Source organism: Meles meles, chromosome 14 (assembly GCF_922984935.1).
Source record: "Meles meles chromosome 14, mMelMel3.1 paternal haplotype, whole genome shotgun sequence".
NCBI classification, from domain to species: Eukaryota; Metazoa; Chordata; class Mammalia; order Carnivora; family Mustelidae; genus Meles; species Meles meles.
This window is the reverse complement of record NC_060079.1, coordinates 41,149,424-41,221,512: the sequence shown is the minus strand read 5'-3', so window position 1 is coordinate 41,221,512 and position 72,089 is coordinate 41,149,424. Positions and strand designations below refer to the sequence as shown.

At 36.1% G+C, this 72,089-nt stretch overlaps 1 protein-coding gene across 1 annotated transcript; it reads right to left on the bottom strand.

Moving 5' to 3' along the window:
- Positions 1-26,310: 26,310 nt before the first annotated feature.
- Positions 26,311-65,346, bottom strand: LOC123956059 (propionyl-CoA carboxylase beta chain, mitochondrial-like). Its single transcript, XM_046028317.1, is given in 5 exon segments — positions 26,311-27,385; positions 27,387-27,825; positions 61,998-62,050; positions 62,699-62,835; positions 65,217-65,346. Coding segments are annotated over 5 exon segments (1,764 nt in total). The 3' UTR covers positions 26,311-26,380.
- Between the last annotated feature and the right edge of the window lie 6,743 nt (positions 65,347-72,089).

Sequence of the window (72,089 nt, the reverse complement as noted above, 5' to 3'; positions counted from 1 at the left end):
GGGCAAAGTTTATTATTTTATGAAGACCGGTCTACACACTCAGTTAAATTGCTACCCAGGTGTGCTACTTAGCTCAACCTGCAAACCATGAGAATTGTTTTCACCTCTCTAGCTAATGAGTAAATAATGAGTAAGAAAATATTGTGGCCCTTCTATATTCTAAAATTACAAGTGAAAGAATGCCAACCAAGAGACAGAAGTCCTGATAAACTTTAATCTATCAGGTATATTAAAAAATAAGAATCAATCCGAGTATTAAAGTGTTACCTAATAGGGAAACATCTCAAATATAAGTTAATTCACTAACGAATGGCCCACTTGTGTGAAACAAGGATCTGCTAAACTTCTAATGCCTCTCCTGGGGAAAAAATATGTAAATTCCTTCAAATTTTAGCAATCTGCAGCAGAGGGCCTCTTGCTTGTTCCAAAGTCCCCTTGTTCTCTTTACTGGATATGTGTTATTTCAATCCTCTGGCATATAGTTAGCATGTGAACTCACATGCTTAACATGAATGGTCCAATAGAAATAAATGACTTTTGGGTGCCATGGTGGCTCAGATCATGATCCCAGGATCCAGGATGCTGGGATCAAGCCCTGCAACCAACAGGGCTCCCTGCTCAACATAAAGTCTGCTTCTCCCTCTCTCTTTGCCTCCTCCCATGCCCATGCTCACTCTCTCGCTCTCTCTCTCAATCACTCTCAAATAGATAAAATCTTTTTAAAAAAATGACTTTTATTCTTTATAATGCAAAGCATTGAGCCACAGCTAAATTGGAGGTTCCCTAACCTAAATTTAGGGAACCTAAATTGGAGGGTTCTAGAAGAAACTAGAACCACCAGAGCTGACCAAAATCAAGTTCAACACACCATCAAACTTTGCTTATTTTGAACAGAACATAACTTAGTTTTATTTCTTGGCTAATATTATATTCTGCTTGCTCAACATCATGCATGATTCATTAGTCATGCATATGTTCTTGCTATTTAGTCTAAATTGATCCTGATGTGCCTTTATACATGTCACTTTTTTGTATATATTTATGAAATTACTATAATATCATCCCTCATTTATAATATGAGAGTCTCAGATGAGTTTGCTGGGTTCTAGAATAACAGAGGATCATAAAAAGAGGTAACAATATATATTATCTAGCAATTCAGCCACTTTCCCCGATATTCGGAGCTGGCTGGTGAAGAGATGCAGCTGCTTTTGAAGTTTTTTTTTTTTTTTTTTTTTTTTTTTAAAGATTTTATTTGTTTATTTGACAGAGAGAGATCATAAGTAGGCAGAGAGGCAGGCAGAGAGAGAGAGAGAGGGAAGCAGGCTCCCTGCCGAGCAGAGAGCCCGATGCGGGACTCGATCCCAGGAACCTGAGATCATGACCTGAGCCGAAGGCAGCAGCTTAACCCACTGAGCCACCCAGGCGCCCCTGCTTTTGAAGTTTTAAGTTCCAGGGTGAGTCTGCCTCACAGATCCTCACCTGTCTGCCAACTATAGCAGATGTCAGACAAGTCCCATGAGAAGAAGATTTGGCCAGTTTCTTCAATGTCTGGTTTGCCAACCAGCTGTACACTGTGGGTATGGGCACCCTGTCAGTCTTCTGGTGGAGAAGCTCACAGAGGCGCTCAGACATATGCAGTACTTCACTCCTAGGGAGGAAGTTGGCTGCCAGGTCCTTTGTAGTCTACTCCCTGGGGAACTCTGCTGGAACATGCCTTGAATTTCCTTTGCTCCTCTATTTAAGGCCTAAAACTTAGAATCAGCTTTCAAAAGCAGTCAGTTCCTTTTATTTTCTTTTCTTTTAAAATTTATTTTATTTAGAATTTTATTTATTTGAGACAGTGAGAGAGAGCACAAGCATTGGGGAGGGGCAGAGGGAGAGGGAGAAGCAGACTCTCCACTGAGCAGGGAGCCTGACATGGGGCTCTACCCCAGGACCCTGGCATCATGACCCCAGCTGAAGGCAGATGCTTAACCAACTGAGCCACCCAGGTGTCCCAGTCAGTTCTGATGTATACTTCACTCTAGTGTCATTTGAATTTCCAAATACACCAGGGACACTTACAGAAAGAAGAAGGTAAGAAGATGAGGGTTTCTGCACTTCTTAAGTGGGGAGAGTTCCTTGGCTAAGTTATTCTACAAGTTATGGAAGAAAATTATTTCAGGAAAAAATTTTGAAAAGTGTTATCTTAGAATGCAGAGGAATAAGGAAAAGATGGAGGAAAAATCACTAGCAGAAAGATTCTATACTGAAGATAAACTGGTTTTCTCCTCTTTGCCAAAACTAAAACTTTACTTCTGAAGACTGAAAGTATGGTTCCCTTGACTTTGGAAAGGATCCTTTTCATAGTGGTTACTTGGGAGGGGAAAAAAAAAAAAAAAAAAAGGAGGGGGGAAGGGGAACTTGGCTGGCTTAGTAGGTAGGCTGTAAGTTTGAGTCCCATGTGGGTTGTATAGATTACCTTTTCAAAAAGTTAAAAAAAAAAAAAGTGGGACTCCCCTTTTCTTAGAGATATAGGAAGTCAGGATTGACACAGGAAGAGTACCCATGGCAAGGTGGTCTTGAATTCTTCCTGGAGGTTACATTAGACAATATTTTTTTAAAAGATTTTATTTATTTATTTGACAGACAGAGATCACAAGTAGGCAGAGAGATAGGCAGAGAGAGAGAGGAGGAAGCAGGCACCCTGCTGAGCAGAGAGCCCCATGTGGGGCTCCATCCCAGGACCCTGGGATCATGACCTGAGCCTAAGGCAGAGGCTTTAACCCACTGAGCCACCCAGGCCCTCTACATTAGATAATATTAACAATTATTACTAATGACAAGTTATTTTAATGTCATTTATTTTCTAGGAAAGGTATGACCTCCAGGAATAGTGGTCAATATATTAAGACTCAGTTGATTAGGAAATAAGATTTCTTTTTCACCTGCCTAGGTAGCACATTCTATTTCCAGGCAGTGTTTCAAATGATAAGCATAGTATCTGGTAGAGTGAATGTCTGTGCCTTGCACACCCCAAACTGATGAGCTGAAATCCTATCATCTAATGTAATGGTGTTGGGAGATGAGGCCCTTGGGAGATGATCAGGCCATTAGGGTAAAGCATTCTTTTTTTTTTTTTTTTTTTTTTTTTAAGATTTTATTTATTTGACAGAGAGAAATCACAAGAGAGGCAGGCAGAGAGAGAGGAAGGGAAGCAGGCTCTCCGCTGAGCAGAGAGCCCGATGCGGGACTCGATCCCAGGATCCTGAGATCATGACCTGAGCCGAAGGCAGCGGCTTAACCCACTGAGCCACCCAGGCGCCCCTAGGGTAAAGCATTCTGAGTCGGATTAATACCCTTCTAAAGAAGACCCCAGGGAGTAAGAAGATGGCCATCCATGAACCATAAAGTAGGCCTTCACCAGACACCTGTTCTGCTAGCACTTTGATCTTCGCCTTCACAGCCTCTAGAAATGTGAGGAATAAATGTTTGTTGCTTAACCCTGCCTATGGTATCTTGTTATAGCAGCCCAAACAGACTAAGACAGTGTCTCAAGTTAGGGTAAAAAACCCTGCAAATCTATCAGAGAAACCATTATAATGTAAACTATTATATCAGAATATTTTTGTGTGTTCACTATTCAGTATATAATACAAATGTAATTTCATTTTTATTATTTTTTAAAGATGTTATCTATTCATTTCAGAGAGAGAGCAGAGGAAGAGACAAAGGGAGAGGGAAAGAAAGAATCCCAAGCAGACTCCCCACTGAGCACACAGCCTGACTCAGGGCTTCTTCCTAGGACCTCAAGATCATGACCTAAGTCAAAATCAAGAGTAGAATGCTTAACCAGCTGAGCCACCCAGGTTCTCCCGCACTTTACTTTTTTAATATACTCCAGCCACTGAAACTTTGGCGAATCATTATCTTTCAGATTCATTCCTTCCCAAGGATTTAATATGAAGAAAATCTGTTAGAAATCATGAGTGTTTTTTGTTTTCCCTATGCCAGTAATTTTTGACTTTATTTTCTTTTTTACTGTTGCCTCCTATAGAGCTGTTGAGACGATTTTTCCCTAATATTCTTTTTTTTTTTAATTATTTCATTTTATTTATTTATTTATTTATTTATTTTTGAGAGTGAGCAAGAGCATGAGCGAGAGAGCACAAGCAAGGAGGAGCAGCAGAGAGACAGAGAGAACACTCCCCAGTGAGCAGAGAGCCCAATGTTGGGCTCAATCTCAGGAATCTGAGATCATGGCCTGAGCCAAAGACAGCAGCTTAACTGACTGAGTCACCCCTCCTAATATTCTTCCATGAAATTTTAATACAAGTATACTACATCTTCATGTACTGCATATATATTTATTGCATTCATAAAAAGAATAGCGAAAAGATTACACTATTTAATTCAATGCATGGTTAAGAGTGACTAGAATACTATTAAGAATGACAAAATCAAATTTTCAAGTAACATTAAAAAGGTGGTAATATTTAACTTTATAAATGCATTTGATGAGTAATTTTAATGTAGTTTATATACATTTATAAATTGGAATGTATGCATTTACTTATGAATATTATGGAAATATATTGTAGAAATATGTAGTAATGTAATCAAGTTTTAAAAATCATCCAAAATCAGGCACCTGAGTGGCTCAGATGGTTAAGCATCTGCCTTTGGCTCAGGTCATGATCCCGGGGTGCTGGGATCGAGTCCTGCATCAGGGCCCCTGCTCCTTGGGGAGCCTGCTTTCCCTCTGCCTCTTATGAATAAATAAAATCTTTAAAAAGATCATCCAAAATCATTTTCCTAAGAAAAATTAAAACAAAATAATACATTTCCTAAAAATTATTTTTAACAGACTTAACTTTTAACTTTTGCTTAAAATAAGAAAATAGTGTACCTAAAGTAACTGCAAGATATTCATTCAGACATTGTCAATGTTCTTTTGTTATCTGCACTAGCATGATTAATGATGAGTCAAATACATTTTATAGAATTATAAATTCTTTTCTATTCTATTCTAAATATAAATTATTTGTATTTAATTCTCAAAGTCCAAGCCACCCACAAAAACATTGAAGATGAAATATAAACAGTATCCATAAAGCAGCCAAGAGTAACCCATACGCATGTGCAGACCATCTCTGGTCTATAATCTTTTCTGATTACAGCCATATATTTACACTAATGCATCTTTCATAATTCAGTGTCAAAGCTGCTGGCGTCAAATGCAAGAAAACCAAACAAGAGTAACTAAATTTTAAAGAATGCAATTTTGTTGGTGCAGTTAAGCTTTGCAGGCCATAACCACATATAAGGTTTTTCCCACTTCTTCCCCAGAACCTATGTTCATCCCTTTCTGAGTTATACTACCCCAGAGACTTCATATCCTTGAGTCATGGATTTTTAAAGCTATAAAAATTATCTAGTTCAATTTCCTCACTTGTCAGAAAATCGGAATTAGTCCATAAAATATTTTTTCTTGTTTATAAAAACAGAAATTAAAACTTTCTGATAATGAGATATTATCTTCCATAAAGCTCATTGTTTTACCCTTCCATATTGCTCTACTATATATTTCATCATTTTCTCAGTGAAAACTGGTAATTTAACAAAACTAAATTAACTCGTATATTGTTAGTAACTTATTTGTTAAAAAGTTAATTGTCAGTAAGTTAATTGCTCAACTTCTCTGTAACAGCTTAGTATAAAATAATTGCATCTCTCTTCAATTAAAGAACCGCTTGAAACTGTTTGTATTCTAGAAAAGAGGGTGCAATTCTGAATGAGAGCAGCATATGCTCCTGAATGCCAGAAAAGCAACTCTCCATGTGTAAATGAATAAACATTAAAAAAAAAATAATAGCTGTTTTCTTCCCAAGCCTAAGTTAACATAAGGTTTATTATCCTCATCTTCATGTATTTCCAAACCTACCAGAAAGAGAGGGAGCTCCTCCATGTTGTATAATAAGCAAGGTATGTGTGGTGTGTGTGCTGGAGTGTGTGTAACTAGAGTTGTGTATAAAATAAAAGCAGAAGAGAAAACTATTAGGAATAAGTTAAAAATTAAATGATGTTAATCGTGAAAATAATGTATCTTCATGCAATGAGATTATAACTTTTCCAACACACTATTCGGATTTTTTTCTGCATCTGCATGAATCATGAAGGATTTATGCTAAATCATAGTAAATGTGGCCTTAAGAGTATTTTTATTTGTTTACTTTGTTTCTTTTTTAGGAAAATACTGTGTGATTTTTCTGAAAATGATAGGGCTGAGCACTTATAATTCAGAATGCAATTCCTTAGGCTATCTAGGGATTGAGGCTTAGGTGAAAAGTCAGCATGACACAGAGTTATCCAGTGCCCTGAGCATCTCAACCTCCCTGTGAACTAAAATTAGTGAACTAAGAAGTATTCCCTTGGCTAATGGCCTATTTAAGAAGGTTTCTCAGAGATAAATGAAAAATTTTCAGCAATAGTTTTTGGATATCAGACATATGATATGAATGCAAAGACACTTATCTCTACTTTCTCATTTATCTATTATCTCAAAACCTATTTATTCGATACTATGGGCAATGTCCTAAAAAAATGCTTAAATGTGGAAGTGTCAATGGACAAGGAAGTCTACAAATTCAATATAGTTTTAAATGTACTGAAATATGCCATGATTGAGATTATGAGAACACCTCCAAGAAAAGGCAGTAGGAGGGATGACCTGGAAAAGTTTCCAAGAGAAGGTGAGGTCTAAGCTTAGTTTTTTGTTGTTGTTGTTTGTTTTTAAATTTTATTTTATTTTTTCAGTGTTCCAAGATTCATTGTTTATGTACCACACACAGTGCTCCATGTAATACATATGCCTCCTTAATAATGCGTAGGCACAATGTAGTTGGTTAATAAGGAAAGGGCTTTTAAAATGGGGCAAAGCATCTGCAAATGTATGGAAGTATGGAATGCCATTACATGAATAAGAAGCTGTGAGTATTTCAGGGCAATTAGAATGCAGAATGTAAGTGGGAAGAATGGTATAATTTGAGAGGATAGAATTAACAATAAACAAATCATGAATAATCTTGTGACAAGACTGAAGCACATGATGATTCAGAAAAAAAACCTCTGAGGCCTGATTAAAATATTGTAGAAAGTGAAGCAGCAATTTGCATTTTAGTATTTTGGGGGCCTGTAAAGAGGACATACATGAGAAGAGCAAAGTTGAGACAGTGAGGTTTATTTTAATTTGGGGTTTTGGTTTCTAGCAATGGTAAATTATTTTGGTTGGATTAACTTTCTCACAGATAGCTACGGGAATTGAGGCAGATGACACATAAATAAATCCACAGATAAAAACAAGTATTTGAAGGCAACATGGGATGACAAGAATAAGGCAGGGACTGGAAAAGAGTTAGTTTTAAAAGGTGTCCATTTAGGCAGCTGTAATAAAAGTACCATAGACTGAGCAGCTTGTAAACAACAGAAATTTATATCATACAGTTCTGGAGGCTGTGAAGTCCAAGATCAAGGTATTGGCAGATTTAGTTTCTCATGAGAGCCCACTTATTGGTTCAGATGGTTCTCTTTTCTCTCTGTACTCACATGGTGGAAGGGGTGAGAGAGGTCTCTTCCATAAGGCCTCTAATCTCAACAACTCCCAAAAGCCTACCTCCAAATACCAGCACATTAGGGACTAACTTCAACATATGAATTTTGGGGAGGGAAGGTTGGGACAGGTGAGCAGCAAAACCATTCATTCCATAGCAAAATTTTAATTTTGAAAGAAGAGAACTCTAATGAGGGAGACTTGCCAGTTTGGCACTTTTTAATTTAGGTAATTTCTCAACCTACAAACCTTGCTGGAGTCGGTGACAAGCTTGTAGCCTTACTGTCTAGAGGGGTCAGACACTTGTCAGAACAAGCAAAGTAAGTAAAAAGTTAGACAAGTAATGGAAGGGAGTCACAGTTGTGGGAAACATGAAGTTATGCATATAAACTCCACCAAATATTCAGCTTATTACTAAACAATACACATGCAGAGGAGTATAAAAGGGACTGTAAAAACAAGCAGAAAGGGAGGCGCCTGGGTGGCTCAGTGGATTAAGCCGCTGCCTTCGGCTCGGGTCATGATCTCAGGGTCCTGGGATCGAGTCCCACATTGGGCTCTCTGCTTCGCGGGGAGCCTGCTTCCTCTTCTCTCTCTGCCTCTCTCTCTGCCTGCCTCTCTGCCTACTTGTGATCTCTCTGTCAAATAAATAAATAAAAATCTAAAAAAAAAAAAAAAAAAACAAGCAGAAAGGTAAAATCATTGAGTGGATATTTTAACTGCCAGCCATCCAAGGGAGGCATGGTCTGGCATTTGATTTCAGATCAGGTACCTATTTACTAGAAGAAAAATAAATATTCTTCAGAAAAACATCATAGGTTTCAGAACTTCTACAATATAACAGCTATAATATTCAAATATACAAATATACAAATTAACTAATTTTGTAAAGAAACAGATCAATGTATCATAAAAGAGAAAAAAAATAGTCATAAGAGAATGAACCCAAGAACCAAGATGTTGCAATTAGAACTATAAAAATAAGTCATCTGCTGTGCCAATTTGTAGATGGTAGATGATGAAGTCATGAGACTTGAAAAAAAATCAGAAATAATTCAATGAAAAGTCAGAGAAAAAAAGATTCAAGAAAAAAAAAAAAAAAGACGCTCAGTGACATGTGGGAAGATACCAAGTCATCAAACATACATGTAACTGGAGTTCTAGGAAGAAAGGAGAGAGTACATGCATAGAATAAAATATTTCTATAATCACTAGTTGAAAATATCCCCAAATTGTAAAAGCCTTAATCTTAGATAATCACCAAAATTCAATGAGGTGAATACACCAGAGAGAGATAAATACAGATTAACTCCACCTAGGCAAATCGAAATCATGCTGCCAAAATCTAAAGATGGAGACAAAACCTCGAAAGTATCCAGAGAAAATTAGCATATTACATTCAGGAAAATTAAGATATATTTGACTTGTAACTACTCATCAGAAAGAACGGACAAAAGAAGATAATGCAATTACATTTTTAAATCCAGAGAGAAATATAAACATATGCCAAAGCAAAAAATCTGTATCTGGCAAAACAGTCCTTTAAAATTAAAATTAGAGTTCTATTAAAGGCCATGATGGTAGAATGGGGAACAGAGTTGCCCCCCTGCTATAAACAACAAAAACAAAACAATGGAATAAAAATAAACAAAAACAGCTTTTAGGCATTTGAAAACAGAGAAAAACAGTGTCTTCTAAGGAAGGAAAACAAATGAGCTAAGCCCTACAATTGTTCTGTATTACTGCCTGCAAGGAGTCTTCAGGACGTACCATAGAAGAGAAAGCCCAAAGCAATCCCAGAAGTCTGCCTGAGCTGAAACAACAGAGCTGAATTCTCTTGGAGGCCACAATAGCTAAAATGTGTGGATAAGAAAACTGAAGAAGTAGAAACTGCTATAAAAGAAGAAAACTGCACCAAGAGAGCTCAGGAAAACTGTAAATAATCTCCCTAAAGTATTCAGCTGAGTACTTACCACCACATACATGTGAGAAATTAACCAAAGTAAAGGGGGAGAGGTGGGTAATAAAAACAAAGACAAAACACCAGAATGGAAAAAGAGAAAAAAGTCTTTGCTACTGCTCACACAGGCTGAGTAAATTTCATATTCTCACCTTGAACTTGGGGGGGAAAAAAAAACCTTTCATAACATGGAGAATCAAGTAGAATCAACAGAAGGACATCATTTCAGTAATTAGGGGAAAAATATCCCTAAACTACAGACTGCTCATGCCCTGAGTGGAAAACCTTTACATTTTAAGCACGCCTCAGAACAAACTGTGTCTCAGGAACTTAACTTATCCAAGATAAACTACCAGAGAACTGAAAGAATTATAAGAACATCCAGTCTATACAACACACAAAGCTTGATTTCTAATAAAATATTATAAGATATTGAAAGAAACAAGAAAAGATAACCCATCATAAGGAAAAAAATCAATGTAACCAGACCTAGATTAGGAAACAAGTAGATTAAAATAGTATTTAAAACTATATTCATACATTCAAGAAGTTAGAGGATATATTATTCATTAGATATAAAAGGTATAAATGGGTAAATACAGAGATAATATTGAATTTGAATTCTAAAGGTAAAAATACACAGTCTCCTAAGATGAAATATACACTAGATGAAATGGATAGCAAATAAGACATGGCAGATAAATGATCAGTTATCCTGATGCACAGAGAGAAGCTATCAACATGAAACAGATAGGAAAAAGAAAAGGAGGGAGGGGTAGGGGGGGAAAAGAGGAGCAAAGCAGCATTGAGTTAAGGATCAACATCAAGCAGCCAAATGTATCTATATAATTAGCATCCCAACAGGAGTATAGAGAGGAGAAAGAAATAACTACAGAAATAATGGCTAAAAATACTAAAAATCTGATGATAATTTAAACACATTAATTCAGAATGTTCAATGAACCCCAAGCAAAATCAACAGTAAGTAAACAATACCAAGGACATCATAATCAAATTGCTCAAAACTCATTAAAAATAGTCAGGAAATTAAAGACATTTTATAAAGAGGAAAATACAGTTAGAATGACAACTGTGGGAGGCCGCGATAAGGCTCAAGGCGAGAACCAAACCAGGCCCTGACTTGTGTCTCCTCTATTGTCTAACTGGCTGATTAAAGACAGGAGATAATGGAGTTGAGTTGCACTGAGAAAGGGTCTGTGCTGTGTTGAGAACTCGCCCACGCGACTTCCCACATGCAGTTAGCTTTGAATACAATTCTGACGGGATTGTAAATCCTTAACTGGTCCTTGCTGTCCCAGCACAAACTTGCAGATTATTCTCGGGATTGTTGTTACTTCTTGAATCAATATTGAAACAATGTCTTAGCTCCAGCCTTTTGGAGTCCTGAAGTCTGTGTGTAATCATTTACAAGATTGATAAGGGGAACTGATTACGGGAATTTTGGGTTGTTTAACTAGAAACAGATGTATTGCTTCTCTTATTGCAGAACTACTATATATATGGCCATAATGCTCCTAATAAACTGGGCACTGTTGGACATCCTCCTCAGTGTTCCTCCTGCCCCCATCTCTTTGTCTCTTTAACTTCTTTTCATCATCCTCTTACCCTCACATTTCCTGGTCGATTTGTCACATTGGCTGCAACAGTATTCCATTGTATATATATACCACTTCTTCTTTATCCACTCATCTGTTGATGGACATCTAGGTTCTTTCCATAGTTTGGCTATTGTGGACATTGCTACTATAAACATTTGGGTGCACATGCCCCTTTGGATCATTACATTTGTATTTTTAGGGTAAATGCCCAGTAGTGTAATTGCTGGGTCATAGGGTAGCTCTATTTTCAGCTTTTTGAGGAACCTCCATGCTGTTTTCCAGACTGGTTGCACCAGCTTGCATTCCCACCAACAGTGTGGGAGGATTCCCCTTTCTTCACATCTTTGCCAGCATCTGTCATTTTCTGACTTTTTAATTATAGCCATTCTGACTGGTGTGAGATGGTATCTCGTTGTGGTTTTGATTTGTGGTTTTGATCACCCTGATGCCGAGTGATGTGGAGCACTTTTTCATGTGTCTTTTGGCTATCTGGATGTCTTCTTTGAAAAAAATGTCTGTTCCTGTTCTCTGCCCATTTCTTGATTGGATCATTTGTTCTTTGGGTGTTGAGTTTGATAAATTCTTTATAGATTTTGAATACTAGCCCTTTATCTGATATGTCGTTTCAAATATCTTCTTCCATTCTGTCAGTTCTCTTTTGATTTTGTTAACTGTTTCCTTTGCTGTGCAAAAGCTTTTGATCTTGATGAAGTCCCAGTAGTTCATTTTTACCTCTTGCTTCCCTTGCTTTTGGCAATGCTTCTAGGAAGAAGTTGCTGTGGCTGAGGTCAAAGAGGTTGCTGCCTGTGTTTTTCTCAAGGATTTTGATGGATTCCTGTCTCACATTGAGGTCTTTCATCCATTTTTGAGTTTATTTTTGTGTGTAGTGTAAGGAAATGGTCCAGTTACTTCTTCTGCAGGTGGCTGTCCAGTTTTCCCAACACCATTTGTTGAAGAGACTATCTTTTTTCCATTGGACATTCTTTCCTGCTTTGTCAAAGATTAGTTGACCATAGAGTTAAGGGTCCATTTCTGGGCTCTCTGTTCTGTTCCACTGGTCTATGTGTCTGTTTTTGTGCCAGTACCATACTGCCTTGATGATTACAGCTTTGTAAAAGATCTTGAAGTCTGAAATTGTGATGTTGCCAACTTTGGTTTTATTTTTGAACATTCCTCTGGCAATTCAGAGTCTTTTCCAGCTCCATATAAATTTTAGGATTATTTGTTCCATTTCTTTGAGAAAAGTTGATGGTATTTTGATAGGGATTGCATTAAATGTGTAGAATGCTTCAGGTAGCATAGACATTTTCACAATATTTGATCCTCCAATCCATGAACATGGACTTTTTCCATTTATTATTTTTGTGTGTGTGTGTCTTCCTCAATTTCTTTAATGAGTACTGTTTCGTATTCTGAGTACAGATTCCTTTCCTCCTTGGTTAGGTTTATTCCTAGGTGTCTTATGGTTTTGGGTGGAATTATAAATTGGATCAACTCCTTAATTTCTTTTTCCTCTCTATTGCTGTTGTTGTATAGAATTGAAACTGATTTCTGTGCATTAATTTTATATCCTGACATGTTACTGAATTCCTCTATGAGTTCTAGCAGTTTTGCGGTGGAATCTTATGGGTTTTCCATATGAAGAATCATCTGCAAAGAGTGAGAGTTTGACTTCTTTGCCAATTTGGATGTCTTTCATTTCTTTTTGTTGTCTGATTGCTAAGGCTAGGGCTTCTAGTACTATGCTGATTAGCAGTGGTGATAATGGATATCCCTGCCATGTTCCTGACCTTAGCAGAAAAGCTCTGTTTTGCTCCATTGAGAATGGTAATTGTGGTGGGTTTTTCATAGATGGCTTTGATGATATGTACCCTCTATCCCTACACTTTGAAGAGTTTTGATCAGGAAAGGATGCTGTACTTTGTCAAATGCTTTTTCAGCATCTACTGAGAGTATCATATGGTTCTTGTTCTTTCTTTTATTAATGTATTGTATCACATTGATTGATGTGTGGTTTTGAACCAAACTTGCATCCCTGGAATAAATCCCACATGGTTGAGGTGAATAATCCTTTTAATGTACTGTTGGATCCTATTGGCTAGTATTTTGGTGAGACTTTTCGCATCTGTGTTCATCAAGGATATTGGTCAGTAATTCTCTATTTTGATGGGATCTTTGTCTGGTTTTGGGATCAAAGTAATGCTAGTCTCATAAAATGAGTTTGGAAGTTTTCCTTCCATTTCTATTTCTGGAATAGTTTCAGAAGAATAGGAATTAATTCTTTTTTAATGTTTGGTAGAATTCCCCTGGGAAGCCATCTGACCCTGGACTCTTGTTTGTTAGGAGATTTTTGATAACTGCTTCAGTCTTCTTACTGGTTATGGGTCTGTTCAGGTTTTCTATTTCTTCCTGGTTCAGTTTGGTAGTTTATAAATCTCTAGGAATGCATCCATTTCTTCCAGATTATGAACTTTGCTGGTGTATAGTTGCTCATATGTCTTATAATTGTTTGTATTTCTTTGGTGTTGGTTGTGATCTCTCTTCTTTCATTCAGGATTTTATTTATTTGGGTCGTTTCTCTTCTCTTTTGGATAAGTCTGGCCAGGGGTTTATCAATCTTATTAGTTCTTTCAAAGAACCAGCACCTAGTTTCATTGATTTCTTCCATTGTTTTTTTTGGTTTCTGTTTCATTGATTTCTGCTCTAATCTTTAGTATTACTCTTCTTCTGCTGGGCTTAGGCTTTCTTTGTTGTTCTTTCTCCAGCTGCTTTAGGTGTAGGGTTAGGTTGTGTATTTGAGACCTTTCTTGTTTCTTGAGAAAGGCTTGTATCACTATATATTTTCCTCTCAGGCCTTTATTTGCTTTGTCCAACAGATTTTGAACCATTTTTTCATCATCATTTGTTTCCATGAATTTTTTTCAATTCTTTTTTAATTTCCTGGTTGACCCATTCATTATTTAGAAGGATGCTCTTTAGTCTCCATGTATTTGGGTTCTTTCCAAATTTCTTCTTGTGATGGAGTTCTAAGCTTCAGAGCATTGTGGTCTAAAAATATGCAGTGAATGATCCTAATCTTTTGATACCAGTTGAGACATGACTTATGACCCAGGATGTGATCTATTCTGGAGAAGGTTCCATGTGCACTAGAGAAGAATGTGTATTCTGTTGCTTTGGAATGGAATGTTCTGAATATATCTGTCATGTCCATCTGGTCCAGTGTGTCATTTAAGGCCTTTATTTCCTTGTTGATCTTTTGTTTGGATGATCTGTCCGTTTCAGTGAGGAGACTGTTAAAGTCCCCTACTATTATTGTATTATTGTCGATGTGTTTCTTTGATTTTGTTATTAATTAGTTTATATAGTTGGCTGCTCCCATGTTAGGGCATAGATATTTAAAATTATTAGATCTTCTTGTTGGGCAGACCCTTTGAGTATGATATAGTGTCCTTCCTCATCTCTTACTATAGTCTTCGGCTTAAAATCTAATTGATCTGACATAAGGATTGGCACCCCAGCTTTTTTTTTTTTGATGTCCATTAGCATGGTAAATTGTTTTCCACCCCCTCACTTTAAATCTGGAGGTGTCTTTGGGTCTAACGTGATTTTCTTGTAGACAGCATCTTTTTTTAATCCATTCTGATACACTGTGTCTTTTTATTGGGGCATTTAGCCCACTTACATTCAGGGTAACTATTGAGAGATAGGAATTTAGTGCCACTGTATTGCCATTAAGGTGACTGTTACTGTATATGGACTCTGTTCCTTTCTGGACTACTACTTTTGGCTCTCTCATGCTTAGAGGACACCCTTCAATATTTCCTGTAGAGCTGGCTTGGTGTTTACAAATTCTTTTAGTTTTTGTTTGTCCTGGAAGCTTTTTATCTCTCCTTCTATTTTCCTTTTTTTTTTTTTTTTTAAAGATTTTATTTATTTATTTGACAGACAGAGATCACAAGTAGGCAGAGAGGCAGGCAGAGAGAGAGAGGAAGGGAAGCAGGCTCCCCGCTGAGCAGAGAGCCCGATGCGGGGCTCGATCCCAGGACCCTGAGATCATGACCCGAGCCGAAGGCAGCAGCTTAACCCACTGAGCCACCCAGGCGCCCCTCTCCTTCTATTTTCAATGATAGCCTAGCTGGATAGAGTATTCTTGGCTGCATGTTTTTCTCATTTAGTGCTCTGAACATATCATGCCAGTTCTTTCTGGCCTGCCAGGTCTCTGTGGATAAGTCTGCTGCCAATCTAATATTTGACCATTGTATGTTACAGACTTCTTGTCTCAGGCTGCTTTCAAGGTTTTCTCTTTGTCACTAAGACTTATACAGTTTACTATAAGATGATGGGGTGTGTACCTACTTTTCTTGATTTTTGAGGGGAGTTCTATGTGCCTCCTGGATTTTGATGCTTGTTCCCTTTGCCACAGTAGGGAAATTCTCAACTATAATTTGTTCCAATATACCATCCACCCACCTCTCTCTTTCTTCTTCGCCTGGAATCCCAATTACTCTAATGTTGTTTCGTATTATGGTATCACTTATCTCTCGAATTCTCCCTTCATGCTCCAGTAGTTGTTTATCTCTCTTTTGTTCAGCTTCTTTATTCTCTGTCATTTGGTCTTCTATATCACCAATTCTCTTTTCTGCTTCATTTATCCAGCAGAAAGAGCCTCCATTTTTCATTGCACCTCATTAATAACTTTTTAAATTTCAAGTTGGTTAGATTTTATTTCTTTTATTTCTCCAGAAAGGGCTTTTATTTCTCCAGACAGGGTTTCTCTGATATCTTCCATGTCTTTTTGGAGCCCAGCTAGCACCTTGAGAATCGTCATTCTGAACTCTAGATGTGACATATTACCAATGTCCATATTGATTAGGTCTCTAGCCTTCGATACTGCCCATTCTTCTTTTTTTTGTGGTGAGTTTTTCCATCTTGTCATTTTATCCTGATAATAATATATGAAGGAGTGAATAAAATACTAAAAGGGTGGCAAAGACCCCAGAAAATGTGCTTTAACCAAATCAGAAGAGATGCCAAATCATGAGGGGTAAGAAAAGGTGTAAAAAGTAGCTCAGAAAAAAAAAATTTTTTTTAAAGAAAAAATATAAAAAAGAAAATATATATATTAGACTGGTGAACAGAACAGAGTCACCCACTTTACTTTGGGAGTATTTTAGTATCTTAGAAGGAATTATTTACCAAAATTTTAAAGAATGAAAAACCGTATATATAGGGGCGCCTGGGTGGCTCAGTGGGTTAAGCCACTGCCTTCGGCTCATGTCATGATCTCGAGGTCCTGGGATCAAGCCTCTCATCGGGCTTTCTGCTCAGCAGGGAGCCTGCTTCCCTCTCTCTCTCTCTGCCTGCCTCTCTGCCTACTTGTGACCTCTCTCTGTCAAATAAATAAAATCTTCAAAAAAGAGAGAAAAACTATATATATATATATATGCAAATATATGTACACACGCACAAACACACACACACACAATAAGGGTAAACACGATGAAGTGATGGAATATGACTACAAAGATACAAATTTTTTTAAAAAATTTCTAAAAAAGGAATTGATAAGGTAAGTTGGTTGGGGGAACCAAAAAGAAAGTGGAGAGAATTTACTGAGGCTGGAGACTAGAAGGAAGCCCTGTATTTAGGGTATATTTTGATCTATTAGAAAAAGTTGTACCCCAAATGTTTTTTAGAAGAAAAAACCCATGTGTGTATAAAAAATAAAGTTTGATACAATGAAAGATAAAATATGACTATAATAATAAAGTTTCAGGGGCGCCTGGGTGGCTCAGTGGATTAAGCCGCTGCCTTCGGCTCAGGTCATGATCTCAGGGTCCTGGGATCGAGCCCCGCATCAGGCTCTCTGCTCCGCGGGGACCCTGCTTCCTCCTCTGTCTCTCTGCCTGCCTCTCTGCATACTTGTGATCTCTCTGTGTCAAATAAATAAATAAAATATTTAAAAAAAATAAAGTTTCAAAAGATTTTTTTATGAAAGGTATTGTTAAGATAAACTGGCTAAAAAATGTTAAAAGAGGAAAGAGTAAAAGTTAAAAAAAAAGTTTAGCATAAGAAAAAAACTAAAGAATCATGGGGAGAAAGCCATGAATTCCATGCTTTGCTTTCTCCTCCCCTAGAATTCTGCTGTTCTCCTTGGTAAGTGAACTGGTCTTGGCTGGATTTCTTGCTGATCTTCTGCAGGAGGGGCCTGTGGTAGTGATTCTCATGTGTCTTTGCCCAAGGTGGAATTGTACCATCCTTACCAGGGGCTGGGCTAAGTAATCATCTTGGGTTCACTTTCGGGAGCTTTTATTCCCTGAATGCTTTCTGTAGAGTTCTGGAGGACAGGAATGAAAATGGCGGCCTCCCAATCTCTGGCCCGGAGGAGCCGATAGCTTGGGGCCCCACTCCTCAGTGCACCCTCGGAAGAAAGCACTCAATCACTCCCATCTCCCTGGCCTCTGGCCATGCTCCAAGCTCACCCAGCCTGTGACTAAGTATCTCTGTCTCTGGCACACAGCGCCCCCTGGAGTCTCCAAACCCAGCAGATCCCTGCGCTCTTCCAGGGGGGTCTCCCCAGATCTTATGGTGTCCCTGCTCAAAGAACAGTGGTTTGACTATGCCACAGATCACATTTAAGGTAACCCTGAGTTGAGAGCTCACTCCTTGGCTCCGTTTCTGTAGCCAGCTTCCCCGCTCTAATACTTGCAAGCTCTGCGACACTCAAGACATCCCGATCCTTCTGTGACTCTGCGGGACCTAAGACCACGCTGTTCCCGTGTGAGCTTCACCCTGGCTTAGCCTCTGGAGTGATGTCCCTCAGGGGAGCAGACTTTAAAATGTTCTGATTTTGTGCTTAATTGCTCCACCGCTTGCCGGGAGCCAGCCCCTCCCCCCGTGGTCTAGCTTCCCATCGCTTTGGATTCACTTCTCTGAGGTCCTACTTTTCAGAAAGTGGTCGATTTTCTGTTTCTAGAATTGCTGCTCTTCTCTTCAATCTCCTGTTGGATTTGTAGGTGTTGGGAATGGTTTGATAAACTATCTAGCTGATCTCCTCCTACCTGATGTCATTTCAGCCTGCTACTCCTCCACCATCTTAACTCCTCCTCTCCCTAGTGACTTTTAAACACTTCTCTGTATCTTCCTTTATTTGTCATCCATATATCTTTTTTAAGTGCCTATCTAAGCCTTGGGTCATTTTTCATTTTTTAAGTTTTTTCTTAAACTTTTGTCTTTTTGTTATTGACTCAAAGGGCATAGAAGTATATCTATTTACATTACATACACACATACATACATATTTATATATAAAAGCCTTTGCATTAAAGAAGAAATCAAAAGGGAAACTAAATAGCGTTTTAGCCTAAATTATAAAGAAAACACATTTTTAAATATGTGGGATGAAACTGAAGCATTAAACAAAAATTGTATCCTTAAATAAAGGATTAATATAAGTTATCTATGCTTCTGCTTTAAAATTGTGGGAAGGAGAAACAAATAACATCCAAATAAACAGAAAAATGAAATAGAAAATTGTTTTCTCCATAAAGTTATTAAATTCAGCAGTGCCTTTATAAGACTAAAAGAGAGACTGGAGATTGGTACATCAAAAGTATACCATTAAGAGAATTAAAAGATATTCCAGAGATGGGAAGAATATACTTGGAAAACATCTATCTAACAAATGTCTGGTATCAGACTCTATGAGTTGATAAGAAAAAGACCAAGAATTTTTTTTTTTTAATTAAAAATGAACCAAAGACTTGAATATGCTCTTAAAAATATATATGAATGACAAAGACATAAGAGCTAATATCATTAGTCATTAGGGAAATGATACACCCTTTAGAATGGTTAAAACTAAAAATACACATAGCACCAAATGTTAGTGAAAAGGTAGAGAAATCAGAACTCTTAAATATTTGCTAGTGAGAATGTAAAATTTAAAAATGCTTTGAAACATATTTTTTAGTACCTTACAAACTAAAATACACTCTTATACTTTGATTAAGGACACCATGTGTAGGTAGGTATTTACCCAAGAGAAATGAAAATACTCAACTTTATTCATAACAGCCCAAACTGGAAACAATCAAAAGGTCTATCTATAGGAGAAAGAACCTCTAAACTCTGGCATATTTGCACAAGGGTATACACTCAGAGATTAAAAAAAAAATACTGCCACATGAAACAACATGGGCAACTTTTACAGATATTATTCTGGGCACCAAAATAAATTGAACTAAAAAACTAGGCACAAAAAATACATGACTCCATTTATATAAATTTCTAGAGCAGGCAAAAGATGACAGATAAATGAATATGTGCATACATACTTATATACATGTTTACACACATGTTTATACATGGATATATATACTTATATACATGTTTATATAATTACTTATATATGTTTAGATGTATATCCATACTTATATACATTAATACAAACTTACATACATGCATATGCCTACTTATATACATGGCACCATAGCCTCTGAAGGGTGAAGGAATTTACAATATGGAATTTTCTGGCTTGTAATTTCAAACAGGTTAGAAAAAAACAGGTTTATCCATTAATCAAAATTATAATATTAAGATTTGTGCATTTCAAGTGGCAGAATACTAATAGTTAATGAAACCAGGTCATGAACCCTAGTGACTGTTGACTGAATTAGAGGGAATAGATAAGAAGTAAGAAAGACTAAGGCAGTGGTGTTTTGACTAGTTAAAAGTTTAGGACTTGAATATATGAGTAGATAATTATATTTTTTCCAAGAATAAAATTAGAAATGACTTGAGCTTTGTCAATGTATAAGAAAAAAGCCCAATTTGGGATATAACGGACTTTAAAGTTCCTCTTGATTATATAGATAGAAGGGCTCATAATCTTTGATTATACAACTTATTGGAAATCTAAACTTAGATGTCCTGTTTTAGAGCAACACATACACTCTGAGTTTATAATTCTGATAAGTCAGGAAGTAAAAACTAATGATTTAATTATAAAAATGTTTATCAAACCAGCATAACATTAATTTATCCACATGTGCAGAATTGCTAATACTATTTGGTAGTCATAAAAAACTGAAAGAATATAACTTTTTATATATACTAAGAGGAGAAAAGTTAGTTTCAATTAAAGCTTGATTTAAAACTAAACTGCGGATTTTTAAAATAAGATTCAGTTGCCTAGGGCATAATTTAGGTGAACATTATGTATTTATGAATTCAAATTCATGTCATTTTTATATGAGAAATGTGATTCTAGACTATTTTAAAATCCACCATTAGTATTACACGGCTTAGATCTACTTTGTATTTATAATCTCAATGCTGAATTTTATAAAAAACTTTTAAATACTGTATTTCCACATGTAGAAATGTCAATTCCATTATACTTGATATACTCTTTGTTGCATCTGGAAATGCAATTTAAAATGAATTTACATTTTATTTTCAATTCCCATAGACTCAAATAAATATTCAATAAATCCATTGTATCTGTCTCTGGGCAAAAGTGCTTTGTAAAAAATAAGAAATCTTTTGTCAAATGATGTAAGCCAAGGGTTTTTGTTATTTTACATGTCTCCAAGGAATACTACCTGTAGGCTAACAGAAGAAATGATAAATGCTGAATAGCACCCAACAGAAATGACATAATATTCAAGAATAGTACTCTAAATTGACAAAATAACAACATGCACAAACATGGGGTGAAGAAAAATACTAGGGAATAAAATATTTAAAAATTTCAAAGCCCATAATTCATTATGGACTGTCAAAAAACAGGAAAATAACCAACAGAGAAGAAAACATTGGAGAAATAATGACTATTTGTTTACGGCTTTCTAGATGGTTTAGAAAAAGCTCTAGGGCAACATAATGCTTGAATGTATACCAGAACAAGAGGGCGTATTTTTAAAAGAATGCTAAATGAATTCTAAAATTCTGTGGAAAGACTCAGAATTTAATATCTGTGATTTTTACATTATTTACAAAAAAAAAAAACATGGGCAACTCAAAATTTTTAAGACATTGAGGCCACTTATGAACTACGGCATAAAAAATAATTTCATTATTTTGTAAAATATAAATGTTATCAGAAGAATATAAAAACTTAAATGGAAAAGAACAAAAAAAATCAGTAAAGTCATTGTCAATGGTGTTGAAAAAAGGATTCAGAATTATACTCAATACCTTAGAAAATAAACTACTGCCCACCAGAAATCTGAAAACACTTTGTCCTCGCAGGTAGAATTTGTGTGAACAGCTTATAAAACAAGACTGCTGAGTCCAAGGTAAAGGTGGATATGAAAAAAGCCATATTGCTGATAGTCCTGAAAGAACAAATTACCTTTGAAATAGAAAATTCTTTACCAGCCAAATGGTATTTTTTTAAACTTTTTTTTTCCTCTTTACAAAAAAGGGGGAAAAGAGAGAGAAATCATTTAACAACCAAACCATATAGTGGTGCTGAGTACTAGATTTGTGAACTCTTAGTCATTTCTCAAACTGAAGTTGAATCAATCATCTCTTTGTTATGGAGAAAGATTTAAAGACATTTGATTAACCTTAAGAGGCTCAGCTCCACTGAAGGCCATAGACCATCTTTGATTTGTTGAGTGTGGGGATTCTAAGAGACTATCATGTTCTAGTCCTCATTAAAAATATCAGAAGAGTAATAATTGTCTTATGAGCCCAAGGACTGTCAAATAAGATTTATGAAAGTGGTATAATTTTACTACCAGAAAATTTAACACATTTACACTAAGGATCATCAAATTCCTTGTTATGCTAGGCTTGGCTGGATTATTTTATTCTATAACCATACAAATGCAGTGTGTATGGGACAAAATTTATCCAAGAATTGCCTAAGAATATACTTGCTTTAAAGAGAAAAGACAGTGGATAAGGTCATCAAAGTAACTATGTAAAACTGAAGTCTTTTAAATTTTTTAAATGCCAAAAGAATAAGGATTTATTATTATTTTATCAGTTTCATTAATGTATATTTCTCAGTTCTTGCCCTCGGTAAGAAGTCTCAAGGAGTATCAAGGGGCAGAATCACTGCATAATTTGAAAATCTCTGTAAATTTCCAAAATGGTGACAATGTATTAGCCTATGGAGAGATTCATTTGGCTCAAACAACTTTGCCAAATTAACAAATAAACAAAAATCTGAGCCAAGATTTTACTTAAAAATGTAGACTCCTGGCTGGATTCTGCTTATTATCTAGTTCATTACAGTGTGTCCACTCACATAAGGAATGTAAGGCTGTATATTTTCATTTTTCCTCCTGCAGTCTCTTTAGAGACTCCTGAGATTTTTAAGATTATGATCCCTGACTTAAATTATAGTTCTGAATTATCATTAAAAAGCTGAGCAAACATTAGCAATTCACTAAAACAATGTATTCCTCTGCTTCTTCATGTTTCACAAAGAACTCAATTATCATAAAAATGTGTTGCAAGATCTGTTACATCTTCCCTGAAGCATTTCTTATGTATCCAGGTAAAAAGCCACTTCCTTCAGTGATCCTACTACACTTGTTGCAGAGCACATTTGTGAGTATTGTACCATTATTATTGATTTGACCTCCTCACAGTAAATAAAAAGGACAGAGGACAGTTCGATCTTTCTTAAGCCACAATTCTTGGCACAGTATGTGATATATTATAGGCACCTTGATATTTTGTTCAATAACTAAATGGATGCCTTAATAATTTTCATTCCTGCAATATGTTCATCCCCTATTCTTCAGAAAAAGCAGTTGAGGTAAATGCTTCAAGGAATTTGTGTATAGAATTATTTTTGGCAACTAATTTTTATACTAAAGTAATACTGCAATAAAATGTGAAATCAGAAATTTATTTAGTCATAAAAAACCCCAACTCTTTGTAATGTTAAAACTGATCTAAAATGGAAAAATCTCTGCAACAACACAGTAGTAGAATACAGTCACTGGTTGAACACAGTTCAGAGAAGAGAGCCGGTATACACCAAATGAGAAAGTCACTCCCTGTATTAGGAAAAGGTAAAAGAGCAAAGAGTAGAATAGTTGTGAACCTCTGAGGGTTCCTGGGTGCCTGGGTGCCTGGGTGGCTGAGTAGGTTAAGCTGCTGTCTTTAGCTGCTGTCTTTGGCTCAGGTCATGAGATCAGAATCCTGGGATCAAGCCCCATATGTGGCTCTCTGCTCAGCAGGGAGCCTGCTTCCCCCTCTGTCTCTGCCTGCCTCTCTGCCTACTTGTGATCTCTGTCTGTCAAATAAATAAATAAAATCTTTTTAAAAAAATAATAACAAGGGCAGTTTTGAATCAGGGCTTGATGTGAATGGGGACCCAAGCCAGTGAGTTTGTGGGTAGGGTGATAATACTTTTTATTTATAAGCAAAGGCCAGTTGCTATTTGTTTCAACAAATTATGTGACAAGTTAGGTAAATAATAAAAAATAAAATTAAAAAATAGACCATCTACCATCTCTAGGACTCAGTTTCCTGAACACTGCCCCTTTACCTTTGTGTTTAATGATACATATTTTATTCTATCACACATATTCGATTCCCACACCTTCTAACATTGTGTGGATCACTAATAGCCATAGAATGGGTTTGTCAGATCTATAATACTTTCCTTGATATGGAAAAGAATTCCCCAGCAAATGAGGAATTAAAAAGGAGAACAGGAAAAGCACATTTTGAATCTAAATGATTTCTATTTACCAGCTTCTGAGAGTAACAAGCTAAAAGTCTTGTTACAGTTCTTAGTTTGCTTGGTTTGGTTTTGCTTCTCTTTATGACACATATTTCAGCAGAACTTTTTCTAAATCTTTTATAGGCAGCAATGTCAAGTAGATGAAAATATGCACTCTTTGTTGTATTCTTTGAAAACTGCATAACTTTTAATTTTAAACTATAAACTTTTGTTAGCCAGTGAAGAATCGGTTTAATGCTCATGCACTATTGAACACTTTACAGATGACAAAAATATTAGAGATAGTCAGTATGTAAAGAGAACTATAATCAAAAGAAAAATCATTTGCCACTGAGTTCTTCCTGATTTGTGTTCTAAAGATCAGATTGCTTTCAGTGGTCACAAAGGTGGGTGAATGCCATTCCTTTCCTTGCTAGCTAACTGCATTCTTTTGTTCTAATATACATTATCTGATAAGAAAACATTTTGCTGGTATGTAAAATACAAGTAGCTCTGCATGTTTTTGTGTATTATTAAATATTGAATGAATGAGTCAAGAACTCTGGGTAAGATATAATAAGAAAGCTTTTTGTCTTGTGAAGTTATAAGGAACTGTAAGTGGTAAAAATGGGAGCAATGAGGGGAAAGCAATGAACAATAGAATTTAAAGCATTTTTAATTTATTTTTCCAAGTCTGGATATTTTCTGACACTGGAAAGTCATGTCATCATCAGCGTTTTGTAAGACTTGGCTGGACAAAAGATCATTATGTTCTGTTAAATTACGCTGGGACTCCAGGAACCACACTTATCAGAAGTAATGGCTCCTGGTACTGGGAACATATAAAGAGATTAACTAGAGAATCAAATATTTCTATCTCAGCTTAATCTTATAATTGATACATGTGTTATATATTAATTAATCTGAACATTTATGGAATGTCATCACACTTTCATCATATTATAATGTCTTCCTAAAATGTATGTAATTAACTCAGAGAAATCTAACTTAACCCCCAACACTTACTTCAATGAAGCCGTTCTGAAATGTTGTATAACTTCTATATAACCACATAAAGGGTAGAGTTAATCCAGCGTTCTGTATTCTTACTTGACATTTTTCAGTTTTCTCATTAGCTATCATCTAGGTATCAATGACTTCTATGGTACTATGCATCCTTTGGAATTATCCCTACTTGCAATTATACCATCATTTGAACTACAAATTAACCATTTGCAATGACATGGATGGAGCTAGAGAGTATTATAAGGTAGTCAAAGAAAGACAAATACCATACAATTTTACTCATATGTAGAACTTAAGAAACAAAACAGGGGTGCCTGGGTGGCTCAGTGGGTTAAAGCCTCTGCCTTCGGCTCAGGTCATGGTCCCAGGGTCCTGGGATCAAGCCCCACATCGGGCTCTCTGCTCTGTGGGGAGCCTGCGTCCTCCTCTCTCTCTGCCTACCTCTCCCTAGTTGTGATTTCTCTCTGTCAAATAAATAAAAAATAAAAGAAAAGAAAAGAAACAAAACAGATGAACATAGGGGGAAAAAGAGAGGCAATCCAGGAAACAGATTCTTAACAACAGAGAACAAACTGAGGGCTGCTAGAGGGGAGGTGGAAAGTTGAAGGGCTCAATGGGTGATGTGGATTAATAGTGCACTTATGATGAGCACTGGATGTTACATGTAAGTGATGAATCACTAAATTCTACAACTGAAACTAATATTATAGTGTATGTTGGAATTTAACTAACTGGAATTTAAATAACAATTTGGGAACTAAGTGAGGAGAAAGTTTACTATTATATCAAATTAATATAGCTCATTTTGGAAAAATTACTTATTTTGATGTAATTGTAAGCTTTATCCTCACTTAGTTTACCTTTCTTTCTCTCTCTCTCTCTCTCTCATTACATGAACATACTGTTAAAAAACAAAACAAAATGGAGTCACTTATGCTAAGCCGGTCACCAAACTGAGAATTAAGTACAGTTTTGGATTTCTCAGAAATGGAATCTTAAACCAATCAGTAATACCTAATCACACTAGTTGTTAATCTGCCTGACAGATCCTTATTACCCCTAAAGGAAAGTGATCTCACAAAAACCGATCCTTTTTTTTTTTTTTTTTTTTGTCTAGTATAACTTCCTTGTTCCTGTTCTCTCTAGCTGTAAAAGTCTTTCATTTTGTATAACACCTCTGAGCTCCTTTCTATCTGCTAGATTGGATGCTATCTGATTCAAACTGATTTTTATTTACTCAAATAAATTCTTAAAATTCTTAAGAATTTTAATATGCCTTAATATGCCTCAGTTTATCTTTTTTTTCAAATTTTTAATAAAGCAAATAATTTTACAGTAAGGCATAAATGAAATATTCCTAGAATTTAATAAAAAGCAAATTCAAGTAATTACCAGTATTTAGATTTCTGGGTACCATGATTGCAAAAAGCAGGGACAGGTATGAATGGCCAGGCAGTAATTGGCTCTTGGTTTATTATCCTTTGATTCATTTACAGTGGAATATTGGCATGTTTCCTCCAAGGGTGCTGTACCTTCTTGCTGGCCAAGACATCCAGATCACGGCAGATTCGGGCTCATGTAGAGGAAGGCTGGATGATGTCATCCACAAATCCTCTCACTGCAGCAGGAAAGGGGTTGGCAAACTTCTCAATATACTCTGCCTGAGCAGCTTCCACATTCTCATGCCCTTTGAAGATGATCTCCACAGCACCCTTTGCTCCCATGACTGCAATCTCTGCTGTAGGCCAGGCATAGCTGATGTCGCCACAAAGGTGCTTGGAGCTCATGATGTCATAGGAACCACCATATGCCTTCCTGGTGATGACTGTGACTTTGGGTACAGTTGCCTTAGCAAATGCGTAGAGAAGCTTCGCACCATGCCGGATGATGCCCCCATATTCCTGTGCTGTGCCAGGCAAAAAGCCAGGGACATCAACAAAAGTGATGAGTGGAATATTGAACGCATCACAGAATCGGACAAAACGAGCCCCTTTCACAGATGAATTAATATCCAAACATCCTGAAGCCACCTTAGGTTGGTTGCCAACAATTCCAACGGTCCTCCCATTCATTCTTGCAAAACCAACAACGATGTTCTTGGCATAATTGGGCATGATCTCAAAAAATTCTCGCTCATCAACAACAGAATGTATGATGTCCACCATGTTGTAGGCTTTGGTCGATTCCAGGGGGACAATTGTGTCAAGCTCAGGAACCATACGGTCACTGGGATCATGGCATTCGCAGATGGGAGCCAGTTCCTGATTGCTGAGGGGCAGGTAGTTGAAGAACTCCCGGAGATTACACAAGGCATCAATATCATTTTCAAAAGCTCTGTGGGCAACACCTGACATGCTGGTATGGGTCCTGGCACCACCAAGCTCCTCCTGAGTAACATCCTCATTGGTGACAGACTTCACAACATCCAGGCCAGTGATGAACAGGTAGGAGGTGTCCTTAACCATGAACGTGAAATCAGTCAGAGCAAGAGAATGAATACACAGCCCCACCAGCACACGGGCCCATGATCAGAGAAATCTGAGGGATGACTCCAGATGCCAGGACATTCCTCAGAAAGATGTCTGCATAGCCAGCCAAAGACTCTACTCCCTCTTGGATCCGTGCTTCCCCAGAGTCATTCAGTCCAATCACTGGAGCCCCCACTGTCATGGCCTGGTCCATGATTTTGCAGATCTTCTGGGCATGTGCCCCGGACAGACTAGCTCCAAAAACTGTAAAATCCTGACTGAAGACATAAGCCAATCTTCCATTGATTCGGCCCCGTCCAGTGACCACATTGTCTCTAAGAAACTTACTCTTCTCAGCAGCCATTCCAAAATCTGCACATCTGTGTTCCACAAACATGTCACTCTCAACAAAACTGCCCAGGTCCAGCAAAACACTGATCCGCTCTCTGGCAGTTAGCTTTCCCACGCTTTCACAGGGCAGGAGAATAAACAGATTTTTTTTTCCCTAAGTGCCCATCATCGCTTCCGTAGCTATACCAGTAAGATTGTGAAGGGATAAGTACTACTATCTTCTTTTTACAATAAACTGACTCCTAGTGATTAAGTAACTAGTCCAAAAGTCTATAGATGTTAAGTGGTGAGCCAGCTGGGAGCTGGCCAGCTCCCTCTAAATATCCAGAAGCAAAGTGGAGAGTAGTAAAGCACAGTGGTGCTTAACCTCGTTTTACCTGCCCTCAGTTTATCTTTTAACAGTTCTGGTTTCAGGAGAGGGAACCATATGAGACCCCCACAACTCCCAGGAGTGATGAAAAAACAAACAGGTACCTATGCAACACCCTGATCTCATTGCTCTCTCATTGCCCCTGGGGGCTCTGCGTAAGTCTCTCTCAGATCTTAGCTTTGCAGTTTTGGTATTAAGAGCTTTCAGACTTTCTTTGAGCATTTCTTTTCCTGGACTGGATCCAGAAACCAGCTGGAGTTGGGCTGGGTTTGACTTAGAAACCAGACACATCTGGAGTTGGACTATCATCATTTTAAGTTGGACAGAGAAGAGCATGAGGCTTCAGGAGAGTAAAATTTTATTTTAAGGCTAAACAAGAAGGTTAACCTTACCAAAGATAATCTTTGAATTACAGTGGCCACAGTGAGAACTTTAAACTTTTAACCATTTTATTTAAGCTGAGACATGACAAAGTATCCTAGAAAAAAGGGGGTTCAGCCAAGCACTCATTATAAAGGGTAGAGGGAAAATATTTTCCTTCTCTACAATTTCTGGTGACCAGGATAAGATCTGGGATGCCCCATTCACTCCAGAGCCTATAAACAAGATCTTGCAGAACCTTGCGGAAATCAGCAAAGGGTAAGAATTTTTTAGCAAACTTTTTTTCAAAATTTTTGAGCAATCCCAGATCACTTATCTATGGCACCTCAGTGAAGAGAGTACCTTGTTCCTTTCTTCCCAAATTCAGAAGGGCAGTCAAACAAAACAAAACAAAACAAAACAAAAAAACAAAAAAACAAACAAAAAAAAAACACATTTGCAAGAATCCTATCCTTGAATGCAATGCCCACTGGTTGTCAATCCTTTCTATACCCAGGACAGCTATTGCCTTTTTTGTTTCTCTTGTTTTATGTCCTAAGAACTTGGCTTGACAGTTATCAAGCCGGGGGTCCCCCCAAAATGGCCAGATATGTGAGTTGCACCCTATTTGTGGCTAGATATGCCTGGACCAAAATTTGAGAGCTTCACTACAACGCACTGCATTTGTGACTAGGGTCCTAACAAAATGTTGCCAACTGTCAGGGGAATTGTCTTAAGACTTTCCTTCTTTTGCTTATCTTTGGGAATGGCTCTGGATTTAGGAGGATAGTATCCTTTCCACCCTCTTTGATGATGCCTCATCTATGAGGTTGTTCATTACTGTTCAGAGCCTGTTACAAATTTGTTTTTAGGCGTTCTCCAGTAAGCTAAGATGAAACTTTACACTCACAGGGAAAGAAAAACATTCTGAAGCCTTTGTGGAAGGATTTACTAGAATATTCTGAAGAGGCACAGCTCTAAATATAGAACATAGGAGTCCACTGATTTCCATCTTAGTGGAAGATCTTTTCCCAATATAAAGAACCAAACTGAAGATGAAATAGTTGGATGCCAGATTAATCCCTTGATATCATCAGGTTGCAACTTAATTCTATGAGGAATTAAAAACTGTGCATGTCTTATGAATGAAGTTTTCACAAGAACAGACATAATTCAAAGCTCAAAGCCCACTTACTCTTTTTTACCAATTTCCAAACCTCCCCTATTCATTTTAACAGGCTTGTAGATAATGGAAAAGATCTGAACATAGAGAATAGAAGACCTTCTTGGTGAAATTTGCATTTTTTTCTGTGTGCCTGTTGAGATGTAAGTATTTAATGCCATCTTTTCTAAGAACCAAGGTAGTTATTATCAGAGGGGGGAAAGAAAGTAAAGTCTATTGGGAAAACTGGGCCGATGAAAAATGTTAAAAGTCCCTTCCACAAACATTAGCAAAATGTTTTAGCCATCTGCCGTCTGAGCAGGTAACCTAAGCAGGTAATTTAACTTCCATCTGCCAGAAACACAATTGAGTGCAAACGTTCTTTTATAAACTAGGGAGTTTTGCATTATCATAACTGTCTCATGGCTAAAATTTTAAAACAACAACTATAAGATCTGTTTCTATGTTTATGTAGGTCTATTATGTATATTATAAATATGTGATATTTTTTCTATTCCTGGATGACATTGCCAAAGTTAGTTTGTAAAGAACTCTATTTAATTGGCTTAAAAGCAAACAAGTGTTTATATAAGGTAAAGTAAACTCTCAGAAATACAGAAATTAATCCAAATGCTTTTCAAGTTCACATAATCTAAAATAATCTTCAGTAAATAAAATCTTGGTTAAGTTTGCTGTTATAATTAAAACAGCAAGTTCTTAAGAGTTACTGGTATTAAATACAGTACTTTTATTCTGCGTAGGTTTACTAAAAGTCAAATAAGCTTAGGTTATTTCTATTACAGAATTTACTGTTAAGAAAGATAATTTAAGATGATGGTTAGCTGCTTGATGTCTCATGAAATTTTCATGAGTAATCTAAACATAGTTGTTAAGAACAAGGAAATTAAAAAGATACAAAGTTCACAGAAGAACTTTTGACAATAACTGTTATATGTCTCAGTTGATCGTCCAACAGTGCATGAACACATATAATCATATATTTATGCATATACATATATTAATGTTTAAGGATGTTTTATATTCATCCAGAATTTCTTCGTCTATATCCTGGTAAGTACTATGTATAATGACATATAAGTAAAAATCACTCCTGATCTTATTCATGCATTTTACTGGCGCAACAAGGGTTTTAAATGAAATAGTAGGAGGTTTTGCAATATCTGAACATGGTGGACAGTACTCAAATCAGAGATAATGTGCAATCTTGATCTTTTAAGTTAAAGTCCAGGCTCTATACTTCTTTCTCTTCTTTAGAACTATGATTCCATATTCTACCCATTTCCCTAGCTATCTATTTATTGATGTCTACCTTGGTCTCTGTCTTTACCAAAGGAAAATTAATGGGCTGCTGTGTGAAAACTAAGAAAATTATCTGTTTTTAATTGGGGTATTCCAAATGTCTTTGCTTTTATTATGCAACATACCGGCTTTATCAAACTATATTCAAAACAAATTTTTTTTTTTGACTCATTTGTTTTTGTTTTTGTTTTTTTGTTTTTTGAGCAAGAGAGAGAATGCCAACATGCACTAATGGTGGTGAGTGACAGAGAAGAGAATCTTAAGCAGACTCCCTGCCCTGCTCAAAGCTCGACAAGGGGCTGGACCTCAGGACTCTGATATCATGACCTGAGCCAAAATCAAGGATCATTCACTTAACTGACAGCCACCCAGGTGCCCCCTGACTCATTTCTTTTTCTTTTTCTTAACCTGTTTTTCTTTTGTTACTTTTTTCAACTGCTTATCTGGATTTGTTAACATGTAATATTACATGTTATATTGCTAACATGTTAACATTATCTGTTAACATGTAATATTTTATCTAGCTATTGTTTTTAATGGGATTATTTCTCTAGATATATAGACCACAATATTGAAGAAAAAGGAATATATAAATGATACTTTCCAAAGGGAAAACTGCCACTGTTTTCAGATAGAATGCCTTGAACAGCAGTTGTCAGTTCAGGATTTTCATATATGGTAATCTTTGTTAATGACACACTTCCTTATACTTTCCTTTGTATCTCACTTATCGAAAGGTAAGCAGTAAATTCAGTTATTCTAAAACTGCAAATTTCAGCCACCATGGAATGTTGGATATAAGCTAAATGGCTTCCATTAGCAAGGTCACATTTCCTTCTCTCTCTATTCCCAGTTTTGATTGCACATATTCCTTTCCTGTGGGACTTTACTGAAGATTTCAGGATATAGTCACAACACTCCAACACACCAACTTTCCTGACCCCCTCCCACTAAGTTTTCCTAAACTTACAGGCTAGAAAAGTAAATGATCTGAACTGCAAGTTCAAGCAAATGCTTCACTACCCCTTAGCAGGGACTGTTGGTTTCCATGCAAAGCATACAGGAATCCTCTCTACTCCTAACTCTGGCTATTCCAAGTATTACTGCTACACCTAGTTATGGTATCTACATGGGTATTTTTCACTATTATTAGTATCAAGTGACAAAAAGCATAATTAGAAAGTTTGTATACATCTCTTTTCAAGCAGGATCTATTCAGTATGAAAAAACAATGGAACTACTATTAAATCTGTCTTTTCATTTCTAGACTCTACTTTCTCAGCAATAGTTTAATTACTAGGCATTTGTCCATATATTGTGGTAAATTCAGGCTATATTTCCAGATTAACAAAACACCAATATCTACTATCAAGTGTTTACCATACTAGAAAGTTTTTCCTATTGAGAAAAAAAAAAAAAGGAAAAACATGGAAAATCTCTAGTATTTCCCAATGAAGTTTTTCAGCCAAAACACCCAGCTTGATTCTGATTGGTTCAAGGTGAGTTACTCACTTACATCTAAGTCAATCATGTTTTGTAGCAATAAAATATCATTCATGTAACCAGGATCATAAACTACTGCTGGATCCAGAAATGGGATCAATCCTAAAATCACTACTGTCTAGAATGAGAAATGGGTAATTTTTCAATAACCACTTGACCAGATAATAGATAGTTTTTTCCTTATTTTTTTTCCTCAAAAACCTTTGTTTTTTTCCCTCCTCTCTTTGTCTGTTTTGATCACTCTTTTCCATGAAAACTTTTTCCCCTCAAATACAAGCAAGTGAAAATATTTCTGGTTAATGTTATTAAAGGTATTTCTTCTGAGAACAGTCAAGAATATATCTGATTTCATTAATTATTTTTCCAAGTTATACACTAAGAAGATAGGTAATACTGCAGCAGGTACTTTATAGTTTTCTTTTAAATAGTTTTTCTGTTAACATCCTGAAAGTATCTGATCTTGAGATTATATAGTTCACCTCTGCCTTTTCTGGCCATGCCTTTTCAATTCCGAGTAGGGCTATTTTGTTGCTACTATAATTTTCATTATATAGTCGAAGTGTAACAATAGAAGCAACTTACTTCTCCCAGTCTACTGGTTCAAATCTTAATATCCTCAAGTTTCCTAAACAAAAGTCCTGGAATACCTTTTTTTTTTTTTTTCTTTCAATTTTCCCTAGGAACACTGTCAAGTAGTAACATTAGCAATTTTTAAACATGATATTTCCTATGTGTTATACAATGTTGTCTGCATTCAAAGGAAATCTGGTATTCTGTAGGAATCAAGTATCAGTGCATCAAAAGATCTAAGTTCAAGACCAAGTTTCTAAATTTGCTAATCAACAGTTAGAAAGGAAAATTGGAATTCTTTTTAATGGGATTGCAACTTCAATAAAGATAGAAGGTCCAGGTCTGTTTTCTGTCTACCATGTGTCTAGATATTTTACATTTAAGAGCAATCTATCAGGGGCGCCTGGGTGGCTCAGTGGGTTAAGCCACTGCCTTCGGCTCGGGTCATGATCTCAGGGTCCTGGGATCGAGTCCCACGTCGGGCTCTCTGCTCGGCAGGGAGCCTGCTTCCCTCTCTCTCTCTCTGCCTGCCTCTCTACTTGTGATCTCTCTCTGTCAAATAAATAAATAAATAAATAATCTTAAAAAAAAAAAAAAAAGAGCAATCTTTCAATGTTAATGACATCTTCACTATTATCTACAATTTTTCCAGGAAACATCCTCCTGCCCCAGGAAACCTTTTGAGTTTCACAAAGGTCATTATAAGAAAGATATAGCATTCTGTGTCCATCACATCACTGAGTACTCTCAGGTGCTCAGATTGCTTCTACTATTGCAAGAGGTTGACAAAGGTGTTGTTGCTAGGTCATCACCTGATCCAAAAGAAAGGAAGTCTATTTCCAAAAAGAAAGGAAGATGGGTTGTCAAATGAGAAAAGAGAGACTTAAGGCAGAATTCAAAAAGAACACTGATTTCTTAAATGGCAGAAGCTAATCTGTCACAGAACACTGCCTCTTTTAGACGTTTGCCTCTGTTCAAAATTCACAGTTTCTAGGAATTAGGAAATGAAGAACATTAAGAGAACATTTTTCTGCTTACCACAAAAAGTAAAGCGATGAATCCTTCTGTGTAGATCAAACATGGACAAAACTGTACCTGTGCAGACAAAAGGAAGCACAGAAAGCACTGATCATGTAGGTAAAATTTTTTTCAAATGGCCATAAAAACATACAGATTATTTATATAAGGGAAAACCAGTTATGTATTTAAGATTTTCACATTGATAAAATTCCCATTTTTGTTTAACATTACTGAATTGATTCATTTAACCCACAAATAATTATTAATAAGCCTTTATGTATCATGGACTTAGTAAATCATTGATAGTAAAATGGTGAGGAAAAAAAGACATATTTACCATCAGAGGGTTTATAATGTAGTAGGGGAAGACAGTCATTAATGACAAAATTATTTAACATAAATTATTTGGAATTCTGCACCAGAGATTTGTCTTTTCATCCACTTATAAATACATCCATCATTTGTTTATATCAGTATTGATATATGAATATTTATTTTAAACTTTGGGTTATAATCCAATTACATGATATCCTTGGTAGAATAGTTTCAGCTTCAGCCACTGGAAACCTTGCAGTTGACTCCTAGGTCCCTTTAATCTACCTCATCAGTAGTTTAAAAAAAAAAAAAAGTGTTTCTTGGTTGGTTGGTTAGCTTATTAGCATATTATTTTCTCTTTTTTTAAAATATTTTATTTATTTGACAGAGAGAAATCACAACTAGGCAGAGAGGCAGGCAGAGAGAGAGGAGGGAGCAGGCTCCCCGCGGAGCAGAGAGCCTGATATGGGGCTCGATCCCAGGATCCTGGGATCATGACCTGAGCTGAAGGCAGAGGCTTTAACCCACTGAGCCACCCAGGCGCCACATAGCATATTATTTTCTCATTGAACAAGATGTTCCAAGCTTCTCTTCTATATTTCCTGACACAGCCTGGAATCAGCTTTTCTCCAAGAAAATCTAAATGGAGAATGGTATTAATCCACCACTTTAAAAATGATATATCATACATCATTCATTTTTTGGTGGGACAAGAATAAGACAAATTCACTAATTATTAATTTTTAAATATATAAGACCACATGAAATGTGATTGGAGAGAAGGAAAAAGTCTCTGAATTATACCACTATGTAAAAAATATAAAGGTACAGGAGTTAAAGTGAAATGAAATGTTACTTGCTTTTTCATTTTTGAATCTTTTCATGCAAAAATTCATTAATTAATTAAAATAACAAGCTAAAAATAAAAATATAAAATAATAACATAATAAGCTATACCTGGCAGGATTAGTTTTTGGATATGATATACACTAGTCCACAATCAGTACTGTATATATATATATGTTCCCTTTGATACCTGACTTCCATAAATAATAAAAATCCACCTTCATTTTATGTTTCATTTTTATGCAGCTAAAAATCTAAATCTCATCAGCTAAATAATCTTGAAAAAAAGATGAAAATATGCTCCTTTTAAATAAACAAATAATGGGAAGCAAATATTATATACACAAATGTATGGACAAATGTATATCTTCATATAAAAATCTGTTTTTATTAAAATTTAACCAAGGATTCATTTGGACAAAAATAATGCATTCCTTTATTGAAATGGAAGAAGGGATTTGGCGTTGAGAAGATGAGCTTACATGAATGCCTAGACTCTGAGAAAATATCATGTTTCTAACCAACACCAATGAAAAACAGAATCACAACTTCAAAGACACTGTTACTGAATCCTCTCAAGAGAACTGAGTGGAGTATATCTTTGTGTAAGTTGGTGCAGCCACTTTGGAAAAGTGTGGAGATTCCTTAAGAAATTAAAAATGACCCTGCAATTGCACTACTATGACCCTGCAATTGCACTACTGGGTATTTACCTCAAAGATACAGATGCAGTGAAAAGAAGGACCATATGTACCCCAATGTTCATAGCAGCAATGGCCACAACCGCCAGACTATGGAAAGAGCCAAGATGCCCTTCAGTGGACAAATGGATAAAGAAGATATAGTCCATATATACTATGGAGTATTATGCCTCCATCAGAATGGATGAATACCCAACTGTTATTATCAACATGGACGGGACTGGAGGAGATTATGCTGAGTGAAATAAGTCAAGCAGAGGGAGTCAATTATCATATGGTTTCACTTACTTGTGGAACATAAGGAATAACATGAAGGACATTAGGAGAAGGAAAGGAAAAGTGAATTGGGGGAAATCAGAAGGGGAGACGAATCAAGAGAAACTATGGACTCTGCAAAACAAACTGAGGGTTTTGGAAGGGAGGGGGTTTGGGGATGGGTGAGCCTGGTGATGAGTATTATGGAGGGCACCTATTGCACAGAGCACTGGGTGTGGTGCATTAACAATGAATCTTGGAACACTGAAAAAATAAAATTAAATTAAAAAAAAAAAAAGAACTGAGATGAGTATGTGTGCTACTACACACTGGTTGCTTTAAATATTTTTTCTATCCTAATAATCAAACTGAGTAACAGATTCTTTTTTTTTTTTTTTAAAGATTTTATTTATTTATCTGACAGAGAGAGAAATCACAAGTAGGCAGAGAGGCAGGCAGAGAGAGAGGAGGAAGCAGGCTCCCTGCGGAGCAGAGAGCCCGACGCGGGGCTCGATCCCAGGACCCCGAGATCATGACCCGAGCCGAAGGCAGCGGCCCAATCCACTGAGCCACCCAGGTGCCCCTGAGTAACAGATTCTTTCACCTCATTTTTGTTTTGGTTTGTTCATTTGTTTGTTCTCAATAGTAAGTTGATTGTTACTACTCTGATATAATTAAAGCTATTCTCAATCATAAAAAAGAGGATTTTTTTTCAGCCATTGTGTTATCTTTCTAAATGCCAAATCTTCACTAAATTCACCAAATAACTATTGAATTTCTCATGTATTCAGTTTTCATACCAACAACTTATTGCTGTCTCATTGGAATTAAAAAAAAAAAAAAGCATCTCATTATTTTAAGAAAGTACCCCATAACTTCCACTATCTATTAAATCAAAAACTAAATCAAATTGGACAAAAGACTTAAAAGTGTAACTCTTATATAAATCTTTTAGAAGGAAATATGACCAAAAAAAATCTTTGTGACCTTGAGAAAGGAAGCTGGAGAGGCAGGAGAAAAAAAAAAAAATCTACTGGCATATGAATATATGCCAATTTTTCAAACCCTGACTCTCTATTTTTATTGTTCTGTATAACTATCATTTCGCTCAAACATACTACCTTAATCACTGAAATTATATGGTGAGCTTAGAATCAGGTAGTATCAGCGATCCAACTTCATTCATTTTCAAAATAATTTTGAATAATCTAATTATTTTTCTTTCTACCTAAATTTTAAAATGACCAGATTTCTACAAAGACACTGCTGGAATTTGGGATAAGAGTACATCAAGTCTGTAGACCAACTTGAAGATATTTTAGTATATGTGTTGCCAAAGTGAGCACATAGACCAACTTGAAGATAACTGATATATTAAAATATCCTGCAACTCATAAATACATTAAATCCATCTATGTATCCTTTATCTGAAATCTTTCATCAATTAGAGTTTTTTTAATGATACTTTTAAAAAGGTTTATTTATTTATTTGAGTGAGAGAGCAAGCACACAGAGGCCAACAATCTCACAACCCTGAGATCACAACCCGAGCTGAAACCAAGAGTCGAATGTTCAACCAACTGTGCCAACCAGGCCCCCTTGATATCATGTTTTTAGAAGATTTTATTTATTTATTTATTTTAGAGAGAAAGAGGGCATGAATGGGGCAGGGGCAGAAGGAGAGACAAAATCTCAAGCAGACTCTGACACAGAGCCTGGAGCCCAAGGCAGATACTTGATCTCAGGACCTGAGCCAAAATCTAGAGTCAGACACAACCGACCAAACCCCAGGCGCCCCTATAATATTTCATAATTTATACCTAAGTATGTCATATTTTTGCTGTAATTGCATGTGATACTGTTTTAAAATTTCAATTTCGAATTGCTCCTAATTCAGCAGTACATGTTAATATCTATTAATACAATTATTTTTGCTTATTCTTGCATATTACAAACATGTTAAATGGACTTATTAATTCCAATAACTTTTTTTGTGGATTTTTATGTTTTTTACCATGAAGATATTGATGTCATCTGTGAATAGAGAAATTTTATTTCTTCCCCTCCAATCTATGTTTTTGGTCTCTTGCTCTACTGTGTTGGCTAGGATGTCTAGTACAATGTAAAACAGGAAGGAATGGTGAGAAAAACATACCCTTGCCTTTTACCCATCTGACGGATAAAATGTTTAGTCTTTCATCATGATGTATGATGTTATTTCTCTCTTTGTTTAAGACAGAGAGGGAAGAGGGGCAGAGGGAGAGGTAAAGAGAGAATCTTCAACAGACTCCACATCCAGCAAAGCCAATGTTGGGCTCGATCTCACAATTCTGAGATCATGACATGAGTCGAACTCAAGAGTCACCAAGCCACCCAGGCACCCCTGTTTCTCTTTCTTATAAATGCCCATTTGTCAGGTGAGGAAGATGTTTTCTACTACTAGTTTGCTGAGAGTTTTTGCTAAGAATGGATGCTGAATATTGTCAAATGTTTTGTTCTGATGCCTGCATCTATTCATATGATCATTTGGTCTTTCTTCTTTAGATTCTCAATATGGGATGTTATATTAATTGGTTTTCCAATATTAAATCAACTTCGCACTCCCATGAAAAATGACATTTGATGATATATAATCCTTTTGATATATCTGTAAGACTACTATGATTTTGGCCAGGAGGGTGAAATAATATGATCTTGGTTTTAAAATGACTTCTCTGGCCACTGGCTTGATAACAAACTTCAGGGTTTAAGCGTGGAAGTAGCTATTCTTAATTGAAGACTATTATAATACTTCCTATGAGTGATGAAGATAGCTTAGACCATGGTGATTATAGGAGATGTGTGGACCTGTGGTTTAATTTTTATATAAAACCTAATGTTTGAATAATATGAATTCCTACTGATTTAATATGGGAAGTGAAAGAAGAAACAAGTAATATTTTTCAACCTAAATAACTTAAAGTACAGAATTCTCATCCATTCTGATGGGAAAAAACAAAGGTGGATCTGTTTTCAGGGAAGGCACAAAATTCACTTTTGGACAAATTAAGTTTGAGATTTATATTAGGTATATAATTGACGCTGTTGATAGAATGTTAAATATATGAAATTGGAGTTCAGTAACATAACTGTGACTAAGAGAAATAACTTTATATTTTCTCTCTCATAGAACAAAATTCAGTTCCTTGATTTAAATGATATCTTTTGAATATAGTTGCTGAAATGCTAGTATTAGCTGTCAAAATTCTTGTCAAGTCAAGTTAGTAATTGTATTTTTCTAATTAGAAAAGTGTTAAAATCCACAGAGGACATGCTGATCTCTGATGAGATATCTCTACATCTCAAAAGTACACGTTTCCATTAAGGATGTGAAATGTGCTCCCATATGCAAAGTCTTTCTCCAAGCAGTACTAGAGAGAAGCTGACACATCCTTATTCATGCCCTCTTGGCTATCACAGTAAGCATCCAAATGGAGTCACAATTACTTAGATTTGTTTTCTAAACTGGAATCACTGCCATCTTGAAATTATCTACACTATATCAGTTCGGATTCTGAATGTCTTACCCTTTCTTTCGTGACAGGTTTCTGAACCTTCTAAGGAGTGAAGAATCCGTTATATATGCTGAGAAGAAACCTCTTAAAAAATAAAATAAATATGGAGCTTATTAAAAGAAACCCTCATTTGTTACCTTTGTTTATATTTCAAATAATATTTGTCTTCTCATGACAAATAATAATAAATTATATCAAACTGATAGCACAATAATTTAAGTAGTTGTCTTTATATATTAACTAACTACCCAACATCACATTTTTGCTGTTACTTAAACAACACTAAATTTAAATAGAAGTTAGTTCATTCACATTAGTCAGAGAATATTGTACTATTAAAATGACAAGGACTAGGTTTTTGAAAATATTCTTATTAATATTTTTCTAAGAGGAAATAACAGAATTATTGAATAACTTGATGAATCACTTCATCAAACCAACATTATATAGTATAGTTATTAAGCCAGCATACGATCAACAGAGATCATTTTTTGTTTTGTCTATGTGGGTGTCATTTGTGCATAATCACAAAACCAGCACATGAGCAACGGAAGAAAGATGTGTTTTATTATTGTGTATATAACTTTTTGTATTTGTGCTTTTGCGTTTGGCATTATGTTTGATGCCACTGCCTCTGTTCTTATTTGGAATGTAACAGGTTGAAGGTTGTGGGAAGCAAGAAAAAAGTAATCTATAGAAGGACTTCATTTACACTGAATAGATAAAAGAAAGGAATATACTGCATTGTAAAAGGCTCTAGGGATAATTTGACTTTATTAGGTGTATTGTTTCACACTGACCAAAATGCAGAGTAAGTCAAGACAGAAAGAATTAGTACCTCTTCAAGCAAATCTAACATAAATAACAGCAACAAATTTTTTCCACTTCTACAAATATCGATTTAACTAAAGTTTTTACATAATCACTTGTAAAAAATCTTTAGCAAATGGTAATTGGCCAGCTCTTCTATTTTTTCTAAATACTAACTTTCTCAGGACTTTCATAAGGTTAAGAACTAAACCAACACACATCACTTTTTACTAAGAATTACTAAGATCTCTTTATTTATAATTTCTCAAAATATGAAAGAGTACTATTGAGGAAAGTTACTTTTCCACTAGATAGTGAAAATTTTGAATTTCTTGTTAAAGTTACCGACAGAAAAATCATGATGGTGTCCTATAGGATACGTTTGTTCTGCTAAGACCTACCTTAAAACCTGGCAATGTCTAATAGACAGATTAAGGATCTGGTATTAAAGTCCATTCATTGGTATTTCAAACTGGGAAAAAAACCCTATAAATTTATGTCCTATTTACTTTAAATTAACTTTTGAATAATATACATCTCCCCTTATAAATATCGTTCATAAAAAATTCCCTGCAGGAAAATTCTAAATGTCATAGTCTGACACATGAGACCATTAAGCACTACCCACAATCAAACTTCTAATTGGATCTGTAGTCACATACTGAAAGATTAGACAGTACTGTTTGCAGACAAACTTCAATTTCTTCAAAATAAATTTCTACTTAATCTGTAATCTTCACAATGCCTAACAAACTCTTTCTTACCCATGCTTCAAATTTTATGAAAATGTTTCTAGTTTTTGGATATCTAAAATTTAAAGTAAATATAATACTCATCTGTGTTAAGGCACTGAACTGTAAGTCTTTTTGCTCATTAAATTATTAACTTAGCACAAAATATACTCTAATTGTGTTGTCATATTATTAAATATTATGATATATATAATGCAATATTCACATAATGCATATATACCTCCTTTTGTATATATTACATTACATCAAAATAATGCTTATTCATGTAAGCTTTCTTTATCAGTTTGGTTATATACCAGTCAGATTGTGACAAGTACTGTAAAGTCATTTCCTAGAAGCATGTTGTGGCATACCAGTTTACCCCAGCAAAAATGATATGGCACTTGCATGGTAGTGGATAGGATAATCCAGGAGTAAACTTGTATGCTTGCATTAGCTTGACTTGTTTGTGGGATTAAATCAGGCGATAGCATTTTTTTTTTCCCCCTGGGAAGGACCTGAAGGTAAATATTTAAGGAAATATGGCCCCCATTGCCTCTCTCACAACTACTGAACTCTACCACCGGAGGGCAAAACCAGTCATTGATAATATTTAAATGTATGTGTGTGGAAGTTCTGTGATAATTTTTTATTTGCAAAAATAGGCAATTGGCTGTATGACCCACAGACCAGTTTTCCCACCTCTGAGTTTGTCGGACACTATTTACTAATAACCTCCAATTATTATAAAAATAATTAAGTCTTCAATGCAAACTCATGGTCTATGCAATTTCATTTGGCTGCAATTCTTATTCCTGTCATTAACAGTTCTGGAAAAAACATGCAAGCCTATCAGCTAATGTTCTGGGAGATATATATTCCTCAAACTGCCTATAAGAATCTACAAATGTACTAGGAATATTGAAATGACAACATTAGAATTTTCAACATTAACGATAATAGGAAAGATGGTAATAGAAAGTACTTTCAGAAATTTGTTAAAGTAAATACATACTTACTTTGGATACGAATTATTTTGGGAAAGAAATTATTTTTATTTTAATTAATTTTTTTAAGATTTCTATGTATTTGACAGAAAGAGAGAACAAGAAAACACAAGCAGGGCACGCAGCAGAGGAAGAAGCAGACTGCTGGCTAAGCAGGTAGCCCAACACCAGGCCTGATCCCAGGACCCGGGGATCATGACTTGAGCCGAAGGCAGATGCTTAACAGACTGAGTCACCCAGATGTCCTATTTTTATTTTTATATAAAAGATGAAATATGTGGGCTGGAGTTTAAAACCAAAATGTCATTGAGTGATTAATATGTGATAAGAAATAGTCTCCATGTATTAATTCACATATCCTCAAAACAAACCTGAGAAGAGGGTGCTATTACTGACAATTCTATTTTATAGATGATGAAACTGAAGCAAAGACATTTTAGAAAATTGCCTAATACTACACAACAGTATGTGACAGACCCTCTTTTCAAACCCTAGCAGTTTGGCTGTATAACCTGCTCCAGTTCAAATAAGGTTTCTATTTCACCTGGTTTATATTCCTGATTGCACAGTTTCTTAGCTGTTGACTACCAAAAAGTGGTTTAACCTCCTCAGATTTCAATTTCCTCAAGTGTGTAATGATTGCCTTGAAGTAGACAATCTCTAAGACCTTTTTGAAATGCTATGATTAAATTCATAAGAAGTTTTAGCTTCATAAATATTCTTGAGCTTTCCAAAATTTCACCACATTACTTTTATATAAAATCTTATTCTGATCATCTAAAGCCATTTGCATTTTCTCTTTAGTAGTGCCTCTTATGAGAGGATAGAATTTAAATTTCAGTTTCGGGAAGATGGAAAACGGCAGGACCCTAGTGCTACTGTAGAGAGATTATGGAGATTGGAATCAGAGAACCAGAGTCATGTCTACTTCCCTTTCAATTTTACCAATCCTGTTCTTTGAAACAAGGGGATTCATGAAAGAGGGAATTACGAAACCTATGTTAAAGAATTGCTAGGAAGAGAAGTATGTTGTGATATATGCATACTAATATTACTGAATCAAGCTATGTAAATATGAAATTTTTTGAAAGAAACATTAATAAAGAAGCTACATGCACAGAAATAAATTTAAGTGGTAACCATTTTCAGAGATAAAAGTGGTTTCGGTTGTTTGAATCTCAGCTTCATTGGTGATCCCACACATTTACTTACATATCAACTCAGGAAATAATATAGTAGGATTTTCTTCAAGTGGAATTTCATTTAGAATCAAACCGGCAAATACTATTTGATATGATAAGAAATGAGATATGAGAAGAAAGAAAGGTCTACTTAGAAGTAAAATGTATTACGTATACATCTGTGTTTTACAACAATCTGAGAAGGTCACTCAATTAAATGTGGTCTAAATTTAAGTACTCATGTAGTCTCTTTACTCTCACAGGTTGTAACTCCCTGAGAGAATTAATTTAATCAAATTTGATTCCCCTAATTTGAATTATTTTCATTTACATAAACTGTAGTATATCACAGAACCATCCCTTGTCTAAATTTTCACATCACTTGACCCAGAGCAGGAGTTCAGATTTTATTATCATTCTTATAGTGCAGGATCACTAATTGTTCCTTGGAAAAAAGAAGCAAAACTAATTTGATGTTAATACTTAAAGTAAATTCCCAATACTTATAAAGATACTGACATATAGAAATCATGAAACTATTAATATGCTTACATACAGAGGCACAAAGAAACATCCCCAAATAAGGATAAGAATACAGTTCTAATTATAATGGTATCAAAAATAATGAAATACAGCGTACCTGGGTGGCTCAGATAGTTGAGCATCTGCCTTCAGCTCAGGTCATGACCTCGGGGTCCTGGGATCGAGTTCTGCATTGGGCTCCCTGCTCTTTGGGGAGCCTGCTCCTCCCTCGGCCTCTCTGTCTCTGTCTCTTAAGAATAAATAAAATCTTTAAAAAATGAAATGCTTATGGTTACAGCTAGCAAAATTCAAAAAAGAGAGAAAGTAAACGAGAAACCACTGTTTAATTTCTACAAACCACTTTTGAGAACAATTAAATGAGAACTAATGTAAAGACATCCCACATCATCCCAGGAATATTGTAAAAATAACAGGAATCTCCAAATTGATCCTTATTATTATTCCAGTTGCTTCCCGCCTCCCCACCAAAATAAACAATACGCCATAAAATTATTAGGGAAGTTTGAGGGACCCGGATTAGCCAAAACAATCTGGGTAAAGAAAAACAAATTAGAAAACTCACTTTTCTTGATTTTAAATGTTATTGCAAAGTGACAATAATCAAGAAGTGTGGTAATGGTCTAATAGCCTAAGGAAAGACACACTAATCAACGGATTAAAACTAAGAATCCAAATGAACCCTAACATTTATGGTCAACTGATACTTGACAACATGCCAAGACAATTCAATGAGGGGATATATTCTTTTCCACAAATGGTACTGTTTAGAACAACTATTTATACACATGAAAAAAATGGAGGAAGAAAGAAAGATAAAAGAAAAAAAGGAAAAAGAGAAAGAAAGGAATAAAAGGAATTTGCATCCCTAGCTCATGCAACATATAAAAATTTAACTGGATCACAGAATTAAATATAAGAGGTAAACCTGTAAAACTCTTAGGGGAAAACTTAGGAACAAAGTTACAAAGTTTCAGGGCCCTCAGTTTGCAACAGTTTCTTAGATACAATAACAAAAATACAAGAAAAAAAAGACTAAACGAATCATTGGATTTCTTCAAAGTTAAAAGACATATGCATCAAAGGATACCATCAAGAAAAATTAACAAGCAAACAAACAAAAAAAAAACCCAAAAACCTAGAGAATAGGAGAAAGTCTTTCCAAATCATATCTCTGACAAGGGATTTACATTCAAAATATATAAATAATACTTATAATTCAACAACAGAAAGAAAACTGAAAAGAATTTGAACAGAGGGTGCCTGGGTGGCTCAGTGGGTTAAGCCTCTACCTTCGGCTCAGATCATGATCACAGGGTCCTGGGATCAAGTCCTGCATTGGGCTCTCTGCTCAACAGGGAACCCGCTTCCCCCTCTCTCTCTGCCTGCCTCTCTGCCTACCTGTGATCTCTCTTTGTCAAATAAATAAATAAATAAAAATCTTAAAAAAAAAAAAAAGAATTTGAACAGACATTTCTCCAAAGATGGCCAATTAGCAAACCCAAAGATGCTCAACACCACTAATTATTAGAGAAATGCAAACCAAAACAACAATGAGGTGTGTTTAGCACTTCCTAGGATGACTAAACCAGTAAAACAAATGTTAGCAAGAAGAAGGAAAAATTGTAAATTTCATGCACTGGTGGTGGAAACTGTTAAAAGGTTCAACCACTTTGGGAAGCAGTTTGATAGTTCCTAAAAAGGTTAAGCACTGACCCAGCAATTTAATTCTTAATTATATCTGAACTTAATTGCAAACATATGCCTACAAAAAAATTATATATCAACAGTGGCATTACCTATAATAGCAAAAATGAAAAAAAAACCCACATATCCCTTATCTGAGGAATGGAAAAAAATGTCATATTTTGACAGAGTATTATTTAGCTATATATATATATATTTTAAAAAGGATGAGAATCAAGATGGCAGAGGAGCAGACTGAAATGGCATCAGTCCCCAGGATTTCAGCTAGATAGCTATCAAACCATTCCAAACACCTAAAAACTCAACAGGATACAGAACAGGAGAGGCCAGCTCCTGGCAAGCGGTGGAGCAGCAGAGCACAAAATTAGAACGTTTAGAAGTCTGCTCCACTGAGGGACTGACTCCACTTGCTAAGCAGGGGAGGAACCCTCGTGGGGACAGTGTGGTCTCAGGTCCTGTGGGGTCACAGAAAGACCAGGGGTGTCTGAGTGTGGCAAGGCCGCCAGGTATTGGAGAGGGAAAGCTGACTGCAAAGATGGAACTGAAGAGTGAGCTCTCAGATCAGGGTTACCTTAAACCGTGATCCAAGGCACAGTCAGGGTACTACTGTTCGAGCAAGGACCCCACAAGTGGCAGATCTGGAGAGACCCCGTCCTTACTCCTCCAGGAGGAGTGGTGCGGAAGCATGCAGAAGAATCTGCTGGGTTTGGAGACTCCAAATGGGGTTCTGCACCAGAGACAGAAACAGTCAGTCATAGCCCAGGTGATCACAGAGCACGGCCAGAGACCAGGGAGATGGGAGGGACTGACTGCTTGTCTCTGAGGGTATACTGAGGAGTGGGGCCCCGGGCTCTCGGCTCCTCCAGGACAGAGATTGGGAGACCACCATTTTCATTCCCATCCTCCAAAGCTCTACAGAAAATGTTCAGGGAACAAGAGCTCCCCAGAGCAAATCCAAGAAGATAACTAAGCCTGGCTTCTGGCAAGGGTGGTGCAATTCCACCTCAGGCAAAGACATTTCAGAATCACTGCAACTAGGCCCCTCCCCTAGATCAGCAAGAAACTCAGTCAAGACAGAGTTCACCATCAATGAGAAAAACCTACATATAGGTTTTTCTTTCTTTAATATTTTGGGATACAATTTCTTCTAACAGATCAAAATATACCCTAAATCTAGCACATGGCTTTGTTCTAGTCTCCAACCTGATCACAATCTCTCCTCTTATTTATAATTCTTTTTCCAACCAACTTATCTTATCAATTCCTTTTTTACAATTTTTTTTTAGATTTTCATCTTTACAGTCATATTCCATCCCTTCATCATGTTTACCCTTCTTTGTGTGTGTGTGTATATGTGTGTATATATATATATATATATATATATATATATATATATATATATATATATAAGTTTTTCTTTCTTTAAAATTTTGGGAAGTAGTTTCTTCTAAGAGACCAGAATATACCCAAAATCAAGCAGGTGGCTCTGTTCTATTCACCAGTCCTATATGTATGTATGTATGTATGTGTGTATGTATGTGTGTGTGTGTGTGTTTGTGTGTGTATATATATATATATATATATATATATATATATATATATATATAAAATTTCTTTTTCCCACCCTTCTTCTCCCCTCAGTTTTGGGTCTCTTCTGATTTGGCTAGCATACATTTTTCTGGAGTCTTTTCCACCTTTTTGATATTTTATTCTCTCATTCATATATTCTTATTTGGATAAAATGAAAAGGCAGAAAAACTCACACATACACAAAAAAAGAACAAGAGGCAGTAACGACAGCTAGGGACCTAATCAATATTGACACTGGTAATATGTCAGAACTAGAGTTCAGAATGATGAATATTAAGGTGCTAACTGGGCTTGAAAAAGGCATGGAAGATATTAGAGAAACCTTTCTGGAGAAATAAAATCCCTTTCTGAAGATATAAAAGAACTAAAATCTAACCAAGTTGAAATAAAAAAAGCTATAGGAGGTACAATAAAAAATGGAGGCTATTACTGCTAGGATAAATGAGGCAGGAGAGAGAAATAGTGATATAGAAGACCAAATGAGGGAGAATAAAGAAGCTGAGCAACAGAGAGACAAACTACTACTGCACCACAAGGGGAGAATTAGAAAGATATCTGATACCATAAGATGTAACAATATTAGAATAACTGGGATCCCAGAAGAAGAAAGAGAGAGGGGGCAGAGGTATATTGCAGCTAATTATAATACAGAATTTCCCTAATATGGCAAAGGGAACAGCATCAAAATCCAGGAGGCACAGAGAAACCCCTCAAAATCAATAAAAAATAGATTCACACTCCATCACCTAACAGTAAAACTTACAAATCTTAGTGACAAAGAAAAAATCCTGAAGCAGCTTGGGACAACAAGTCTGTAACATACAATGGTAGAAATATTAGATTGGCAACAGACTTATGCGCAGACACCTTCCAGGCCAGAAAGCACTGGCATGATATATTCAGAACACTAAATGAGAAAAATATGCATCCAAGAATACTATATCCAGCTAGGCTATCATTAAAAATAGAGAGATAAAAAGCTTCCTGGACAAACAAAAATAAAAAGAATTTGCGAACACCAAACCAGCCCTACAGGAAATATTGAAAGTGGTCCTCTAAGCAAAGAGAGGGCCTAAATGTAGTAAACCATCAAGGAACAGAAACAACATACAGTAACAGTCACAGGCAATACAGTGGCACAAAATTCATATCATTCAATGATTACCCTGAATGTAAACTGGCTAAATTTGCCAATCAAAAGACACAGGGTATCAGAATAGAAAAAACAAAACAAAACAAAACAAAACCTATCGCAGGAAACTCATTTTAGACCCAACGACACCTCCAGATTTAAAGTTGGGGGTGGAGAGTAATTTACCATGCTAATGGACATCAAAAGAAACCTGGGGTGCCGATCCTTTTTTAGATCAATTAGATTTTAAGCCAAAGACTAAAACAAGAGATGAGGAAGAACACTATATCATACTTAAAGGGTCTGTCCAAAAAGAAGATCTAACAATTTTAAATATCTATGCCCCTAACATGGGAGCAGCCAACTGTATAAACCAATTAATAACAAAATCAAAGAAACACATGGACCATAATACAATAATAGTAGGGGACTTTAACACCCCTCTCACTGAAATGGACAGATCATCCAAGCAAAAGATCAACAAGGAAATAAAGGCCTTAAATGACACACTGGAACAGATGGACATCACAGATATATTCAGAACAGTCCATCCCAAAGCAATAGAATACACATTCTTCTCTGGAACATTCTCCAGAATACATCATATCCTGGGTCACAAATCAGGTCTCAATTGGTATCAAAAGACTGGGATCATTCCCAGCATATTTTCAGACCACAATGTTCTGAAGCTAGGACTCAACCAAAAGAAGAAATTTGGAAAGAACACAAATACATGGAAGCTAAAGAGCATCCTACTAAAGAATGAATGGGTCAACCAGGAAATTAAAGAAGAATTGAAAAAACTCATAGAAACAAATGAAAATGAAAACACAACTGCAAAATCTGTGGCACACAGCAAAGGCAGTCCTGAGAGGAAAGTATATAGCAATACAAGCCTTTCTCAAGAAACTTGAAAGGTCTCAAGTACACAAACTAACCCTACATCTAAAGGAGCTGGAGAAAGAACAGCAAAGAAAGCCTAAACCCAGCAGGAGATATCATAAATATCAAGCAGAAATCAATGGAATAGAAACCAAAAGAACAGCAGAACAAATCAACGAAACTAGGAGCTGATTTCTTTGAAAGCATCAATAAGATTGATAAATCCCTGGCCAGATATATCAAAAAGAAAAGAGAAAGGAGCCAAAGTAATAAAATCATGAATGAAAAAAGAGAGATCACAACCAACACCAAAGAAATACAAACAATTATAAGAACATATTAAAAAAAAATTTTAAATTGATAAAAAAATTTAAAAAATAAGAACATATTATCAGCAACTATACACCAGCAAATTTAACAATCTCGGAGAAATGGATACATTCCTAGAGACATTACTACCAAAACTGAACGAGGAAGAAATAGAAAAGCTGAACAGACCTATAAGCAGTAAGTAGACTGAAGCAGTCATCAAAAATTTACCAAAAAAACAAGAGCCCAAAGCCAGACAGCTTCCCAGGGGAATTCTACCAAACATTTAAAGAATTAGTACCTGTTCTCCTGAAACTGTTTCAAAAAGTAGAAATGGAAGGAAAGTTTCCAAAGTTAGTTTGTGAGGCCAGCATTACTTAGATCCCAAAACCAGACAAAGACCACACCAAAAAGGAGAATTACAGACCAATATCCTTGATGAACAGAGATGCAAAAATTCTCACCAAAATACTAGGCAATAGGATCCAACAGTACATTAAAAAATTATTCACCACGACCAGGTGAGATTTATTCCTGGGCTGCAAGATTGCTTCAACATCCACAACTCAATCAATGTGATGCAATACATTAATAAAAGAAAGAACAAGAACCATATGATACTTGATACTCTCAATAGATTCTGAAATGAAAGAGCATTTGACAAAGTACAGTACCCTTTCTTTTTTTTTTTTTGTTTTTATTTATTGACTTGACAGACAAAGATCACAAGTAGGCAGAGAGGCAGGCAGAGAGAGAAAGAGGGAAGCAGGCTCCCTGCTGAGCAGAGAGCCCGATGTGGGACTCGATCCCAGGACCCCGAGATCATGACCTGAGCCGAAGGCAGCGGCTTAACCCACCGAGCCACCCAGGTGCCCTACAGTACCCTTTCTTGATCAAAACTGTTCAAACTGTAGGGATAGAGGGCACGTACCTCAATATCATCAAAGCCATCTATGAAAAGCCCACAGTGAATATCATTCTCAATGGGGAAAAACTGAGAGCTTTCCCTCTAAGGTCAGGAACATGGCTGGGATGTCCACTATTACCACTGCTATTCAACATAGCACTAGAAGTCTTAGCCCCAGCAAATCAGACAACAAAATGAAATAAAAGACACCCGAATCAGTAAAGAAGTCAAGCTATCACTCTTTGCAGATAATATGATGCTATATGTGGAAAACCTAAAAGACTCCACTCCAAAACTGCCAGAACTCATATAGGAATTCAGTAACATGTCAGGATATAAAATCAATGCACAGAAATCAGTTGCATTTCTATACACCAACAGCAAGACAAAAGAAAGAGAAATTAAAAAGTTGATCCCATTTACAAATGCTCCCAAATCCTAAGATATCTAGGAATAACCTAACCAAAGAAACAAAAAATCTATACTCAGTAAACTATAAAGTACTCATGAAAGAAACTGAGGAAGACACCAAGAAATGGAAAAATGTTCCATACTACTGGATTGGAAGAACAAATATTGTGGAAATGTCAATGTCACCTAAAGCAATCTACACATTTAATCAATCATTATCAAAACACCATCAACTTTTTTCAAAGAAATGGAACAAATAATCCTAAAATTTACATGGAACCAGAAAAGACCTTCAATAACCAGAGGAATGTTGAAAAAGAAAGCAAAGTTGGTGGCATCACAATTCCAAACTCCATGCTCTATTACAAAGCTGTCATCATCAATACAGTATGGTACTGGCAGAAAAACAGACACATAGATCAATGGAACAGAATATAGAGCCCAGAAATAGACCTTCAACTCTATGGTCAACAAATCTTTGACAAAGCAGGAAAGAATATCCAATGGAAAAAACAAACAAACAAACAAAAACACAAAAAAATAGTCTCTTCAACAAATGGTGTTGGGAAAATTGGACAGCCACATGCAGAAGAATGAAACTGCACCATTTCTTTACACCACACATGAAAATAGACTCCAAATGGATGAAATACCTCAATGTGAGACAGGAATCCAACAAAATCCTTGAGAAGAACACAGGCAGCAACCTCTTCAACCTCAGCCACAGCAACTTCTTCCTAGAAACATTGCCAAAGACAAGGGAAAAAAGGTAAAAAATGATCAGATCAAAAGATTTTGCACCAAACCAAAAGACAACTGACAGAATGGGAGATGATATTCACAAATGGCATATCAGATAAAGGGCTAGTATCCAAAATCTATAAAGAACTTATCAAACTTGGGGCCCCTGGGTGGCTCAGTGGGTTAAAGCTGCCTTTGGCTCAGGTCATGATCTCAGGGTCTTGGGATCGAGCCCCATATTGCACTCTCTGCTCAGCAGGGAGCCTTCTTTCCACCCCCACTCTGTCTGCCTCTCTGCCTACTTGTGATCTGTCTTTCAAATAAATAAATAAAATCTTAAAAAAAAAAAACAACTTATCAAACTCAACACCCGAAGAACAAATAATCCAATCAAGAAATGGGCAGAGGTGTTGAACAGACAATTTTGCAAAGAAGACATCCAGATGGCCAAAAGACACATGAAAAAGTCCTCCACATCACTCAGCATCAGGGAAATACAAATCAAAACCACAATGAGATACCACCTCACACCAGTCAAGTCAGGAAATGAGAGATGTTGGCAAGGATGCGGAGAAAGGAGAACCCTTCTACACTATTGGTGGGAATGCAAGCTGGTGCAACCACTCTGGAAAACAGCATGGAGGTTCCTCTAAAAGTTGATAATAGAGCTACCCTACGACCCAGGAATCGCACTACTGTTTATTTTCCCTAAAGATACAAATGTAGTTATCCAAAGGAGCACGTGCACTCAAATGTTTACAGCAGCAATGTCCACAATAGGCAAACTATGGAAAGAATCTTGAAGTCCATCAATATGTTAATAGATAAAAAATATGTGGTATATAAACACAATGGAATACTATGCAGCCATCAAAAGAAGTGAAATCTTGCCATTTGCAATGATGTGAGTGGAACTAGAGGGTATTTATTATGCTGAGCGAAATATGCCATTCAGAATAAGACAATTATCATATGATCTCTCTAATATGAGGAATCTGAGAGGCAGGGCAGGTGGTTTGGGGAATAGGGAAGGAAAAAATGAAACAAGATGGGATTGGGAGGGAGACGAAGCGTAATCTCACAAAACTGAGGGTTGCTGGGGGGAGTAAGGGCAGGGAGAGGGTGGCTGGGTTATGGACACTGGGAAGGTATGTGATATGGTAAGTGCTATGAAGTGTGTAAACCTGGCAATTTACAGATTGGCATCCCTGGGGCAAATAATACATTATATGTTAATAAAAATAATTTAAGAAAAAAATGTTAAAACAAACAAAAAAGAGTGAAGTACTGATTCATGCTACAACCTGGATGAACTCTGAAAGCATTATTCTAAGTAAGAAGACAGTTCAAAAAAGATCACACATGGGCACCTAGGTGGCTCAGTTGGTTAAGCACATCCCACTCTTGATTTTGCCTCCGGCTATGATTTCAGGGTTGTGAATTTGAACCCTGCATAGCGCTACCTCCATACCACTGGGTATGGAGGACTGCATAAGATTCTCTTTCTCCCTCTCTCCCACCCCCTCCCTACTCCCTCTCTTAAAAAAATACATATATTTATGCAAAATGTCCAGATTAGGAAAAGAAATGGGAGACAAAAAGTAGATTATTAGTTGCTAGGGGCTGGAGGCTGAGGGAGTAGAGTGTGACTGCTTAATGGGTATGAGATTTCCTTTGGGGACAGTGAGATGCTTTAAAAATAGTAGTCATGGCCATACAACCCTCAGGACACTAAAAACAACTGAACTGTACAAATTTAAGAGAGTAAATTTTATGATATGTGAATATGTTCTCAATAAAGCTATTATTAAAAAACAATGCAAAGGGGCCCATAATCATGTACACATCTTCCCATTTATAAATATTAACTTATAAATGATAGTTGAATTCATCTCAATTATAAAATTCTTTATGACTGAATATGAAATTGAGAAAGAAATTATCAACTATTAGAATTTAAGCACAGTACTCTGAAGATAAACACAGTTTTTGAATCACAAGTCAAAGAAGGATGAATTTATCAAAGAAATGATCTCTTGCAGCTTCAGCTGTCAGCAAGTCAGCTCAGACCTACTCCCAATTATATTTCAACACCATAAAATGCCAATGTGTGTGCCAGAATTCTTCTAAGTATCAAAGAATACTTTAAAGAGGAGAAATAAATATTAAACACAAACTAAAGATACATGTGAAAATACCGTGTCTTCAACCATAACCAGATACAAATGTGTTGTTGTCACTGGATGTCCCCAAATAATCTAATATATAGGTTGGAAACTAAGTTCCTCAAATATTGACAAGGAGAAGTTCTGTTTAACTCAGAGTTGACGACTAGTAAACAGTCTCATGTAGCTATGGTTTACTGATAAGAATACCAGACTTCATGTTTGAATAGTTGTCATTAAAAACCAGCTGCACAACCTATACAAACGAAAATGATTCCTATATATTGTGCTTGCTTTAACTCTCCTATACCTCTTTCTTTCACCTATTTTTTTTAAAAATAGCACTAAGTATTGCTGTGAGGTGTAAATGAAAATCAAATGCTGAAAGAATCTTATGTATGGTCGGTTATCCATAAATAGTTATAATATCTGAATCAACTCATTTCAGACAGTATATAATAAAAGTAATGTATTAGTAAAACTATGCTAAATAAATAAATACATTTCAATAATTTAGATTGCATTTTTAAGGATTTTATTTAGAGAGAGTGAGAGGAGTGCGTGAGAGTGGGGGTAGGGGCGAAGCAGACACTCTGCTTGGTACAGGTCTGACAACCCTGAGATCATGACCAGAGGGGAAAGCGAGTCGGAACTTAACCAACTGAACCACCCAGGTGCCCCTAGAATCCACTTTTATATGTTGATAAGATCTAAGGATAATTCTTAGGAATACTTCTTAGTATATTATTCATGCCTTAAAGGAAGTTTTTTATATAATGAAAGAAAACAAAGAATGTGTCCCTGTATGCATCGCTAAAATGGCAGAAGACCTAACATATGAAACATTACTTGGAATCTTGTGATTAGGATAACAACAGAAGACTTTTAAATTCTAGCATTAACAAGCAAACTTCTGTGATTTTAAAGGCCCATGAGGCACAATGAAACATAACACTGAGAAAGTAATTTTTAAACACTGGAGGAGTGACCATTTGACCATTCGGTATAGCAGTCTGGCCAAACTATGAGTAACAAGCAACGCAGCAAATACAGCCCATAAATAAATATCTATGTTTCAGAAGGATTAAAACATAGTATTTGTACGTGGAGGCACCTTTTCATTGTAATAAAACTTAAAAGGCGACTCTCTTCTTTATCTAAAATAGTTTCCTGCAAGAGAAAAAGAAAACAAAAAAATGATTCTCTCCTTTCCAGCTCAACAGAGAAAGTCACATAAATCAAAATGTCATCAGAGACTAGTGGTACTGTAATACACAGCCCATCACAGTCTTCACAGTGTCTTAGATAAGTATCACTGAGGCAAAAAGATGAAATAAAATCCCGTGAGGTTCTATACAAAACCTCTCACAGTAAATGAACAAATACCCAAGGATGCCCTTTGGGGTCCTGTCTCTATAGGAAGAGTGAAATCACTGAAAGTAGAAGTCCATAAAACCTGACTCCGTATCTCATGGCCACTGGGGTACAACACTCCTGACAGGCGATGTCATATTATTCAATAGGAGAAATTAATAGAGAATCCATTTTTTTCCTAAAAATATAATTCCTTTCCCAGATACCCTTGGGTGTACCTTATTATTTTTATTGTAGAGTCATTTCCAAGGAATGTCAACAGATAAACTAAGACTAAGGTCAAATATAAAAATCTGAGTATATGTGTTTAGAAGAATGAAAACAGTTAAAAAGATAAATAAAGCCTCTAAGAAAAAGAGGTAACACTATGCCTTTTGTAGCACATTTTAATTCTTTATTAGATCATTTTCTTTTATTTTAACCACAATCCTGTGCATTATTTGGCAAAGAAGGGCTATATAATATGCAATTAATATAGAAGATGGATCAGGAAAATAAACATTCCAAAAAGTACATACATTGGAAAGACTCGGGAATTTCATTTTAAATAGTTTTAAGAAAAATTCAAAACTAACAAATTCTCCAAGCTTAGATTTTTTTGCAGGGGTAAGTATACATATGTATATTAATTTCTTGATAACCATTATAGATAAAATCATGCATAAACAGATGCATGGATGGATGGATGAATAGATAAATGAAAGAGTTTCACATTTCATTTTTTGGCAGTGATTTCACAATGTATTTGTCATGCATCAGAGTTAAAATCAACGGAGTGAGACTCCGAGGTCTCAACTGCATTTCCTTGCTCCTACAACTGATTTTATGCTCAATTAATTTTATGAAAAACACCTTTTGTTTTGTGCTCTCAGTTACTACAGGAAGTTAAAAAACAGAACTGTTGCTCTGTAGAAATAATGCAAGCCATTCAGGAAAAGCACAACTCACAAACTTGAATGAATTCCCATCAGATTATAAACAGTATTGATAAAATTTACCATGATTTGGTCTGGTTTTTATTATGTCAAAATGTGATGTACTTTAAGAAACATTTCTTAAGAATTGAGCAAGATTTTTCTAGGAGATATATTTACTGAAAATCCTCAGATGTTCAATCAATCAGAAAACAAAAAGTTTCTAAGAGCCCATCCCCTACCAGCTTCAGTTTAGCCAAGTCCAAGATGTGGTATGGGTCCTTGCCACCTAAGTATGTGCAATGTAATTGACGAGGCAATTTATAAAAGATATATGGGAACATTATATACATAAAAGAGAGAGAAAATAATTTATTTCCCCTAGAAATTTTGAGTTTAAATGATTCTTTAGTACCTGACCTAGGTACCTGCGTGGCTCAGTAGCTTAAGGATCTGCCTTTGGCTCAGGTCATGATCCCAGGGTCCTGGTATGAAGACCTGAGTCAGGCTCCCTGCTCAGCAGGGAGTCTGCTTCTCCCTCCTCTCTGTGTGCTCCCACTAATGTGTACACACACACACACTCTCTCTCTCTCTCAAATACATAAGTAAAATCTTTTAAAAAAAAATACCGAGGGGCGCCTAGGTGGCTCAGTTGGTTAAGCAACTGCCTTCGGCTCAGGTCATGATCCCGGAGTCCCGGAATCAAGTCCGGCATCAGGCTCCCAGCTCCCTGGGGAGTCTGCTTCTCCTGACATTTTCCCCTCTCATGCTCTATCTCACTGTCTCTCTCTCAAATAAATAAATAAAAATCTTAAAAAAAAAAAAAAGTACTGGACTGACACTAATGAGTGGAGGGCAAGTATAACTTAGGGGTTCAACCTCAGATGTAGAAATAGCTTTCATTTACCCAGGCCAGTGAGTCTCAGGAAAATGAGGAACTCTGTAATAAAATTCTAGGAGACACAGGGTATTTTTTATCAATGGGAATAAATTAATAGGAAGATAAAGCTTTTCAATCAGAAAGTAACTTCATGGAAACTTTCATGGAAAGAATGAATATAGAAAAAAAATCAGTATCATTTTAAATCAGGCTATACTTCAAAGATATGCAAATATTCCTTTTTTTTGCATTTAAGACAGAATCAGACATAAAATTATATTAAATGGGGATTTGAGGTAATTGGAATTGCATTCCATAAAAAGAGGTTGTATATTATGGCTCAGATTCTGTTTATGGTTTAATTTTAAAACCTTCTCTTGTCTGGCTCAAGATACTTTCTTACTTGTCTTTAGAAAAGTTTTCAATTTAGTTAAGGAAATACTGATAATCAAAACATCCATTCATGGAAGTTTTAAACTTAGGACATTTATTTCATACGATTCAATAATTTTTTTTTAAGATTTTACTTATTTACTTTTGACAGAGAGAGCGGGAGCGTGCAAGTAAGGGGAGCGGCAGGCAGAGGGAGAGGCCCTCTGATGTCATGACATGAGCCGAAGGCAACAGCTTAACCCATTGAGCCACCCAGGTGTCCCTCAATATTCTTAATAGCAACTCTATAATATTCAAATTCAGTTTTTGGTTGAATTAAGGACATTTAAGTTTCTGATTTGAAAAGTTCTTCAATCATTTGATCTTAATATCAGAAAGAAAATATTTATTAAAAAAAGAATGAGACATTCTTATTATCCTAGATATATTTCATTAATAGATAAATCAAGCAAGTGGTAGGTATGTGTGTGTTTGTGTATAAAATTGGGGTGGGGCTAAATATCAAAGAAACTACCAAAGTAATTTAATTATTGTTCCTATAAAACTAGATTTGAGGGCTATTTTTTACTCCCACCACAATTTTCACAAACATTAGATTGAGGAAATTTAATCTGGATACCTTCTTTGAATATATATTTCTACTTGTATCACTTAAACTATAGACTGGCCTGAGTGGCATATATGAATGATAAAAATAGATTATGCTGATTTGGTATTTATTATTTTAATTGCCCCCAACTAGCACAGAGGTTGAAATGTCAGCCTCAGCCAGCCTGAAGGCTACATTTTGGAAAGGATGCTTACTAGCTCTGCGACATCAGGCAAGTTAGTTAAACTAATGTGAAAAAACACAAAGGTGTGATAAATAAAAGAGATGGTACTTAGGATATATTATTAGTAATAGCTCTTACAATACATTAGGTAAGAAGAAACAGCAATTTTACCTCTTATAGTTAAAAAAAGATTTATGTTTACTGTTCTTACAGGAGAGGTCTTTGACCAAAAATTTCATAGGAATTGCCTTTAAGTGTGTATTTGTCAGTCTATAAAGAATTATCCAGGGGTTCAGCAGAAAGAAATGCTGCTATTACTGGGGGAAAAAAAATCCAAGTAAATATGGACCTTTTGTGTTAAGACTGTTTGGGTCTTAAAGATATAATCTTTTCAATCTTACACCCCACTTCTTTCTTAAACTCCTATAATTTCATTCTTCATTTGATTGCTAATGCTACTCATGGGATCCTTTTCCTCCTACCGCTCCTACGTTTATTCTGGTAATGGATTTCCTAGTTTATTTGGTTCCGTATTTTATTGTTTCTCTTTTCATTTTTTTCAAATAATTAATTCTGATTTGGTGGGACAGTCAGTTATTTCAACCAATTCATGATGTCAGGGTCCTGAGATCAAGCCCTACCTCAGATTCCAGGGTCAGTGCAGAGCCTACCGGAGATTCCTTCTCCCTCTGCCCCTCCTGCTTGTGTTCAGGCCTCCCGACCCCCTTCTTTCTCTCAAATAAATGAAGTCTTTAAAAGAAAAAACTACACACACACACACACACACACACACACACACACACATACACACACACATTTAATTTCACCAATCTTGTTATCTCCTTTGACTGCAGTATTTCTTGCTCTCAGGTTGCTATTTTTTTTTTCTTGATTTGCCCAATTTAATACATCTTCATAAGAATAAAAATAAACATTCTTTTTGCACAACACCCAGTGCTCCATGCAAAACGTGCCCTCCCCATTACCCACCACCTGTTCCCCCAACCTCCCACCCTTGACCCTTCAAAACCCTCAGGTTGCCCCAACCTCCCACCCCTGACCCTTCAAAACCCTCAGGTTGTTAAATAAAATGGGAAAAAAAAAAAAGAATAAAAATAAACAAATATTAAGTAAATAGGAATGGGTGGGAATTTGAACATGTTTTGCTTTCTGAATTTATTTTTATTTATTTATTTTTAATTTCTTTTCAGCGTAACAGTATTCATTGTTTTTGCACCACACCCAGTGCTCCATGCAATATGTGCACTCCCTATTACCCACCACCTGGTTCCCCCAACCTCCCACCCCCTGCCCCTTAAAAACCCTCAGGTTGTTTTTCAGAGTCCATAGTCTCTCATGGTTTATCTCCCCTTTCAATTTCCCTCAGGTTGCTATTTTTAATTAATTTTTTTATATTAACTAGTGCTAGTGCATTATTTAACAAGTCAAATTAAGACTTCTCTGCTTTTGTCTATAATTGAGTAACAACAACTAGGTTTATTGTCCCCTTTCCCCTGCTTATGCAAACAACTAGAAAATAGGACAAACTATATGAAACATAAAACAATCGTTACAGAAGTTTTAGGGATGCCTGGGTGGCTCAGTGGGTTAAGCCTCTGCCTTCAGCTCAGGTCATGATCTCAGGATCCTGGGATGGAGCCCAGCATGTGGTTCTCTGCTCAGCGGGGAGCCTGCTTTCCTCTCTCTCTCTGCCTGCCTCTGCCTACTTGTGATCTTTCTCTCTGTCAAATAAATAAATAAAAATTTAAAAAGAAAGAAAGGTTTTTAACTGGTAAAACCAAGTATTAGAGAGAATCTGGTACAACTGGAAATTCAAGAATAAAGACTGAACAGCTACTCTACAAAACATTTTGGCAGTTTCTAAATGTCTAAAAATTAAACTAATACTGGTGAGTACTATGGAAGGTGTAAGCCTGATGATTCACAGACTTGTACCCCTGGGCCAAATAATACATTATATGTTAATAAAAAAATTAAACTAATACAGTGCAACAATTCCATTCCTAGGTATTTACCCCAAGAAACTGGTTCATTTCATCTAAGTTACTAAATTTGTGCATAGAGATGTTAATAAAATACTTCTATGATTCAAGGATTTATGAAATCATACATGTAAAATAGTTTGCTAGTTGTATTAGCAAAAGAACAATATGTAAAAACACTCCACAATCCCGCAATTACCAATTTAAAAATGTGTTTTTAGGGGTGCCTGGGTGGTTCAGTGGGTTAAATCCTCTGCCTTCAGCTCAGGTCATGATCCCAGGGTCCTGGGTCAAGCCCCACATCTGGTTCTCTGCTCAGCAGGGAGCCTGCTTCTTCCTCTCTCTCTCTGCCTGCCTCTCTGCCTACTTGAGATCTCTATCAAATAAATAAATAAAATCTTAAAAAAAAAAAAAGTGGTTGAAAGGTGGGGTGCCTGGGTGGCTCAGTGGGTTAAAGCCTCTGCCTTCATCTCAGGTCATGATCTCCGGGTCCTGGGATCAAGCCCGCATCTGGCTCTCTGCTCAGCAGGGAGCGTGCTTCTCCCTCTCTCTGCCTGCTGCTCTGCCTACTTGTGATCTCTCTGTCAAATAAATCTTAAAAAAAAAAAAAAAAAAGTGGATGAAAGGTCCAGCACTGTATTGCCCAAACTGTACTGAACATTAATGTTAGTTGTGGCACTGAGTTTTCAAAACCTCACAAACACAAAGTAACATTTTTAGGTAGAACAACAATAGGAGTATGTATCCATGTAGGTGAGGTAAAGAGGAAGGTCAGTTTCAGTGTTAGTAATCTGGCAAGACAGTGATATTAAGATTCCTAGTTTAAGAGTAAAATATTTTACAAACTGTAAACGTGCAACAAATGATTTTTACTCTTACTTACTAGAAAACTAAGGAATCCATATACTAAATTTGAATAAAGTAATAGGAAAACAAGAATGCATCTTTGCTTATCTACGAAAAAAAAAAAAAAACAAACCCACAAAGTTCTACTACAGTTCAGAAAGATTTTATAATACAGAGACCTAATGCTCATTAAGGAAGAGATAAGAAATATACTACTGGGGCACCTGGGTGGCTCAGTGGGTTAAGCCGCTGCCTTCGGCTCAGGTCATGATCTCAGGGTCCTGGGATCGAGTCCCGCATCGGGCTCTCTGCTCAGCAGGGGGCCTGCTTCCCTCTCTCTCTCTGCCTGCCTCTCTGCCTACTTGTGATCTCTTTCTGTCAAGAAAATAAATAAAATCTTTAAAAAAAAAAAAAGAAATATACTACTAAGTTAGCTATTCTTCAAAGTGAATTAAATACTCAGCTGGGGAAGAGGTGACAGGTGTAAAAAAAAGAAAAAAAAAAGGAAAAGCCTTAGATAACACTGATAATACCAACCTTTCTTCATCATCTCCTGTACTTGACAGAAAATAACCTTTTAAAAATTTTACCTGTGCTCGCTTCGGCAGCACATATACTAAAATTAAAAATTTTACCTGTGATACTTTTATTCAGCTTAATTATTCTGTGTACAGTGTAGCGTATGTTAATCTCCACTTCATATTTTCTCAAAATACTGTCATCATCTTTTGATCATGTCAAATATTTCACATACTCCACTCCAGTACACCTACACTGAAGAGCAGCACATTTCATTAAGGGAAATGTATGAGTAAGATTTTTGTTCAAAATCTTAACAAAGGCTAATAAACTATTTTTTTTACTCATCCCCATATTAAAAACACTCATCCAAAGAACTGAATTACACTCATTCCATTATGATATAAGAGTACAATGTGTTGTAATGAACACTGATCAACAAATTATTGAATACATTAAAATACATTTCATTAAGGAGGGTGTTTTGCTTTACATACCTGCAAACTGCCAAAAAGTGTCTCAGTTTCCTAGTATCAGATGCTACAGGCTTCTTAAAGACAAAAGTCCATAAAACAGTTTAGTGCAGTGTTTGTAGCACACAGTGCAACTTAATTCAGATGGTGTTCTGACAGCTCAATCTAAGCAAGGATAGAGACAACTGAAAAATAAGTCTTTAAGAAGCTTGTCATTTTAGAGCTAAATTTTAATAGCATGTGAAAGTTTAAAGCCAGACTTTAAATGCACAAAACTCTAGAATTTCTTTTTTTTTTTTTTTAAGATTGTATTTATTCATTTGACAGAGCGAGCCACAGCAAGAGACGGAACACAAGCAGAGGCAATGGGAGAGGGAGAAGCAGGATTCCCGCCGATAGGGCAGCCCGATGTGGGCTTGATCCCAGGACCCTGGGATCATGACCTGAGATGAAGGCAGACCCTTAATGACTGAGCCACCCAGGCACCTCAAAATTCTGGAATGATTGTATAGAAAAATAAATCTGTAACGAAAATTTGGCACTGAATGTGAAGGCTCCACCAGTTTTGAGCAAAGTGTGAATAGGTTCCAAGAGGGACAGAGCAAGGAAATGAGAGGCTTAGCTATTTCCCAGCAGACACTTTCCCTCCCTCTTCTTGATTAGAGTGGCCAGAGACTGCTGGAAAAGCTTCAACAAAACCGCCTTGAGGTGGGATAGCTAGGTACTTCAGTGACCTTATAGCCCCTTATAGCCCAGAATCCCTCAGCCATGGCGAAGCCCTGTGTGGCAGTGGTGGGAATGATTTTCTCATATAGTTTCCCAATTATGTCTACATCATCTCTACGATCAATCACAGTTCTCACTAGGACAATAAGGGTGTGGAGACCATGGTGTTGTACTGCAGGATACCTCTTTGCAGAGATTGTTAAATGACTGAGGACTCAAAGGAAAAAAAAATTAAAATATATCTGTTTGTGGAGAAGACAGAGGTATAAGCTATCATCATCATCTTTTCTAGCTCTATTCCATTAAGACTGATGTTTTTTCCATCTACCATAATATTGGCAACATAGGTATTAAAGACAGTAGGGACTTATTTTCCAGGAAATGTGTTGGCTGTGTAACTGGTCAGTAGGCAAGTTTTCCTTTACACCCATCTCCCACCACCACACACATCAACTGATGGCCTGCACTGGGCCATTTGACAGGGCATTGCTCTAGGTATTGAGAAAGAAAGGAGGTTGGCTAGTCCAAAACCCAAGCTTCTCCTTTACCTAAACTGGCAGGTCAGATATTTAGGAACTAGCTCCTTCCTATGTAATATTGTGGTTTTGTGAGTGAAATCCCTGGACTGAGAATGGCAATCTAAAATCCCTTGTAGATGTCGGACACTGGCGGTTGACTCTGTGTCTCTGTGGTACAGTTCCCTCATCCATCAAATAGAGCACAATAAGTACAGTTATGAGTATAAACTAAGATTATATAACTGAAGTGCTAAAAATAGTACCTTGGGGGTGCCTGGGTGGCTCAGTGGATTAAAGCCTCTGTCTTGGGTTCAGGTCATGATCCCAGAGTCCTGGGATCGAGCCCTGCACTGGGCTCTCTGCTCAGCAGGGAGTCTGCCTCCTTCTCTCTCTCTGCCTGCTACTCTGCCTACTTGTGATCTCTGTCTGTCAAATAAATAAAATCTTTAAAAAAAAAAATAAATAAAATAAATAAATAAAAATAGTACCTTGATTTCAGTAAGTGTTCCATGAATGTAACTTACTATGAAATGAGCACTACTACAACTTCTCAATTGCTCTCGCATTTGGCCTGATACATTTATTGTCATGGATCTTCTCCCGAGAATTAGTATAGTAATAACCCCAAACAGAACAAAAGAAAAACAAAAATAAAGCAAAACAAACAAACAAAAAGTAGCAGTAACTTTGCTTAAATGGAAGTAGTGAACCCATTTGTAGTCACTAGCACCTTATATATAATATGAAAGCATTTCTGTATTCTTCCCCAAAGGAACGGCAGTGACAGCCAAGGTTCTCTACTCGGTTCGCAGTAGAACCCTACCTAGCTCATGGGGTAGGGAACTCTGGGTGAGAACTTCAAAGACTAGACTGGGATTCATTTTTCAGGAATAAATAGCTAACATAACATTTCTCAGCAGTAACTGATTTTTTCATAACATTATATTCATCTATCCCTGGAACATGGTTCTCTGATTAAATAACAATATGAACAAATCATTTTTGATAGAGGTTATTTCTATCAGATGTAGTTTAGACTTTGGAGAATGTAAGAGTTTGGGGACAACCCATTATTTATGTAGAGATTTCAATATCATAGTGGTTGTACTCTAAGCTAGAATAGCAAATATGTAAAGCCTAATCTCTTGAGAGGGCAAAAGTCTCACAGAAATAGTAATAAATCTAATGATGCATAAGCATTCAAAATATTAGACAGTGAAAAAATATTCTAATCAAGCTTCTTCAAATCAGTCAAAAAGGCAAATAATGACATTTATTATCATTATATAATGCTTTGTGAAAAATGTACTTAACATGATAAATGATTTTTCAGATATAAAACCAATGCTGGTCAGGGAATCTGCCCTATTTGGGGAAAGGATTAATATACTGCTACTTACACAACTAGTGTTCTAAATATCCAGTGGTATATTAAATTGTCTGTGACCTCTACAGATTAAAAAAAAAAAAAGTTTTAAATTTCTTCTACTTAAACTATATATAATATAAATATATTATTCTTTATAAAATATGACCTAAATATGAGCCTGATTTTCTCCAAATTCTTTAATTTTCAAAACCCTTGATAATAAAAAGTACCTACTAAAATGTGTGTCTGCATCACTGTGAACTCTGACCACTTAGAATCCCAGATTAAGGCAAACTAGGACATAGATCATTTTGCCTTAGAACGTCTGGTGACTTTTTGATCGACTGGCACCAATTCTCCTTCATAACAGCACCAAAATTTCTTATTATGATTATTTTAAAGCTTAACTTCTTAGACTATTCCACACATTTCTCTATAGCCTTTACATAAGTGGTCGGAATCAGAGTCTTTTAGTTGTATCCAAAGTTCCAGATCTGATACAAAATCCTCCAAAATTTTATTCTATTCCACTACACTATGGAAGTCAGGCAATTCTGACACAATAGAATTTTTTAGGTCTGGATATTATAATTTCCTTAGAATACAAGTTCTAGTGTCTGGCATTTCTACGGCTGTACAGATAACAAAGACCAGAAACTTTTCTCTCTCCAGGATACTTTTCTCTTGTTATTCCTTGATTCACAGCACCAGCAAGTGCAGCATTAGATATTGAATATATCACATTATCTAAATTGTACATGCTACGCCCAGAAGGTTATGAGCAATTGTGTGGTAATCTAAAACAATTAGTTTAGATGCTAAAATAAATTCTAGAAACAACAGAAAAATCTCGTGTGTGTTCACAAGTTTTATGCTTTAAAGAAAAATTAGCCAAGTGTAAGGTGTGGGAGGATTCAAAAGCTCTTCTTCTGATTTATTCCAATTTTGTTTCAATCTTAAGAATATTTAGGAACTGTTTAGCAATATGTATCTTACAAATCAATAGTCCTCTACAAATTCTGTTTACAGAACTAAGTAAATTACCTAGATAAATTAAAGAACAATTTTCTGATTGACTAAGGAGGCATTTTTAATTACAGCTCTTTATGTCATCCAGTTATCTGGACATAACTAAATATAGTAATATATAATTATAAAGTAATATAGTAGCATAAATGATTTAAAAGTGTTGAATTTGAAATGAGAATCTCTAGAAATTTAGTTTTATATGCAATTTGTAATCCTGGTTTTCTCCTGTGAGAAACGGGTGTTAATATGTCACCCAAGTGAGTATAAGTATATCACATCTATCACAGATTCATAAATACTTGGCAGGTTTATGATATGAAGTCATGTGCAACCAGCTGTATCAAAAATCTAAGGTTTTTTTTGTGCAAGAAAAGATACAGAGATTAAACAATTCTTTGGAACTAAGAGCCAACCCTCAGTCTAGATCCTTAAACTCTTAGAGTACAAAAGAAACCATTTAATTGCACACAATATTCTGATTTAAAGAGATACACGTTCTAATTGGAAAGTTGAAAATCTCAAGGCAGGTCTGGCACTGACACACTTGGTCACGCCAAAGAGGAAGGAGTCCTATACAGTGGATGGTATCATGCCTTTACATGGGCTTCCAGACAAGCTGTTTCTAAACAAATGCCTGAACCTTAGTCAAAATGACCTAAATAAATTAGTGTGAAATACAAGCTTGAACATTAGAGCTTGTTTATGTGTTGGTGCTTTGTAAAGGAAGAAAAAAATAGAGTGAGAGACAAAAAGCCAGGTTTCCGTGTCTCAACACTGATGACTGTGAAGCTTTCTATAGCAGTATACCTCCTCTGGGCAGTCATTTAGCCCCGGACAAGAGGATGACTCTCCGAGCAAAGCTGCACAATAAGAACCACAGAAATGGTATCTGTCACAGAATAATTTGCATGGAAAAATAAATACAAGAAGGAAGATGATAATATTGTCTCTCTCTGATGTTTTGAACTTGAAGGAATGAATTTGTTAGGTGACACAGTGTCTACAATGCTTCCACTTGTTATTTCATGCATTAAGCTATTTTTTTAGGTTTATTTTTTCTAATAAAGTTGTAACTCAAGTTTCTTTCTTTCTTGAAAAGAAACACTGGATAAAGTGATGGGTTGGAAAAATGCATCTAATTGAAGATGTATATTACAGTATACTAGAAATAGTATAATTATTTTCATATTAATGGAAATTGCTGCCTCCTGATTTGCATGACTTTCTGAATGCCAATACCATACTGTTTAATATATTTAAAATCAGGAAGTATGATGCCTCTTTTTTCTTCTTTCTCATCGACCTTTATTTTTAAAATGCCATTTTATATATGTTGTTATATTTTCAGTGTAAATTTTTAAATATTCAAAAAAGGAAATACATATGTCACATAAACTCCAAAACATAGTTATTCATCACATTCTATTTTATTTTTTAAAAGATTTATTTTAGAGAGATACAACGCTGTATGTACTCAAGCACATGCACGCTTGGTCTTATGAGCAGGTAGAAAAACTGAGGCAAAGGGAGGCGAGAATGTCAAGCAGACTCCACACAGAAAATGAAGCTCTTCCCTGGCTGGATCGCATGACCTGAGATCACGACCTCAGCCAAAACCAAGAATCAGATGCTTAACCAACTGAGCCACCAGGCACCCCTCTACTGATCACATTTTAAACTGATTCTTATATTTTCCCTATAAGAGAATCTCTCCTCTCTCTTTACACACACACACACACACACACACACACACACAGAGCTTACCAAAAAATTGGGATAATCTCACTATATACATATAACAGCATAAGCTGTATTTTGTTCATTGGAAAATATAAGGATTGGGTAACAGAATATTCTTCACGACCATGGAAATTTTTAATTATGTATTGGTATCAGTACATTACAATTAGCTAAATTTCATATTGACAGATATTTTGGGTAGTTTCCAAAAAAAATCTCAATTATAAACAGTGCTGTAATTTCTGTTCCTCTGATTGATATGTAAATTCATCTTCTTGTCCCTCTTTTCCAGTGTCTTAAATACCAAAGATAAAAAGAAAATAGAGGGACTCCTGGATGGCTTTGCCATTTGGTGTCTGCCTTTGGCTCAGGACATGATCTCAGGTACTGGGATAAAGCCCTGCATAGGGCTCCCTGCTCAGTGGGGAGTCTGCTTCTCCCTCTAACTCTTCTTTGTCTGTCATGAATAAATAAATAAATAAAATCTTTAAAAAAAAGAGAAAAAAAAAGAAGCAAAACTATAGGTATATGAGTTTCTCCTGGCAACTTTGGTGGCAAGGACTACTCTCAGTATTCCCGTATCTAGTTTCTTTCTTCTTGGACAAGAGGAAAGTATGGGAGCATAGCAGGAGAAGCTGTCTATTCCATGTTTCTTTTGTTGCATTGTAGCTATAGAAGGGTTTTGTTTTTGTTTTTATTTTTTTTGTCTTGAATTTACCAGTTACAAGAGTAGCTTATTAAATATCATTCCTTAGAGCCTTAAAGACTGTATAAGCAACTATATTCTTATATTAATATTTTCCTAAAATACTGAGAATATTTGCTCTTTCCTAGTCTCAGTTTTGAATGTCACAGCCCTGGAGCCAGAAAAGGTTGCAGACAGTTGAGGAAGGAAATCAATTTGACTATTTGAATGGCTTATCACTGAAGGCAGTTATTATCTGGTTACTATTGGAAAATGGGACACTAGGAGAGCAAGGCATGTGATGACAAAATAATTACTTAAATTTTATTCTGTGGCCATCTGGAATAAAGAGTCAATTAAGATAACACTTTGAAAGACCAAATGTCAAATGTCTGCTGCAATAAAACATATTGATGGAGAAAAATGTGCCTGGGCTGTCTCCCTCCTTTATGAGAAAGACTGAAGTAAGAAAACAGCAAGTGCAAGATTTTAAATTAGTGGCTTGAAGCACAGAGAACCCGCCAGTTCCAACCATCCAAAATAAAATCTATTTCTTGTACTTATGGGCTGTTTTCATAAAACATCAGGTTCAGGGTCTGATAATGTGGGTTGCCGAAATCATTTCTAAGTTTAATTCACATTCTTGCCAGAACTATTATTTAAAATTAGGAAATTCATGGGATAAAGTAGGACTGAGAGAATGGAAATGAGAAACTATGGATGAATCTGGATGACTGTGAACATAATTATATTATAAACTTGTCTGATAGCCTAGTTTGGGCTTATTTAAAAACCATATAGTGGCTGACCCTAGGCAAGTTATCTCTCAAGGGAACACCAACTGACCTCAAGTTGAACCCCAGCAATCCAACTGCCATCCCATCTCTAAGTGGACCCGGATTCAACACACCCTCAATCAGTGCAAAGTTCTACCCAAGATAAGAAGCCTCACATGCCACAAATACGTAGCATTACTCTATGTATCAGTGGAAATCTAGGTAACTTTAGAAACTGCTTTTGTTTATTAGAGCCATAAAGAAAAAAAAACATATATTTAAATACAGCCAAAAATATCTATAAACGTGTTCTGGACAAAGATTCTAGACTCTTTAAGAAGTAAACTGAGCATCTTCAGGTGTTTTTTAAGTTTGCTGAGGTGGGTGACTAAAATTGGACTCACTGGGGTTGCAATACCATATATTCCTTCTAGTTAATGATAATAGGAATGCAAAGGACAAATAAAATGGAAGTGTTCAATTAGATTATCATATAAGGTCTGCCTCCCTTCATTTTAATTATATCCCACAGAAGCGTCTGAACACTTAATTCAACAAGGTGGTAAAAAATAAACTAGAGAGAACACCAGCATCCTTAACAAGGCCTACACTGCCTATACCTGTAGGCAAGACACCAGAGGACAGATGGGACCCTGAAGCAGTAAAAGCCAAAAGGCAGCACACAATCACTAGATAGTTTAACAATCAGCAGTGCTGATTAGTTACCGGAATGGTTTGATACAGTAAGATTTCTAGTTAATTGGCCACTGTGTTTCAAAGGGTAAAATACACTTTCCAAATCCTATTTGACATATGTATGTATGATTCACTGTATCCCTGTATTCATTGTATCTGTCTCTCCCATGCATTCGCAATACATGACATATATATGACATGTATATGTCATATATATATATGAAAGAAATAACCCTAAATTACTATGTAAGTTCCAAATATAAGCCACTATAATAGAGAAAGTAAAAACCCCCTCCCACAAACAGGAATAGATTATTTCTTGGACCAAGAGGATGAAAAAACCTAGGACTCTGCACCAAAGGTTTTACAACAGTGCCACAGGACATACTGTGTTTTCTTTCTACCTTTAGCCAAAGGTACTCAAGACCAGCTCTGAGGATACAATATATAGGAAAAGAGAAATGCTGGGGTGTTTGTGCAGTTACTGATCACTGGCTCTCGTCACCATTAACACCTGGAGGCACAAAATGCTGCTGCCCTATTACAGGTCAGGCTGAAAGTCTATGGAGGTAATGTGATAAAAGGAATGTTGGGCAATTTCCATCTCACAGTGAACCCAGTATATCCATGAGGTCACCCAGTTATGTCATCAGTTCCAGAATCATGAAGGCACCAGACATCTCAAAATCCTATTTGCATGCTCCTATTTAAAACAGCTTTTAAAACAGTTCCGCGATTTAATTTGTATATACATACTGATTGCATTGGCACTGTACTGATGGTACAAAAGCAACAGTCTGCGGATGCTTTAGTAAAAATTAAGACAGCGACATCGCTGGTGGGAGTATTCACTGTATCTTTCTCACAATACACACATACACCAATACTAAAAAACAACTTTACTCAAGAATGTATGAGTGAAACAGTAAAACAGCGCTTCATCTTATTAACACCTATCAGACAAAATGAGAAGTATGCAAAAGATTTTTGCTGCAAATCAGCATTGAATGATTGTCTAGAGTAAAAGCACTTGTGTACTTATTTCAGTTAGAAGCTCATCTAGTTTCTTAGTTCATATAACAGTTTCACTTGAAAGAGAAATTAAGAAAAAATTCCATTTACAGCTGCATCTCAAAGAACAAAATAAATAGAAATATATCTAACCAAATGCACCTCAATGGCTCAGTCAGTTAAACATCTGACTCTTGGTTTCTCCTTGGGTTATAATCTCATGGTTCATGAGACTGAGCCCCGCTTTGGTCTCCGCACTCAGTGGGGAGTGTGCGTGAAAAGTCTCTGCCCTGCCACCACTTGCTCTGTCTCTCTCTCTCTCTCAAATGTATTTTTTTTTAATCCTTAAAAAAAAAAAAAAAAAACCTAACCAGAGAGGTGAAAAACCTGCACTCCAAAAACTTTAAGACTAACAAAAGAAATGAAGATGACACAAAGAAATGGAAAAAGAAGATGACACTGTGCTAATGGATTGCAAGAATTAATATTGTTAAAATGTCTAGACTAGCCAAAGCAATCTACAGATTCAATGCAATGCCTATCAAAATACTAATAGCATTTTTCACAGAATTACAAATCATACTAAAATTTTTCACACAAGACCCCAAACAGCCAAAGAAATCTTGAAAAAGAAGAAAGGTATCACAATCCTAGATTTCAAAATATACTACAAAGTGATAAGAATCCAAACAGAATGGTACTGGCACAAAAACAGACACACAGATCAAAGGAATAGAATAGAGAGCACAGATAATAAAGCTATGCTTATATGGTCAATTAATCTATGACAAATCGGGCAAGAAAATACAAAGACAGTCTCTTCAGTAAATGGTGCTGGGAAAACTGGACAGCTAAATGCAAAACAATGAAACCATACCACTTTCTAACGCCATACACAAAAATAAACTCAAATTTGGATTAAGGACCAAAATGTGAAACCTAAAACCATAAAAATCCTAAAAAACCAATAAACAAAAAAACAAAAAACAAAAACATATAGGCAGTAATTTGACATTAGCCATGGCAATATTTTTCTACATATGTCTCCTCAGGCAAGGGAAACAAAAGCAAAATTAAACTTTGGGACAACATCAAAATAAAAAGCTTTTGCACACCAAAGGAAACCATCATCAAAATGAGAAAGCGATCTACTGAATGAGAGAAGATGTTTGCATCATATATTGAATAACTAGTTAATATCCAAAATATATAAAGAACTTATGGAGGAGGACCTGAATAGACATTTTTCCAAAGAAAATATACAGATGTCCAACAAACATATGAAAAGATGCTCAACATCGCTCAAACCACAAGGAAATACCACCTTATACCTGTCAGAAGGGCTGAAACAAAGATAAGAAATAATGAGTGTTGGTGAGGATGTGGAGGAAAAAAAACACACAAACCCTATATGTTATTGGAAATGTAAACTGATATAACCATTGTAGAAAAAATATAAGATAAGATAAGAAAATAATGAGTGTTGGTGAGGATGTGGAGAAAAAAAAAAACACAAACCCTATATGTTATTGGAAATGTAAACTGATATAACCATTGTAGAAAAAA